We start from the raw sequence: 72089 nt of genomic DNA on the forward strand, positions 1-72089 counted from the left end.
TTAAGCATGTTCATAGGATATTAAAAAGGTTTCATTACATACCTTTGAATATACTCTTCAAACTCAAAATTTAGCTACAATCTTCTCCAATTTTTGCTGTAGGCCACCACTAGAGCTTCCTTACTATTCTCTAGGAGCCTTAGATTGAGTTGTGGAACTCAAAACAAACTTGAATTTAGGGAATTGGAGGAGAGCTTTTCTGGTTTTTCAGCTTGTTGAAGAACAACTTCTTCAACCTTCAAAAAAACCCAGCAATTCAACAATTACATCAACTTTTCCACTCATTCAAGAGTGGTTTTATTACATGACTCTCATGCAAACTGATTACTTGAAGTGATTCCAGCTACTCCATGAATTTGATGGCAGAATTATGTGTAAAAAGGTGACTAACCTTATTGCTTGAAAGTGGGAAAATCCCACATTGAGATTTTTCTCTAATTTTCAATTTTTTTTTAATTGATTTTCAAAATCAAACTTTTTTCAATTTTAATTCTTTAATTAAAATTGAAATTTTATTAATTTTACAAAAATTAATTCAATAATCAATTTATTTAATTAAATTAATAATTAATAATTAATTAAACAATTTAATTAATTCTATTAATTTTATATCAAATATTAAATTAGTTTATCACCAATTCCACTACCATGAATCCCTATTCATGAAATTAATATTTAAATCATATTTATATATTAATCGATTCTCCAATTACGTTTGATTCCAAAATTAAACATGTAACTATATCACATATAATTACTAATTCCCTTAATTCGAATTTGAACGTTTCTACTGCAGCGAGGATGGGCACTGGAAGAGAAACTGCCCACAATACCTTGCAGAAAAAATAGCTGAAAAAGAAAAATAAGGAAATTAGTTCCTAAGGGTTGCTTGCAGACGAGATAATGCTCCAAGTTGTGAACATGGGAGAGTATCTCAGTAAAACCAGTAGGAGATCTTGAAGTTGCTAACGAAAGTAAAAGTATTTATCTTCTGTTAGCAACTTCAAGATCTCCCACTGGTTTTACTGAGATATTCTCTCATGTTCACAACCTGGAGCATTATCTCGTTTGCAAGCAACCTTCAGGAACTAATTTCCTTGTTTTGCTTTTTTCGCTCTTATCTCTGCAAGGTACTGTGGCCAATTTCTCTTCCAGTGCCCATCCTCGCTGCAGTAGAAACATATTCCTTTGTCTACAGCTTTGGCTTTGCCTTTGCGGCCAGTAGAAGTTTTCTTTTTCCCTTTCCCCTTTATTCTTCTTTACAGAAATACTCTTATTCTTAGAAGAAGAAGCAACATCGACCTTTTTAGAGAAGATCCTCTTTTCTCAGCAACGGTAACATTTACCTCCGTTTCTTGTCCTTTTTTTCTCAAAATGGATTAAAAAACTTATAGCTCATTGAGAAATGCAGTCAGGTTATATTTTATCTTGTGCATTAATGCGTTGGTGCGAAATTGCAAGAAGCTCTTCGGAAGAGACTCTAGAATAAAATCGACTTGGCTCCTCTCATCTACAACAGCTCCGTTTACCTCTGCCACATTGGAATGGATCATCATATCCAGGACATGTTCACTAACAGAGGTCTCCTTCTTTCATTTGGCAGTTGTAAACATATTTGATAGCATTATGCCTCAAGGAGAAGAACGGTTGTCCAAACATCCTACATAGAGATTCCATAATCTCTTTGACAGTATACATGTTTTCGTGTTTCTTAGCCAGAACATCAGATATGCCGGCAAGAATGTAGGCACAGGCGTTCTCATTCGCCTTCAGCCATCTGTCATATGCTTCCCGAACAGTTCGGTTTGCATTTAAGCTAGGGATGAGAGGACACTCCTATGTCAAAACGAACCTTAAATCGCCTATCACCAATATTTTATTCAAATTTGATTTCCAAGTAGCATAATTGTCCCCAGTTAACTTATCTGAAGCCAACAATTGTACTAATGAACTAGTCATTTTGAGAACATAAACAAATTCTTTGTTATTGAATTGCTTTTAAATCCAATCATGTTTTAGCAAAGTAATAATGTACCCAAAATTCATTATTTCTGCAATGATACTATAGTGAGTCAGAATAAGTGCTACCTGTTGGGATTGGTGTTCTAATTCTCCCAGAGTCTCGTTGTTTTGTAAAGATACACATTGTTTAATGAATAAAGTAAGTATTACTTAATTTTGGCATTTACTCATATCCAATAAATAAAACTCCTTGGTTATCTTATGTGAACTTAAGTATATCTATGCGATATACAAGTGAATCATGCCTTAAGTAATAACCTAAATAGATCTGTAGTATAAGGATTAAGGTGGGATACCTGATCCTGGTGACACTACGGATACGGCCCGCTTTTTAGAGGTTTGCAAGTGTTGTAAACTACTACAGATGGTAGATCCTGACCATTCATGAGACGTGCGAGTGGGGGTGTCCTATACAAAGAGTTTGTATAAAATCTGGACCACGAGATGATTAGACTCTATATATAACACCGTTGATACTAGAGACTTGCATCTCACCTAAACGACCATAGATGACTCAACCTCAATCTGAGTGTTTTGGGAACTCCTGCCTTTGAGGGCGGTTCTTGGATTAGTATGGGTGAGAGTGGCCAGATTGCCAACTCAACATGCCTACCTTTTTAGAGACTTGTCTGATCTCAGAGTTGGGAACTCAATCCACAAGATGGAATTCACTCCTTTCCCGAAGAAGGGATAAGTAGAGAGATTGCTCCCTTAAGGGCTGATTCTGGGGCTTGAACATAGTGGTCACAGCTTCTCTTTGGAAGAGAAGACTCAGTCATAGTAGGACTATGATTTATATTCATTAGAGGGATCAGTGGTACTTAAGGAGACAGTTATTCACATACCGTTGGAGCTTCGAGCTACAGGTCCATGAGGTCCCCTTGGTAGCTCAATGGATTCAGTTAAGGATCAGTTCTTGGTGTTGACTTGAAATGTTTAAATTGACAAAAGGCATTTTGATTATATATGATATAATCGATATGATGTATGAGATACATCTAGTGAGGGATTGATGTAAATGAGATTTATATTAATTACCATGGAATAGAAAAAGAACTATGGTTCATATGTTTCATGAGATGAAATATTAAAACTATAGGTTATAAATATAGTATGATAAGTTGGTTATCATTTATATTTATAATAATAATTATTATTGGATAATTAATTCTTTTTCTTTAATAACCAATAGAGAGGGTGGTTATTGGATTCATGGTAACCGTGAGATAAAAGGAAAATGGTTTTTCTAATTTTAGTAAGTCTTACAAACTGTTAAAAAGTTTTCATAAAGTTTTTTAGATTTTTCTCTCGGCAAAAAGGATCTCACGGTAGTCGTCAAGTAAATATAGATTTACTAAACGACGACTAGGGCGAGCTAAACGATCGTACAGTATTTACTAAACGATAGAATAGTTTTGCTAGACGATTGCTTGCTCAAAGTAAACGATCGTGTAGTTTCTGTAGGCGACAGACCGAACTAAACGATGAGCTAAACGATTGCATAGCTTTAGCTAAATGATTGGGCATCGACCTATACGATAGGTCTTCGCCATCTCCCACTTGCCTAGTCATGCACACGATCAGTGTTTCCTCCTTCGTCTGCCTCATTCCAAGTCCGAACAGAGCCCACCCTCTGGATTCTCACACCGAGAATACCAAGGTAGCCTTATTGATGGTTCCATACTCAACTCAACATCGTCGAGGTGCATTAGAGGTTGTTCGTGTTGTTGCTGAGGAGTTCATGGCCGAGGCGATCATTGAGGATGAGCTCGAAGTGTTTGTGCTGTGTTGCGGTCGTGTAGATCAAGCGTTCGAGGTCGCTGTTGTTCAAGCAGTCGTGTGCAAAGGAGCATGGAGACTCATCTTCAAATGTTCGTAGAGTTTCTCTTTGTGCATTTGAGTTTTCATGCTGTAATTTCTGTATTATTTGTATAACCACTTATTTTTGTAGACGACTGTAATATGTGATGTTCATTCATGAATGTGATTTGGAATTATCTTACTTCCGCTGCTCATGGAAATCTCGAATCTGATTTCCTTCACTACCGAGGGGCAGTCAAATACTCATTTACTAAAGCAATACATTCTTGACTAAATACTATCTTCAAAATAACTTATATTCTGATAGTCATTTAGCTACCGTTTTCGGTCAACTTACTAACACTTAGTAATTTTGTAAGTGTAACCCTCCATTTTTAGACCTCAGAGGTCGGCCTCAACAATGATATCGAATTGGAAAGTCAAGGTTGGAAAATAACTTAAGAAATCCTATCCATTTCTGGAGTTTGAGTTGTTTCGAATCTTATGTTACAACCCTCCGAGGGGATAGTTGTCATTAAACGACTAACAAGGGCCGCCTAAAGCTAACCAGCAGATGCAACATAGGAAACTCATAGTCTAAACAAATGGAAGAGACCGCAGGATATATTGACACATATCCTTCACCCACTTACTATAAACCACTTCCCCCATTCACCTTGATCTTGACCCATACAAACACTTTCCGAATGGAGGTCACTCCCAGGGTGACAGGAAGCAAAACATGAATTGAGATTAGGAACTCTTAGGGTGGACACGAGAGTTAAAAACAATATATTGTATTTGTTACTAATCTCTCACTGAAGCATTCTAATAAATTCCTAATAACATATCATATATTCTATTAAATTCCCACTGAAGTGTCTTAACATTTGTTCGGGTATATCTTTACTCAGGTTTGTTCCAACTAATTAAACAACCTAACCTAGGTGTTTATCCAAGTATAAAATTTATATTTAGATTTAACCTACGATGTCTAGGTGGTAAACAAGTTTTAAAACCTCACAACGCTCATGTAGTGCTCATAAAACTGGTTAACAACACTCAATTATTCGGTCATAATTCCCAGGTAGGAGATGTTCCATAAACTTTCAACTTAAATACCTCCAGCCTTAGACAGGATTATATACCGGCAGAGTTTGTAACTCAAGTTTCATAAGATAACGACCTATTTTAACTATTAAAACAAGTGGTTAACCTACGTGAGTATGCAACTTATCTTTGTTATGGATTTTAAATGTCTAACCCAATTTTATAACAACTTATAAAACTTTAGACATGGTATACATCCATAACATATATCAGATACCTCATGATTTAATATAATACTTATATTAAAACATCTGAAACCCTAAACATGCATACTATATATTATAACACCTTATAACATACTTTCATGTATGTAACATGCTTTCTATGGTGGAATTTTAAATCTACATGGCATACTATATGCATATACAAGATTTATTTAATTATAACATACATCACATGCATCGAGTATTTACTAAAATACCATTTTTGTAAATGTCATCGAGTACCATCGAGTATGGCATCGTGCATCGAGTATGGACAATGGCTGAAAAATAGTTTCTACTGCTCGACCTTCTTCACTTCTTTCTTCAATTACAACCTAATTGCAATTCTAATGACTACAAGACTACAATCGAATTACAGATACTTAATCTCACATTAAGGCCCATCAATCAAGAGCCAATTACAAGAATTACAACATAATTGAAGAGAATTCAATGCCAAAACTCAGAAAAACCATATCAGTTCACCATTTTCATACAACTTATGAAAAACACCCACCAAGTCAAAATTAGCTCGAATTGAATGCTTAAATGATGCTCTGATACCAATTGTTGAAATACAGAAACATGCAATGGAAGAAAATAGGATCTTTAAGCATTCTAATTCCTCAATTTTGACATCAATTAAAGCATGTTCATAGGATATTAAGAGGGTTTCATTACATACCTTTGAAGATCCTCTTCAAACTCAAAATTCAACTACAATCTTCTCCAATTCTTGTTATGGACCAACACTAGAGCTTCTCTACTATTCACTAGGAGCCTTAGATTGAGTTGTGGGACTCAAAACAAACTTGAATTTAGGGAATTGGAGGGGAGCTTTTCTGGTTTTTCAGCTTGTTGAAGAACAACTTCTTCAACCTTCAAAAAAACCCAGCAATTCAACAATTGCATCAGCTTTTCCACTCAATCAAGAGTGGCTTTATTACATGACTCTCATGCAAACTGATTACTTGAAGTGATTCCAGCTACTCCATGAATTTGATGGCGGAATTATGTGTTAAAAGGTGACTAACCTTCTTGCTTGAAAGTGGGAAAATCTCACATTGGGATTTTTCTCCATTTTCAATTTCCTTTTTTTTTTAAATTGACTTTCAAAATCAAAACTTTTTTCAATTTTCTTTAATTAAAATTGAAATTTATTAATTTTACAAAAATTAATTCAATAATCAATTTTTCTAATAAAATTAATAATTAATAATTAATTAAATAATTTAATTAATTCTATTAATTTAATATCAAATATTAAATTAATTTGTCACCAATTCCATTACCATGAATCCTTATTCATAAAATTAATATTTAAATCATATTTATATATTAATCGATTCTCCAATTACATTTAATTCCAAAATTAAACGTGTAATTATATCACATATAATTACTAATTCCCTTAATTCGGATTTGAACGTTTCAAATCAACTTATCACGCTATTCTAAGGCTAATCCGTTTGTGAGCTAGTAAGGGGACCTAATAGACCTATAGATCATGGACTTCAATGATCCAAGATTAATTGGCTAAACTCTTTACACCAAATTAACCCACATTCGTTAACTATCGAATCACTCCACTAAAGCCCAGTAGTTGCACTCCCCTCATTGTAGATATATTATGTCCACTCGATATAATCATAATTAGTAAGTTAATCCTTCACAGGTTGTTCGTAATAATAGCTGGGTCAAAAGACTGTTTTACCCCCAAGATTACCTCTTGTTCCTTAAGTTCCACTGATCCTGTAATGAACAATTTGTTTGTGATTCAATCAACAAACAGAATCCCTCTTAGGGTAATGAGAAGGTGGGCCCCTTGTTCAAGACCCGGAATCAGCACTTAAGGGAACAACCTCTCTACTATCTTTGAAAGTAGGTAGGAGCGAATTTCATCTTGCACCCTATGTCTCCAATTATCTACCCAGTTTTATACCTAAAATGGGAGGTGTATTGAGTCAGCGCTGTTGAGCCGACTCTCACCTAGCAAATCTAAGGATATAATTCCGAATAAACAGGAGTTCATAGTTAGCTCATAATTAAGGTCAAGTTACCAAAGTCATCATTTGAAAATAGTTAGGCTTAAATAGTAAACAATGTTATAAAGTAAGAGTGTCTTATTTTTTGGTCCGATCTTATGCCAACTCATTGCATAGCATGCCCCCACTCCTAATGTCACCACATGAACGAATTAGGATCACTTCGTTTGTAGTTCTTTACAACTCCTTGTAAGAACTACAGAGTGAGCCGCATCCGATAGTGTTACCAGAATAAAGCACCCAACCTTATTCGTATACTGTAAATCATTTTGACTATTTACTCGAACCTGATCCACTCTTATATCTCCATAGAAAGTTCAAATATTCATGTAATAGTCATGGATCTTTTAGTTTATTGGATTTTTTTCTAAAACGAAACAAGTAATTCATATATTCAATAACAATTTTATCGATTTACAAAATGAGTTTATTGTTTATAAACCACAAGTTTTAAGACCCAAGAAACAATCATTAGAGAGAGCATTAAAGAATGACCAAATGAAGCCTATAAATAGCTCAAGTCTCATACACTTAAAAAACTCTCACGATCTCTAAATTCACACCATCTTGTATCTTGTTCAACCTCCCTAGCTTCGTCAAGTTCTTGGAGATTTTTGGGCGAGAGTTCAATCTTCTTCTTCATTCAAGGGAGAGTTCCAGCACAAGTGTAGCAGTCAACGCCGAGAGCCAAGAGAAGTAGGAGGTTGGGGGCTTGACACTTTCACTTCTCTAATCAAACTTCTCTCATCCATTTTTGTGTTATTTGATTGAATTTGTATTAAAACATTGATATTGTGATTATACTTTATTCTTACTATAAATCATGACTTTCATCATCTCTTATCCATTCATATGTTTGTTTTTCTCCACAATGATTAGCTAAAACCTTAATGGGTTGGGAAGGGTAAATCAACATTCTAACGAGTTTTGCATAAGTAGAAGTTGATCTTGTTTAATGTGTGTGCATAATTTTTGTTGCTTGAATCCATCTGATCCATCGATTTAAATAGAAATAGCTAATTATTTGAGAGAACAAGTGATTGCAGAACTCATTAAACAAGGAAAGTAGTGGCTTTAGAATAAAAACAACCTTTTGTTTACTTAACTTAAGCATGTGTCTTTCGGATATGATTAATGTTGCTAAAACATTGAGAATTGATTACATTACTTTGATAAGTTAAAAGCATGAATAGATCCTCATGTATGTCAAGTGAATGTTGATGAATCTTCCAAACCTTGCTTTATCTACTGATTGTTAGTTATTTAAATTTAGCTAGCCATATTTGTGTTGCATTCTCACCATCAAGCATCTCATTTCCACATTCGACATATATTCACCTACACCTCAACACTTGCACTCTCATTATCACTTTCTCCACTCAACTTCGTCCTTCCTTTTATTTGTTTTTAAAATAGTCTTTCTTTTTATTTGTTCAAACATTCATCGCTCATGTTGATTACTTTTTACATTGTGAAAATCATTAAAAGTAACATTAATCAATTGACATAAAAGTCCCTGAGTTCGTCTATGCTACTCATCAGGACACTTTAATCTGATGTATACTCCGCTTGGTTAGAGAATACTTGTGTTTAAATTAAAGAACAACCTGAGCAAACAATGAAAACAATCAGAGAGAACAACCTGAGAAAACAATGAAAACAATCAGAGTTAATCAATCATCATTTACAAAGCAAGGGTCCCTTTTTTCAAGTCCCAAATTAGAAGTTAGAACCACCCATCTACTTACCCTACATGGAATGAGTGAATTCTATCTTATGAAATTACATTCCTAGCTCCCTATTTAATCAAGTCTCCAAAATTGTAGGCTTATTGAATCGACTACTTAGATCATTCTCACTAAGCAAATCAAAGGGCGAGCCCTAGGGCAGGAGTTCATAACTCACTCAGGTTTAAGATGAGTAGCACCGAACTGGGTTATCAATCTTTATTTCTCACTATCCCTGCTCGTTATTGTTTGATGTTAAGTTATTCTGTCTGTCACTAATCGTGTTACGATATCGTGTGTGAAATTTGTATTATGTGTTAAATTCACTTTATTTTTTCATATTTAGTGGATAATTATATAAAAGTTTATATAATTTTAGAGCTAATATCCCTTAATATAGATATTATTTATCAAGCATTTCACATTTAGTGGATAATTATATAAAAGTTTATATAATTTTAGAGCTAATATCCCTTAATATAGATATTATTTATCAAGCATTCAAAGTGAAATTTGTACAAAGGTTATATTACAAGTTTATTCCTTAAAATTTTAAAATTTTGACTCCTAGATTTTCAATTTTACATTTAATAAGTCCTTAAAAATCATTCAATAGATCTATAAATTTTCAATTTTATATGCAATAGATCACATAGGTATTCTAATTTTAGAAAAATATATATAGTTTTTTTATTGGAAAAAAAATAATTATCTCGTTAACCTTAAATTTTCAGTTGTAGTTAATAAAGATATTAATTTTAACAAGATGTCGAATTGTACCGTTAAGCGCAAAGTTAAATTAATATTTGACTTTTTTCTCAAAGAAGAATTAATATTTAAGCCAACAATAGTGTAGCGCAACTGACATAGTATTCAACCTCGTGGTTTGAGGTTTGATTCCTCTACCCACACTTTAATTACAATACCTTTAAAAAAAACAGAATTAATATTTAACTGTTTAACATTTTTTTTTATATATTAGACTTTTATTGAATATAAAAATGAAACTTTTATAAATAGGAGAGGAATGGGAGGTGAGACACAAATAGAGATAAGTAGAAGATGAGAAAAGGATTGTTCATATTGATGAAATATCACTATTTATCACTTTTATGTTAATCCATGTTTTAAAAGAAATCTATACTTGTTAAAATGATGTATTAATGATTTTTATATTTTTAAAAAAAAACAAATTGTAAAAGTCACTCCTAAAATATATTGAAAGTTATAATTACATCTTCAAACTTTTGATGGTAAAAATTTGGCCTTCAAATTTCTACAAGTATCAAAGTTGGAATTTCAAACTTACAACAATGGTAAAAATTAGACCCTAAATCGTAAAAATTGAACATCGGACTTATACAATTATTACAATTTTTACAATTATATAAATTTTAGTGTCCAATTTTAAAATTTATATAAATTTGAGGACTTAATATTTATTCTAAAACAACTAAGAGTATAATTGCAACTATTGTCATAAAGAGGCTAAATTATATAAAATACCCCTAAACTTTGTAGTTTCTGTCAAAAATGCCCTTAAACTTTTAAAAGTTTCAAAATTTTCCTTAAACTTCCAAAATGAATTAAAAAAATATTCATACCATCAGTTTTGGATGGAAACCGTTTTTTTTTTTTTTTTGTGTCAAAATTATCCTAAACTTTCAAAAGTTTCAAAAATACTCTTAAACTTAAAAAATAAAATAAAAAAATACCCTTAGTATTAGTATATGAACAAAAATCATTAATATCGTCATACTTCTTTATTTTTCAGTTTTTCTTGCTTCTCTTCTTCAATAACCTCTTACTCCTCTTTTTGTTAATTGTTTGACATTTGTTTATTTAAAAAATAATAAATAAATAAATGTCCATTTCAGTTAAGATATGTGGACTAAACAAGAAGAAAGGAGAATAATAGAAGCACCAATGTATTTTAGGACTAAAATATTTTAACAACGTCATACCTTAGTAGTTGAGTGTGTATTAATATCCAATTTTTTTTTTTATTTGACATTTTGGTATGTTTTAAGGGGAGATTTTGATTTTAGGATTTTGTGATATTTTGTAAAGTTTAATGTATTAACTTAGACCCTGTTTGATATCCATTTGAAAGCCATTTTTTTCAGTTCTCAAATTTTAGTTTGATTTTTTAAACCATTGGTGAAAAATAGATTATAAAAAAAAAATTTGGAGATGAGGATAGTGTTCATAAGCTTAATTTTCAAAAACAAAAACAAAAAACATAATTACCATATAGAACCTTAGAGTTTTAGTTTTTATTTTGATTGCTGAAAAAATTGGTAAAGGAATAGAAAAAATTAGAGAGAATATCTAGATTAAAAAACAAATGAACATATCTATATAATTTATTTTAAAATTGGTTCTCATTGAACTTGAAGAAACTTCAACGACTTGTTATACTAATATTTTTAAATTTCTTGTTTGAAATTTTATAGTTAGTTTTTTTTAAAAAAAAAAAAAAGTTTAAAGGTATTTTTTAAAAAAAAAATTAACTTATGATATTTTTAAAACAACACATTAACTATTTTTATTTAAATATTTTTTAAATCTTTTTGGAAGTTTAAATATTTTTAAAACCTTCAAAAGTTATGGAATATTTTTTACACAAACTTCAAAGTGAAGGGAATATTTTTTATAATTGTTTTAAAAAGAAAAGTCTCTTGAAAATTTAAGATTTTAATTATACAATTACTAATGGCCTTATTGCACAATGGCAACGAAACGGAATAGACAAAAGAGCAAAAACACAAAAGCAATGATCAAAATTGCAATTCCTTTCACTCTCATCTCTCACACTCAAACCACTTCAACCGCAGAAGCAGAGCAAACCATGGCCGCCGGCAAGCTCTGCAGCAGATCATAAGTAAGCATTGAAGCCCTCGCCTTCGTCGGCCGCCCGGATAATCCCACCGGCAGCGGCACCGGCGCCAGCGTCGTCCTCTCGCACTTCCCCAACCACTTGGCCTGCATGTATCTGCACTTCCTCCATGGCCCCAAGTGCATTTTCTTCTCCTTCATACACTTCTCCGCCGCATTACACAAAATTCTTATCAGTTCTCGAAGCTTATCGTCTTTTCCGATGAATACTTCCGGCAACCGTCTCACCAATCGCTTATACTCTTCACTCGCTCTAGCTATTTCGAATTCCGCTCTGAAATTCAGCTCGATTATAACTCTATCATTCGGATTACAATCGTCCACCACTTCCAAATAACTGTGTTCTCCTGCGTTTACAAAATCCCCAATTATCAAAAACCCTCAAGTTCAAGACGATGAGAATTAATGTCAGGGTTAGGGCATTCTATTTACCAGATGGAATTTCCAGTGAGCTTTTCCATTTAGATTTACAAACGGCGCAATTATAACCGGCGTTTCTCAAATGATTGCATACTTCTCTCTGTACGCACTCTCGACACACCGCAAACTCCGCCGGTCTCCGGCAACCGCAATGAATGGACTTGAAATCCAGTTCTCTTAGGACATCCTTCGTTGCATGCCGGATTTTCAACTCAATCGAATTCGTTCGTTTCAAAGTCGCCTGTTAAAAAAACGAAAGAATCAGAACAAAATTTCACACAAATGTAATCTGGAATTCGAGATTTCAACCTTCGTTTCGCTACCTGAAGAACTTCTTTTTGCGATTTCCAGAAGGCTCTGTTTTCTTTACCGATTGAAGAAGTTCCTCCGTTCTGATCTCCTTCTTCGCTAGAATCATATGAACTTTCCGTTGGATGATCGGATTCTTCTGGGAATATGTCGATGAAGCTGGCTGATATGTCGGACATTTCAAAACTTCCGTCGGAGCTCCGATTCCCGACGAGTAGGTTGATTTTGTTTTGCTCTCTGGTTGATCTTGGAACACGTCGCTGAAATTTTTATAGTCCAAAAATTTGAAGTTTAATTAACGTCATCATGTGGGCCCATTGTAATGCCAACGAAGATGTATGAACTTACATCGAATAGATACTAGACGCAGTGAGATTTTTTAACCGAAATTTTGAATATTTCTATCCAATAATTAGTTTATAAAACTATATTTCTAACATATTCGAACTATTATTGAAGGATTGATTTTGATTTTCTGTTGATAGTTAGGAGTAACCATATTATGACTATCATCTTAATTGTCAAATATATTTTTCCTAGTTCAACGATAAAAGTATAGTGTAGAATATGAAGAATGTAAATTTCTAACCAAAAGACTAAGAAAAAGTCTAGACATATTAAATGATCATTTATCAAGAAATGGGTATAGGTGAAGAATAAGAATAGGAATACAACAAATATTACAACTTACAAATTTTCTCACGTGCAAGATATACAATTTGAATTAGAAAGTGTGTGACGATGTATTTGTTAATTCGATGCAAATCATGGAAAACTGCATGAGTATTATGGTGTTTGTCACACCCGCTCTTGATCGAAAGTATTTGAAGATGTAGATTTTGAGAGTTTTAGAAGATTTGAGATTGAAGTTCAAAAAGGAGTTGAAGTTTCCACTTATATTTATAATAATGTATTTAAGAAGAATTTTTAGTATTTTTCTTTTCTTCTTATGATTTCATGTTCTAACTTTTTAACAAGTCTATTATCTACGTAAATCTATTTTCCTTACTTTTTACATTTGACAAATTTAATTAAAATATAGAGCAAATATTCAATTTATACCCCTGAACTTTGGGATTGTATCAATTTAAATTTTAAACTTTGAGAGTAATATCGATTTAAACCTCAAACTAATCATTGTATCAATTTGCACCCTAAATTTTCATAAGTATATCAATTTAAACCCTGTACTTTTATAAGTATATCAATTTAAACCTTAAATTTTCATAAATGTATCCAAATAAAACATAATGAAGAATTTAAATTGATATACTTGTGAAACTTCAAGGTTTAAATGGATACACTTACGAATGTTCAGAGTCTAAATTGATACAATTATTAGTTTGGGGTTTAAATTGATATATTTATGAAAGTTCAAGGTTTAAATTAATATAATTATTAGTTTAGGATTTAAATTGATATAACTCTCAAAATTCAGGGTGTAAATTGATATTTTCCCTAAAATATATAAAAGAAAAAAATATTTCAAATCTTCCTTCATATTATAAATATCACAAATTATGCATAAAATAGATACTTGTTCTTATTATCAAAAAGCCAGATGTCATTCTCTCTACTCTTCATATATATAGTCATGTGTGTTATAAATACTCATTCTTAGTGTCTATGTAATCCACCTCCTACTTGCCAAATTGGCTAGTGGCATTTGGTGGGTTTTGAAAGATACACATTGGAAAAATCCATGGAAATTGGAGAAAGTGGAGATTTTTATAGAAATTTCTTATTTCATATTTTGTTAATTTATTTTATTTTATTAAATTAAAATATTTATTTATTTTATTATCGTATTATCTTATATTTATTTTAATATTATATTTTATTGGTATCTGTGTTTCTATTGTGCCTCTCAAATTTACAACATATCATCAGCACGAGCTCCTATCATTTTCCTCGCTAAAAATAGGTCTTAAAAGTATGTCAGTTTTTCTCTCTTCATTATAATTAATAGATTAAATGTTATTTTACATATTTGATATATATATATATATATATAATACTTTATAATAGTATTACCATGAAAATATTATAAAATTGGAATTTGTAGAATTTGATATCATTGGTAATAATTATTTATCATTAGTGCTTGATGTCAAAATACATTTGGTTACTATAAAAATGTGATCATCATAAAACAATTTTTCTTCCTAAAGCTCGTCGTAAATGAATGCACTTGAGGCTCCAAAATTTTAAATCGATATGTTAAAGAAGACATTTTTCTACATTTCGAATATACTCCTACAGTAGCAATATCGAGATAAAGGTTTTAAATAGTATTTTGAACTAATTATATGTTTTCTCATGGCCGAACAAAATACCAAGTTATTGATGAAAAATCATAAATCTCGACCAACTGGAACAACACCATTCCCTGAAGTGAATGTTGTAAATGTTAATAATCGCGATCGAGGTCGTGACCATGGCGGAGGAAGAAATAATTATTATTTTCGTGGTGGTCGTTCTAATAATTCAAATTTCAAAAGAACCACACAAAATGATTATCACAAAGAAAAGCTCCACAAGATAAGAGTTCAAAAACTGTTGAAAATAAATGTTTCCGATGCGGAATGACTGGACATTGGTCATATACCTATAGTATGTCAAAACACTTAGTTGATCTCTATCAAGCTTCCCTGAAGGAAAAATAAAAAGAGAAAAATGTAGAAGCAAATTTTGCATACCAGGATAATGACATATTTGACCCATCCCATATGACAAATTTAGATATGGTGGACTTCTTTGAATCTCCTGAAGAGAAAATCGACAGAATTGATGGAACACCAAATGTTTTCTTTGACGTTGAAAATATCTAGATTTAATATTTTTTATTCATCTCCATGTTTTTTTTTTCTCTTAGTAGATGTTAACTTTTGTATATTCCAAATGTTGTTTTTCTTATTGTAATTTTTTTCTTTTAATGAAAAAACTTGGATCATCATATGTTGGGCAACTAAAAAATGAATAAAAAAGATCTATGTCTGGTAGATAGTGCAGCTTCTATGTCTGATAGACAGTGCAGCTACACATACAATACTTACAAGTAGAAAATATTTTTCCGAATTGACAATGTTGGAAACAAAAGTCAATACAATATTAAGTTCTGCAAACTTGATTGAAGGATTTGTAAAAGAAAATATTATTTTGCCTAGAGGAACAAAATTTACAATTGACAATGCATTGTTCTCTAGTCAAATTAAGAAAAATCTACTTAGTTTTAAAGATATATACGTTGCATTGATTATCATATTGAGACTGATAGTAAGAATATTGTGGAATATCTATATATCATATCTACTGTCTCAAATGAAAAACGTATATTGGAAGAGTTGTCTACTTTATCTTCTGAATTATATTATACTCATATATACGAGTAATTGAAACATATGCAACATTGAAATACTTAAAGATAGTAATGAGATTTCAATAAATTATGTCATGATAGGAAAAAAATGGAACCAAATTAATATAGTTATTGACAAGATTTTTTAGTATAATATTGCTTTTGATATTATATCTGAAAGTAAGGAGGATCCTGAACTAAAATCTATTGAAAAATGTTAACGTAGAAAAGATTGACTTCAGTGAAAAGAAGCAATCGAGATAGAATTAAACTCACTTTCAAAACGTCAGGTTTTTGAACTAGTAGTCTGAACACCAAAAGGTGTCAAATCTGTGGGATACGAATAGGTATTTGTGAGGAAAAAAATAAAAATAATATGGTTACAAGATATAAAGCAAGACCAGTTGCACAAAGTTTTTCACAAAGACCTAGTATTGATTATGAGGAAACGTATTCTCCAGTGGTGGATGCAATTACATTAATTATAACTATCTGGGCGTGCATCTTATGGATGCAGTCACAACATATTTATATGGATCTCTTGATAATGATATTTATATAAGAATCTCATAATGATTTAAGGTACCTGAAATATATAAATGAAATTCCCGAGAATTGTATTCAATAAAGTTATAGAGATCGCTATATGGATTGAAACAATCAGGACGAGTGTGGTACAATCATGTAAGTGGATATTTGTTGAAAGAATGATATCAAAACAATCCACCATGTCCATGTGTTTTTATAAAGAAATTACAGTCAAGATTTGCTATTATAAGTGTATATGTTGATGATTTAAATATAATTGAAACTTTTGAAAAACTTTCAAAGACAATAGAATATCTTAAGAAAGAATTTGAGATAAAAGATCTAAGAAGAACAAAAAAATTTTCTTTGGCTTGCAAATTAAGCATTTAACAAATGTGATATTTGTTCATCAGTCAACTTATAAAGGAAATGTTTTTAGAAGGTTCTATATGGACAAGCATATCCATTGAACATTCCAATTGAAGTTCGTTCACTATATGTGAAGAAAAATATATTTTGACCTCGAGATGATCATGAAGAACTTCTTGATCCTAAAGTATCATATCTTAGTGCAATTAGTGCACTTATGTATCTTGCTAATAATACAAAACCAAAGATTGTATTTTCAGTATAGTTATTAGCAATATATAACTCCTCCAAAAAAAAAATACATCAGAACGAAATTAAGCATATACTCTATTATTTTCAATGAACGATTAATATAGGTTTGTTTTATTCAAATAAATCGAATTTTGATTTGGTTGGTTATGCAGATTTTGGATATTTATCTGATCCACACAAAGCTAGATCTCAAACAAATTATCTACTCACATGTAGAGGAACTATTGTATTGTGGCGGTTAGTGAAACGACCATAACGGCTACTTCCTCAAATCATGCTAAAATTCTTGCAAATCACAAGGCTAGTCGAGAATGTGTATAGCTAAGGTCAATGACTCAGCACATTCGTAGAATATATGGTTTGTCTTCTAGTAAAAATATTTTAATAATATTATACGAAGACAACACAATATGTATATCTCAAATCAAATGAGGATATATTAAAAGAGATAAAACAAAGCATATATCACCAAAGCTTTTATACACTCATGATCTTGAAGAAAATTGTGACATTACTGTACAACAAATTTGTTCAAAGAATAACCTGACAACTTATTTCAAAATCATTACCAACTGCAACATTTGAGAAATTGGTGCACAATATTGGAACGCGGCGACTCATAGATCTCAAGTGATGTTTCCACGAGGGGAGTAAATATACAGTATTCTTTTAAAAGTATTAGATTATATGAAATATGTACTTTTTTTCCTTCACTAAGATTTTTTTTTTTCAATGAGTTTTTTCCTAGTAAGGTTTTAATGAGACACATTATATATATATTAAATATATATATATATATATATATATAAATATATATATATATATATATATAATGGGTATCTAAGGGGGAATATTATAAATATCACAAATTATATGTAAATAAATACTTATTCTTAGTGTCAGAAAGCTAAATGTCACCTCCCTCTACACTCTATGCATATAGTCATATTCTTAGTGTCTATATAATCCACCTCCTACCTGCCAAATTGCCTATAATAATAGTATTTGATGGGTTTTGAAAGACACATTGGAGAAAGTGAAGATTTTAAAAAAATTTCCATATTTCATATTTTGTTAATTTATTTTATTTTATTTATCTATTTATATATTATATTTAATTTATTTTATTATTGTATTACATTAATATCCACATTTTCATTATACTCCTCGAATTTATAACATTTTAATCATTATTAAAGGAAATTTTGATATTTTTAATCTTTAAGCTTACGCGGCGCCTATCTCGATAGGAATTAGGAAGTATACCATGTCGCGATATATCTAGATTTTACTTTTTAAATATTGATAATAATTATTATTATTTAATAAATGAGCTATTATTAAAATTGCCAGGTTAACTCGGTCTCTCTGCCTATTATATGATTATATAAATAATAAATATCCTTTTGGTACCGTCGAATATTCCAGATGAGAAGAGATGGTGGTGCTGAATCCGGTCAATTTCTAGAATCTATAGTTGAATAGACCAAAATACCCTTTAAATCCAAAAATCTCTACACATACAAAATATTATATAATAAAATAAGTCACAAATATTAATTTATACCTAAATAAAAATATGAAATAGTAACTTAAATTTCATAACTTAATCAATTGAGACATTTCATTCATTCTCAAATGTAAGTAAACTTTTTTAAATATTAATTTTATAGAATGGATTATTAGAATAAATATATGGATAATTTTTAAAGAAAATTTTGATTAAAAAATTAAATTGATCCATTTATAAAAATTCAGGAGTTTAATTAATACAATTATAAGTTTTATATTTTCTTCAAACGGTACATAATGAAGAGTGTAAATTGATACACTTACGATAGGAAAAAAAATCATTTTATATCCCTAAACTTTGTGGGTTGTATCAATTTAAAACCTAAAGTAATAATTGTATTAATTTAAACCTTGAACATTGAGGATTTTATCAATTTAAACCCCAAATTATTATAGTATCAATTTAAACTCTGAACTTTTACAAGTACATCAATTTACACATTCTTTAGACTTATTTTAAAAAATATCATATAAAACATTTAATTTTCTCAACCTTTATTAGGATTTTATTTGGATATTGCCAATGTATAAATTCTTGTACATGTGTAGATTTCTATAAATGTGGATTTAACAAAAATGACGATTAATTTCCGAGTCTAAATTGATTATGTTAGGTAAGTTTATAGATTTAATTGGGTAAATTAATATAATTATTAGCTCAAATTTAAATTGACACAACTTTCACCATTTAGGACTATAAATTGATTTTCTAAATTAATTATATAAATGAAAATATGAAGCAATATAAATAGTGATAATTGGTATTTAATTGTGATAACTCGATAATGAGAGCTTGACTCTTTCTTATACGGGCCTACTTTTGTCCATTTCAAGTAACATTTTTTATTTAATTGAAAATATAGAGGAATTAATAAAAAAAAAAAAAAAAAAAAAAAAAAAAAAAAAAAGCAATAAAGTCATGCATCTTTGAATTAGGAATTATGAGAAACGCAGTTTCAAAATATTAATTTTCGTTATAAATATTAAATTACAACATTTAAATTATTGGTTATATCTTTTAAAAAAATGATGATTTCAAAGGTTATTCTTCCTATCCAATTTTAAAATAATTTATTTTCTTTACTTTTAGTTATTAACAAAAAAACAATTTGGATAAATTAATCTACTTCCATATTTATCATAAATGTTATGAATAAGAGTTTCTAAAAAATAATAATAAAAATAATACATAAATAACAAAACTGCTGAAAATATTTATAAGTAATAGCAAAATATCATAATCTATCTGCAATAGACCGTGAGAGATTGCGATAGACTACTATCTATGTCTATCATGACATAGACACAAATAGTAGTCAATCGCAGTTTATCACAATGTATAGCAAATAGATTGTGATACTTTACAATTACTTATAAATATTTTTGTTCATTTTTTTATACTTGAAAATAGCCCAAAAAAAGTTATAAATAATAGTTATCCTGCAACAAACTTGATATCTATTTTTATTATTTATCATTTTGTTGTTTTAACTAAGGATTCAAATATTAATGTTCAATATTCATTATCTATATTTCAATTTTACAACTATATTGACAGATATATAAATAAAAATATCATATTGTTATTAAAAAATTTGTAAAAATTATTTAGAGCAATTCGTTGATTTTACTCGTAAATTAAGTAACATAAAAGATAAAAGATATTGAAGATAACAATAGATCTTTAGTATTATGTTGAACCCTTCAATATACAGATATATCAACATGTCGTTGGATACTTATATTTCAGTTCGATCTACCATGAATCTATTCAAGACACTTTAACAAAGTCATCAATTGTAGTGAGATTATTATAATTTATTATTATTATTTTTTTACCTCTTAGACCCTAGTCTAAGAAAAGAAGGTAGGTAGATTGATTCTATGAAAAGATGTCATTATGAACCAAAAATCCTTCCAAAACCCTCTCAACCACAACAATGTAACCTCTATCCGTATCACTTTCAAATATGGCCTACCAAGATTTTTGTGTGCCTATATCCAAATAGTCCTTGAACTCTCTCCATTCCATACAATCTTTAGGGGTAACTTTCAATTGGTGCTTCACCCTTTAAATTTTAATATAACTTTCCATTCAAACCCCCTGAAAACTCTCCTTATGTGTTTAACAATAAGATTTAATAAACTTGTCTGCAAGGTTAAAAACACTGATATGGATTTGATTTTCATCCAATATTTGAATCCCTTTGCTTCAAGAGAAAAAGAAGATCTAACAAATAATCTATGGTTGCTATTTCTGTACACATTATCAGAATCTAAGAACGAGAAGAATGGTGAACAATTGCCAAACACCACAGCAGCAACGGGTGCACTCAAAAATGGAAAGTAGTAGTGCTTCACAACCACCTTTTATACAACATTTTAACCAAAATTCTACACAACCAAATCACTTTTTGATTACACAACTCAAGCCATCTCAGACCTTAGGTCTCTCCCAACTGTCCTGTTGCCGGGTGCAAGCGATCTCCGTAATCTATCTCACGTTCCGTGGCTCAACATCAGATGTTTTCCAGTTGTTGCTTTTGAACCCTTTAACTGACTGTTAGCAGCTTTACCATGTCGTGCTTGTCGAGCGTATTCTTGAATCTGACGGTCTCGCTCTTTCAGAATTTTATCTAAGTTGTTTGATGGACCAAGGATTGGACCAGAAGTGTAAAGCTTGTTCATGTCTGTCCCATAAGCAAGCTGAACCACATAATGAACAAAGATTATCATCGCAGGTAGCAGAATATCATTCAATTATTATCTCAGGTAGCAGAATATCATTCATTCATTGACTAGAAAACAGCTAAAGATGGAACTAAGATTTGTATTTTCATTCATTTAACTATAAAGCAAGAGGAAAGAAGGAACAAACCAGGGACTGTTCTTTAGGACAAGCTTTTTCGATCTCTATTCGATATGAATCTGCAACTCGGTGTGTATAAAATATCCGGTCCTGCTTTCTCGTTGACTCTGAATCCCTAACAAAGTCAGGCAATCTGCCTACTTCTGATCGTGATGGACCCGGTCTATCATAGGGATGATCAGATATATTAGACCTCACTGCTACTAAATGGGATAATGCTGAGAGATTGGATCCGTCAAGCGCCATGGAATGGTCATCGAGTTGCTTTCTTGATTTCATCCAATCTGGTTTGCTAATTAGCGGTCCTGAATGTGAAATCCTGCCTGTATCTGAGCAAATTTCTGTGACAGATTGATTTTGTTTGGGAGGAGCATTTAAAAAACCAGAAACTGTTTCGTCCCCATATGGAGTGAACACTCCGCTCCGGCCCTTATAACTTGAATGACCTTGCCTTTTCTGTAATGGAATGCAAAAATATAAATTAGTCCAGAAAAGCTTTCGGATAGAACTGTAAAACCAACAAAGTTTATCAGATATGTAAAAGTTCAATACCTGCATTAACATGTTTGCTTCATCCTTAGCATTCAGAGAAAGATTAAGGTGAGCTTCTTTAGGTCGTCTCCTTTCCACACAATCTTTAAGGTCTTTGCCCTCAACTCTCGACTGCCTGCAATGGGAGATGAGCAGTTTAAGAAGCTATATATCCAAGAAAGCATTTCCTTACTGAACATCTTCTCAGCCCCAAATATTTGTTTTTCCCTTTACAATAAGAATAACTATGTACTTGACATACCTTCACCCTCACAATAATTAATGATTCATAACAGCTTACCTTCTGCAGCCGTGGAATTTTGCATCAATCTCTTTGCTGGGAGGATATTTGGGCAAACTCGTAGGCTCGCAAGGAAGAGGTTTAGTCGTAAAAAACTGAAAAATTAAGATACAACGTCTGTTAATTAATCATAACTATGAGAAACAAGGCATCAAAGTAACTTTCAAATGATTCCAAGGAAAGGCTGCAATACCTCGCTTTTCAGAGCAGCAGCTGCCGTTCCTCGATGAGCAGGATCTACAGAAAGCAACTTATCTACAAGAGCCACTGCAGAAGATGGGAAATCCTTGAGCATTTCCCCAATACAAGGTCGATATGGCTGAGCGGTCTTAAATCCAGTTGAATGAGGTAACTGCAATTTCTTCCAATAATTCTCAGGCGGCGACCCACAAAGTTTAAATATCTTATGCAACTGTTCAACCTGCAGAAAATAGCTTCAAAGGTTTCATATATATTGAAAGATTGTAGTTTATCCTTTTCTAATCTTGTTCTTTCTATCACTAGTAGCCTTATCTAGATCACAAATATGAAGATGAATCTCTTATATGGAATATCAACCGTAGCAGCAGAGTACATGAGATGTTCTACCTCAGTTTTTCCAGGTAAGATGGGCTTTCCAGCATATAGCTCAGCTAGTATACAACCCGTACTCCACAAGTCAACTGCAACCCCATAATGAGAAGCTCCAAGCAGAAGTTCGGGTGGTCGGTACCATAGAGTCACTACACGACTTGTTAAGGGAACTTGATTATGGGGGTCAAAAGGACTTGCTAATCCAAAATCTGCAATCTTCAAGATACCATTGTCGTCGATTAGGAGATTTGAACCCTTTATATCACGGTGGAGGACACCACGACTGTGGCAATAATCAAGTCCCCTTAGAAGTTGTTGCATATAGCATTTAACCTAAGCATATCCATAAGCATAAAGTTAGGTTCTTGAGGATTGGATAGATGTCATTTATTAGTAATGAACTCCTTATCAAAATTGCATACTCACATCCCTCAAGGCCACCATATATAAAAACCTCAAGACAAGATGCAAAGAATGGTACCCAAAGCCAGTTAATACAATTTACCTGTGGTTCGTTGAACTTGACACCGGGCCGAGATGCAAGCCCTGTAAGATCATGCTCCATATACTCAAAAACGAGGTACAAGCTACATGATCGCGGTGATGTAATCAAACCTTCCAATTTTATAACATTTGGATGATCAAGCCTCCGCAGGATAAGGATTTCCCGGGCCATAAACTTGACACTCTCCACGTCAAGATTATCAAATCGAACACGTTTTAGAGCGACTAGTTTATTGTGAATGATATCACGAGCCTTGTAAACACTACTATATGTGCCCTGTCCTATCTGTGATGAAACCACCACCAAACCAAACAAACAACAGGAAACTTAGACAAGAACACATTTCAATCTTCAGACTCACAATCACATCAACAAACTACTCTCAACTGTCAGATTCACAACTCCTACATACCTTGTCAAGTTTCTCAAAAGTTTCGGCTTTCCGTGGCAGCCATCCCTCGAGCGCTTCACCGGCCACAGAGGAGAGCCAGCTTGGCCAACCAGCTGCAACTTGCTCTGCTTCCATAGCCTTTGGAATGCTTCCATTTCCAGGATAATTGGCCGAAATGGCAGCTTCCAACCCCTCCCTCTTCTTTTTTTCAATTTGATCATCGTGTACTCTGTTAGAGCCGTTGACTCTCTTATCCAAATAAGCATGTTTCACGTCACCGCCATCTGTTTTCACCTTTGATCGAATACTATCTGCTCTCTGTGAGGAATTTATTCGAACATCTTCGTCTCTTTTCACAGAATTCAATCGCATATCCTCTTCCTTTTTTAATAAATTAACACGTGAAGCCTTTCGTGAGGGAAATTTCTCAGTGGCTCTGTTTTTGCCATCTTCATCAACAGAAGGCTTGGAACATTGACAACCCATTTTTGCAGACCAGAAACTAATAAAGATACTTTCTTCAGAAATTATAATCCCCTCTTAAAGCCAACGCTAGATATTCCACAAAACCTCCTTCTCCACACTAATCTCATAAATACCAAATCAAAATTCAATCCAATACAATCAAATTTTGTTTAAACATTCCTATATCAATTCAGACAAGACCCTAAAAGGAATGTCAAACAACGCGATTTTGGTGGGAAGAAAAAACACTGGAACGAATTTCTAAAGTCCAATCTTCCAGAATCTGAGCTGACCCAACAAAGAAAATCACAGAATCAATCAAAAGAGAAAACAAAAAACGAATAAGAACAGCGACTTTTTTAACAAAACCCCAAAAACCCAGAAAGTTTATCGAATCCCTTTCACTGATCAGACGAATATTTTCGTAGGAAACAAAGTAGTGATCAATATCTTGAAAAAGAAGAAGAAAAACAAGAAAACCCAGATAGAAAATCGCAGAGATAGAGAGGGTTAATTACCAAGAAAGAACATTCGGTTGGCTGTTCGAAGTCTCAACGCGTATTCATACATGTATTTTCGTCATAGTTAAAAGGATTATGATATGATTGATATATTCAGACGGCCTGTGCCGGCTGTGGCTGTTTGAGGAGTCAAAAATACCCACTTTTCTCCTTCAACCCATGTCGAAGACTAGAATCATAATTCGATAGATAAAAGGAGTTAAGGATTTTAGTTTACATTTGAATGCTAAATTAGGGAAATTTAAACGAGTTTAATTACGTAAGGATGGGGGTTTAGTTCTTCAAAGTCAACGAAAGTGAAATGGCACAAACCACTAATAGTAAGCTTTGTTTGAATTCAACTGTTTTTGTTTTTCATTTTATCTTTCAGTCTTTCTTTTCCCAGTTAAATATGAGTTGTTTCAAGTTGTGGAAATTTGGCTTCCCTTCCACTAAATCTCTCCTTTTTTTTGTTTCTATATCTAACCATATACAGCTACTTTATGATGGGAGATGAGTGTGAATTTAACTTCAATCAGACAAATATCATAAATTTGAACAAATCCCTTCAAAAAACGATAAGTTATTAGAGGGAGTTGTCGCAATGTTCTTGGTTATTTTAAAACAAAACATGAATTAATTTAGAGAAATTTAGAATTTTGTTCTTATGATTTTTAATTAAAATTACCGTTCATAAATAGTTTATGTGGTAAAGAATATTTATAAGGGTTTTTTTTTAATCAAATTATAGAGATTATTTATAAAATTTTATTAAATTTTAAAGTCTAAATTCTAACTTTCTTTAAATTATAGGTATTGAATTTATAATTTAACCTAAGATAGATTATAAAATAGGTTTTGAATATATATCAAATAGTCACATGAGGTAGTAAAAAAATGTGACGAATTTATTTAACTTTCCTTCAAAACACACACACAAAAAAAATTACCCTATTTGATAACTATTTTGTTTTATTTTGTTTTTGAAAATTAAGTCTATAGACATTACTTCTAATTCCAATTTTTTTCTTTTGTTATTTAATTTTTACCAACAGTCTAAAAAACCAAACCAAAATTTGAAAACTAAAAAAATAGTTTTTAAAAACTTATTCTTGTTTTTGGAATTTGGTAAAGAATTCAAGCATTGTACTTAAGAAAGATGTAAATTATGGTAAGAAATTGGGAGAAAATAGGATTAGTTTTCAAAACCCAAAACAAAAAATGAAAGTCTTGTTTGGTAACCATTTGGTTTTTTTGTTTTTGTTTTTAAAAATTAAGTCTATAGACACCACTTTCCCCTCTAAATTTCTTTCTTCGTCATCTGCTTTTTACCGATGATTTAAAAAACCAAGCCAAAATTTAAAAACTAAAAAAGTAATTTTTTTAAAAATTGCTTTTGTTTTTTGAATTTGGCTAAGAATTCAACCATTATATTTAAGAATGATGCAAATTATTGTAAGAAATGAGGAGGAATCTATTGGATTTTTGGCAAAATATTAGAAGTGTTATTGTCCTACATCAAAAAGATTTAAGAAAGTCATGGGCTTGTCCAACATTGAAAAGGTTTAGGAAAAGTCATGAGCTTGTCCTACATCAAAAAGGTTTAGGAAAGTCATGGGTTCCAAGCCTATAAAAGGAGTCGATGCCTTTGGTTTTTAGTCGTCCCAGTTAGAAACACTTTAAACTTTGGTGTGCTAGCTCTAGTTAAATTTCCTTGATGTATTCCTTAGTTTGAGAGTAGGAAAAGAGTGTGAGTAGTTAAAAGCTTTGAAAGAATGCTTTTGTAATTGAGATCGGTGAGAGAATTGTTCAATGTGACTGTAACAATTTTTTACATAGTGGATTTCTTTCTTGTAGGCTGTGGTTTTTCTCCGAGTTGGGAGTTTTCCATGTAAATTCTCGTGTTTTTAGTTTTATTGCTTCCTTTTAATTTCTTTGATATTTTTCTGCTTATTCCTATGGTAGAAGTGGGAGGTATTTCCCAACAAGTGGTATCAGAGCGTCAGATTTCATTGTTTCTTGAAATTCTAAGTATGCTCTGTGGTTGTAGCATTGTTTGACCTTGCACATCAAAAAAGAATTTTTTAAATGGGCTACGGTATTTGTGAATAATGTGAGTTGTACACTATTTGTTGATTTGGTAGGAGTGAAACAGATGTGTGTTAAGCTTTATGAGACCAATAAAGTTTGATGTAGAGAAATTTGATGGAATGATCAATTTCGACTTGTGGCAAGTGCAAGTCAAGGATGTATTAATATAATCTAGATTACACAAGTGCAAATTAAGCGGTGATGATGTTCCAATGCAGTTCAATAGTGATTCTAGCAAAAGTTTCAAGAAGAGAATTTTCAAGTAGAAGATAAGTTGTTGGAAATGTATGCAGTTTGGGCATATGAAAAACAGAGCAGGTATGTCAAATGGCTCTAGATCGGATGTTGATGGTGTCTTTCACGTCAGGGAAGACAGTGACTTCTATGGAAGAAGACGAAAATCATCATCGTGGTATATTCATTTTACCATGATAGAGGATGTGATGTTAGTGGTTCCACAAGTTTGCACATGACATTGACTTGGCAGTTATGCAAGGTGTGTAGTGGAAGTTCTGTCAATGGCTGGAGGACTTCCAAGTGAGCCAAGTAAGTGGAAGTTGCACCATAAATGTCAACATGGTTTATCAGCATGTGACGAAAAAGAAAAATATTGGGAGGTGGTATTCCAAGTTGTCTACTTTTTATGATAAAGTAGGTTATAATTCTATGAGATGAGAATTATGATTGTCGGTGAAGACAATGGATGTTATAAAAGCTATGGATTCTTCAAATAACTTGTCAAGGTGGAATTTGTTGGATTTTTGGCAAAATATTAGAAGTGCAGTTGTTCTACATTAAAAAGATCTAGGAAAGTCATGGGTTTGTCCAACATTAAAAAGGTTTAGGAAAATCATGGGCTTGTCCTACATCAAAAAGGTTTGGTGGATTCCAAGCCTATAAAATGAGTCTATGCCTTTGTTTTTTAGTCGTCCAAATTAGAAACACTTTAAGCTTGAGTGTGCTAGCTCTAGTTAAATTCCCTTGATGTATTCTTTAGTTTGACGGTGGAAAAAGAGTGCGAGTAATCAAAAGTTTTAAGAGAGTACTCTTGTAATTGAGATAACGGAGAGAATTGTTATATGTGATTGTAATAAATTTTCACATGGTGGATTTCTTTTTGGTGGGCCTCTCCAAGTCGGGAGTTTTCCATATAAATTCTTGTGTTTTCAGTTTTATTACTTTCTTTTAATTTCTCTATTTATTCGTACAGTAGAAGTAAGAGGTATTTCCCAACATAAACAAGCTTAATTTTCAAAAATTAAAAACAAAATATAAAATGGTTAGCAAATGGGGCCAAAATTATTACAAAACGGGGCCTTCATTACTTAGTTTATAGTTTTAATAGATATTTATGTAGAATGATATAATAGAAATAAGTTCAACGCATAGTGTGAGTTGTTTAATTTAATACATAGTATTAATTATATCTAATAATTGAATAAAATTAACTTAACGCTCCAATAAATTTTTTTAAAGTTTAAGGTTTAAATACTATTTCGACTTATGTTAGTCTGTATACTTTTAAAATATCCATTTGTAGTTTTTGAATTTTCTAAACGTGTGTTGATTCCTTTACTTTTAAAAGGTGACCATTTTTGTTCATATTTGTAAAGCTTTAACATAAATTTTATACATAATATAACTCTTTAATACAAATTTAGTACTACATTTCAAGAAGTTTAATAATTGAGATATACTACTAAAATTTAGATTAAAAATTCAAGAATCAAAGTAGATAGTATAGCAACGAAAGTGACTATTTCAAAAATATATGAACCAAAATGAACTGAAAACACGTAAACTAAAATTTAAACCTGTTAATTTTTTTATTTGTTGGCCACATAAGTTTAACCACTTTTGAAATTTGGAAGATTGGTATGAAATTAGAAAATAAAAGACTACAATTGAAGAATTCAAAGAGACGAAAACAAGGAGAAAAGATAGCAATGAATTATTATTCTACGTTTTTGTTCAAAAGCATTGTTATTTACTCTAATTTTCTAAGCCAACAGTCAACAAAATAGTTTTAAAAAATGTTCAACTTTTAATTTTTTTTTTTTTCTTTTTGTTTATTGCTGCTTTTTGGATTTTTTTTTTTCCATAAGCTAATTGAGTACTTCCACTAATTCCACTTTTTTCCAATGTCAAGCAGCTTCAATTCCAAGTTTTTTCTAAAATAAAATAAAATAAACTTCTTAAAGGAATTATATCTTCAAAGAAAAGAACAGGTTCACAAACTTTTGTCTATAATTTTGCTAACAAAATTAGTGGGTTTTGTTGTGAGTGTTTGCTTTAGCTTTTAACTTGAAAAAATAATAACCCAACTTGTATTGTGCTAACATGTTTGTATTATGGTTCCTTGTAACACATATCTATAATTCTCTTGCTCATGATTTAATTTTATGTTACAAAGATTTCATTTTTAGTGATTTATTTATTCATCTTCATGAATCTTTTCATTTGTAAGTTGGAATTTAAGAAGCAAAAATATTGTTATAGTCTTGATCTAGATAGTTTTACGATCTTCTATATTGCTTTTTATCATGTATCTTTAATGAATTAGATTTATGCGTTCAATTTTAAATTTCATTAAATTTAACTCTATTTGAATGAAAGTAAAATTAATACTTTCAAAAAGTTAAAGATCTTTTTAATAAATCATTTAAGTCTCGTGTAGTAATTTTATTTTTTATTATTTATTTTTAAAAATTAAGCCCAATAAAAACTTTTTTCACCTCTAAATTTTTTGGTTTGTTGTCTATTTCTGACTAATATTTTTAAAAATCAAGTCAAGTTTGAAAACTAAAAAAAAATAAAAATAAAAATGTGTTTTTGTTTTTGAAATTTAGTTAAGAATTTAACTATTTTTCTTGAGAAATATTTCATTGTGAAACATAGAGAGGAAATAAATTTAATTTTAAAAAACAAAAAATCAAATACCCACATGGGGTCGAAGTTTTTTATTTTTAGTTTTTGAAAATTAAGTATATAATTACTAATTCTATCAATAAATTTCTATGTTATATTATCTAAACTAATGTTTTCAAAAAGTAAGACAAGTTTTGAAATTAATAAAATAGGTTTTCAATAACTTGTTTTTATTTTTGCAATTTGAATACGATAAAAACTAAAAATAAAAAACGAAGGATTAAATATTAGTTTTTTAAAAAAAAAATTGTGATAAAATATGGATATATATGTAATGATTAGACAGGAAATTTTCTAATTAAGCTTTTAGAATATATAATTTTGTTACTTATTCAAATCTATGGCTAAGAATTGGATGAAATTGACTCGTCAAACTAAATTAATCTAATTTTTAGTCCTTTAAAAATCATTAAACTGATTTATTTGTTTAGCAGTTTACTTTTTCAGCCTTTTTTGAAAAATAAACGACTAAAATTTGTTTTTTTTTTCTTTTAAAATCTCTTATAGAGAATTTTAGAAAACAAATATTATTTTTTTAAAAATAAAGAAAATAAAAGGCCAAGTCATTGTTAAATAACCCCGTAATTGTTGATTTACATTTTTAAATTTCAATCAGAAATTGAAGTTGCTTTACTTTGGACAATATTTGCATCCATCGTTTTCATTGTAATCAATACTTTTTATTTTATTATTATTATTATTTTTTTTTTTGGAGTTCAACAAAAACTTTATCTTTGAATTATACCTATTCTAAAATTTGAATTTTCAAGCCCTAAAACGTAAGTAGGTAAACAAATAGCCAAAGTCTCTATTTTGCTTGCATCATTTGAATCTATATCATTTTTCAACTAATTGTTTACTTATAAAATAAAATTTCTTCTATTGCACTAACTTTTCCTTTTCAAAAAATAATAATAATAATAATAATAATAATAATAATAATATATATATATATATATATATATCTTTTGATCCTATGTTTCAAAATGTTATGATTTTATGCTTGAAATTTGAGTTTTGTTTAAATTTGGTCCTAGATTTCAAAATTTATACTTTTAGCTAAAGATTCATTTGAGTAGAAATTTTAAAATTAATTTTAATAGTGATGAAAAAATAATGAAACTTAATTAAGTATAGTGTTTTTGTTTTTTTTAAAAGTTAATTAATAGATATTATCACTGAAGATCAAAAGTAAATATTTAGTGAAAAATCAAAATCAAAAGTTTAAATCTAGAAACTTAAGGACTAAATTAAAGTATAACGAAAAGCTCAAGGGTAAAATTGTAACATTTTGAAATTTTTAGACTAAATTGAATTCAAGTTCAAAGCTTTAAGTACCAAATAGATTTTTTTTTTCAAAAAAAGATTATCTAGTATTTATCCGACAACAATTTAGGGAAAATTAAAAGGATGTTGTCCTTTTAGAAACTATTTAGGAAAATATTGTTGTTTTCAAACTACTTGCAAAAATATTGTTGTTTTTTTTTAAATAAGTCGAGGTTGAAAATTCGACCTAGATGGGTCGAATTTTGAACCCTCGACCTTCCCCTTTTCCTTTACATTTGCACGTCGAACTTTGAACCATCGATCTTGCCCTAACATTATTATTGAGTCTGTTTAATTATCATTCCAAAGACCTTCCTCATAATTATTTGATGTGGAAAGAACGAAAGACCTTCCTCATAACACTCATAATTATTTGATGTGTTAAAAATAATTTTGTATTGGGAGAGAACAAAAGAGGGAAGAGTAAGAGAGAGAGTGAGATTATGAGAAAGAGCGAGATTTGAGAGAGCGAGATTTTGAGGAAGAGCGAGAGTTTGAGAATTATTGTAAAAATTCTAAAAATATTTTATTATTATTTATAATTTTTTTTAAAAAAAAACTCCATCAAAATCTTGGTACCAAATGTACAAAAGGAATCCAAGATCATTATTGTAAAATCTTTTAAACTATTGACCTCACTATTGTGATTAAAATTTCTATTCTTTATATCAATAATACAGTCTTATTTATAGACTTGTTTTGAGTGTTGATTTGATTTATTATGTCCCCAAATTATTATCTAAAATATGTAAATTTGAATATTGAAGTTTTTTTTACCTAACTTTTTAGATTTAGACTATCTGATGTTATTATTTATGTCAGTGACATTTAAAAGTTTCTATATCAAAATAATTACTATTCATAATATATAAAAAGAATAAATTAAAAAAAATAATATCTCATAAAAATAAAAAAAATGTAAATTAAATATCTCATTTATATAAAAATAATTACAAAAATCAATGTATCCCATAAGGCGGACATGGTCGATTTCGAGCTAGTTGTCGTCGTCGACTTCGAACTTGAGGTTGCTCGGGTTCTTCTTGATGTTGCTCTGGTACTGCATGCGCTTCAAAATATAAATATTCATTATGCTCTCCATGACCTCAACTATGTCCATGCACGTATGAAGACGAAGGACCAGCCTCTGAGTCATAATGTCCTGAACCAAATGCTAGCATCATCATCATCGGACTAACATAATCAGTTTAACTCTGCGTTTGCATCATAGGGGGCAACTCTTCCACATTATGTGCAACCTCATCAAACTCATCCTCTTCTCGAACAGGTCTTCTACGTCTAGAAGCTAGTGGAGGAACAATAGGTATATCGTACATATAATGAATTTCCTCCATATAGCTTTGGTTGTCACTACATATAGCAAGAACCTGGTTCGAATCATTCGCAACATCACGGAGTCTACGTTTGTTCGATCTCTGTGAATTATAAAAAATTAGACAATATTTAAAATAAATTTAAATTAAAAATAATTAGATAATATTCATTTACCAGATGACCCACAGCTGCTCCCGGACGATTGACGTAGCACCTTGTGATATTATTATACCAATGAATATATTCTAGAGTGACATTTGTATCAAACTGTTCAAGAGAAACCCCCACTGCAATAAACCTTGCACGATAGTGCCATCGCACTATCAAATGTGCAACTTTTTCGGACCAATCTCTAGTCTTTAAGTCAATATCATGCAGTACGGGTTCAGTATTACAAGGCAATGGGACATTTTGCTGAAAACCGAATTGTCTCATCACCCTGTCAGGAAGATGCCACTCACCAATGTGAAAACATATGAGAGGACTCATCGTTTGCCATATGTTTTGACCATTCGTACAAAAATTAGGCAAAGTATACATAATAATTTTGTACGGCTCCCAAATAACCTGAAACACAAAATATTATATTAAAGACAAATACAATAAAAATGTGTATAAAATAATCAATTAGGTTTAGTGTAATGTACCTATTCAGGTTGAAGCAGATTAAACATGTATCTATACTGGCTGACTACATGTGTGGTTGTTCTAGTCACACAAAATTTGTCTCTCCACCTAAATTTTTAAATTGATAATTTAGAATTTAAATTAACTAGATCAGTGATATAAAAATTAAATTGAATTAAAACAACATACCGAGAACCATAGGCTCGTTCAACTAACTGAGCGTCATTAACATGTTGTAGCTATGGAGCCATTGTTGGAAATCGCTCCCAAGCCCATAGTTGCAGAAATATGAGAGGCCCAGCTATCTCTCGAACCTCAAGTCTTGCTGCTTTGCATAGTTGTCTATACAACCAGGCCAAGCATGCTTCACCCCACGAATGCCGCCCCGCATCATGGAGGTTAGCTAACAGTGGCAAGAACATCAAGTGAACAAAATGACTTGATTTTTCTGAAAACAAACTTCCACCATCTGTGAGCTCACGAAATTGTGTTCCTAACCATATTAAACTTAACCTCGATCCTTTAATCTTGTCGGTAGATGGGGTCGCACCGAGGTACAATTGACAAACTTCTAACCAGTCATCGTACATCACTCCGATGACCGGCTCACCATCAACAGGTAACCCCAACAACACTTCTATGTCTTGTAGAGTGATAGTGCACTCTCCAATAGACATATGGAATGTATGTGTCTCAGGCCTCCATCTCTCGACCAAGGCTGTGATCAGATGCCAGTCCAACTGAATAAATCCTAATCTGGCAACCCCATAGAATCCAGATGTGTGCAGTAGCAGTAGTATTCGAGAGTGGAGCGGGATAGTGCGTTGGAGAACTGCCTTTCGACACCTGCAAGATATTTCTCCAGTAGTACGATCTCGCCATACAACAGATGATCGATGAATGGCCTGGTCGTACAAAACATCGGGATCAACAGATCCTGTGTTTAAAGCCATGATCTGAAAAAAAAAATATTTATTTCTCAATTAAAAAATATTTGTTTCTCAATTAGAAGAATAATTTACAACTTAATTAAAAGAATAATGTACAACTTAATTAGAAGAATAATGTACAACTTAATTAAAAGAATAATGTACAACTTTATAATAAAAAAAATTGAATATACAACAAATTTATTTGCTTTCCATATATATATATATATATATATATACACATGACCAATGAGAAAAAAAGCTAGTAATCATTAATGAAAAAATAACAACAATAACAGAATTTTGAATTATAAGAGAGAGCGAGATGTTCAGAGAGAGCGAGATTGTGAGAGATAGTGAGATTGAGAGCGAGATTGTAGGAGAGAGCGAGACGCATACATTCCATAGACGTTGAAGATTGTCCCATCCTACAATCTCACTCTCTTCTACAATCTCGTTTGCAATCTCGCTCTCTCCTACCATCTCGCTTTCAATCTCACAATCTTGCTCTCAATCTCGCTCTCTCTTACAATCTCGCTCTCTCTTCCTTATCGAGGGTTGAAGTTTCGACTTATGTAAAATTAGCGAGATTTCCTTTTTCTTGTCGAGGGTTGAAGTTTCGACTTATGTATGTCGAAACTTCAACCTTTGACAACCCTTGTTTCCAAGTTTTTCTTTGTTTTTCGAGTTCTCAACGTTCGACCTCTACATTAGTCGAATCCTCAACCCTTGATTTCTAGCCTCGAACTCCCAAAACAACAATATTTCTCTAATAAGTTTCAAAACAACAATATTTCCCTAATAAGTGTCACACCACGCCCCAGACCACCTTTTTAGCCTAGAAAAAGGCGTGACTGCAACAGTTATCAACCCTTAGGCTGACACTTACTCCCTAAAAACTCTTGCGGAATAACTCTGATACCAAATACAAATTATATGCAATGGGACGGCTGTAGGCCCACAATTTATTAACTTAGAAACTATATATGTTTAGAGTATTTACAACATTAGATTTACAAGTCCCAAAACCCACAACACCTAGTCCCTATATGAACAGTAGTAACATGTGTTCAATATTAACCGTAACCACCTAGCAAACGGTTACAAGCCTTTTAGTCCTTTAGTGGTAGAGCAGATACTGAGCTGTCTTCAAAGGATTTGACCGCTACCTGTGGGGGGTGGAAACAAAAACATTTGAAAATGGGGTGAGCTTACGCCCAGTGAGTGACCGAGAAAACATAGTAAATTCTCATGCATAATTTCAGAAAATAGTTTTATCTGAAATATAAACTTTTGCAGCATAAATATTTTCCAAGCGTAATGTATATAAAGTTGTTTTAAACATAAAACAGTAAAATCATTTCTTAAATCAAAGTATTGTATAACTGGTAAAATAATCCCAACACCAACTACTAGTCCAGAGAGAACCCTTTTGCTCAATCTCTGACTTTATTCACCTGTGGCCACACTAAGTACCTTCACACGTTAGGTACTACTGCTCAGATACTTCTCCTTGTACTTCAGTATCGAGCTACTAGGATACCTTCTCCAACGTACTTCAGTATCCCGTTGGCTTGGTACCTTCTCAAACGTACTTCAGTACCAATAGATACCTTCTCCTTGTACTTCAGTATCTAGTTGGGTGGATGCCTTCTCCTTGTACTTCGGCATCGCATTTTACCAAAACTATTTATAAACAACTTTTCTCTTTAAAGCATGTACAGTATAACACATATACAACATGGCTTTAAAGATGGTAACGCATGCTGGATAAAATCAATACATATACCTATGTAAATAGTTTTTCAACAATATGCATGCGTTCAAATCACAATTCAAACTTGCTTGGAAATCACTTTATAAAACTAGTAGGCATGAGAATTATTTTCGCAAAAATGCTTTCTGTAAAACGTTTGTAATCAAAACAGTTTAAAAACGTTTTAGTTCGAAAATATTTTAGCCACTCACCTCGAACTCTTAGGAACTTTTCACTCTAGTAGCTCCTCGGGTCCCTTTTTCACCCCTAAAATCCAAATTCAACTTACAACTTAGATTACTTATAGTTCCGAACCTTATTTGGAAATACTTCCTTCTACAAACTTATTCTAAAATGTCTTAGGAATCTTACCCTAAACTTTCAGCTCAGAATTCCTCGTGGTTTGGCCGGAATCTCAAAATCTTCAAGACTGGCCCAGACTGATCCTACAGTCTGACCCTTTTGCTTTCTTCTCAACCTTCAGCCCAGTTCCTTTGAGCTTTTTCCTCCGGCAACCCTATTCTGAAAACTAGACTTCTAGATCTTTCAGATGGCTTTAGAATCACTCCAAACGCACGAGTAAATTGGAAGATCTTCTCGTCCAAAGTTGACACATTCCTCTGAACCCTCACTGCCCTCTACTTTCTCTACGAAATTTATGATTTTTGTGTGATTTGAAAATGAAATCCCAACTCCCTATTTATAGGCGTTCAAATTGCTCGTGGGATTGACAGCACCTACTTGGCTGCATGGCCAAATGTTTAATCCTCCCTTTATCAACGTAAGCTGACTTCACCTTGGTTCAATGTGTTCTTCCCAAACGCATCCAACACAATTTCTTAGGGTTTAAGAATTTCTCTTAATCGGACACCTAGATTTTAATTGACGTTTTCCCTTACGTCTTCAAGCTTTGTTTGTATTCAAATTAGGGTTTTTAAATGCATAATCCACCCCAACGCGTCCAAATACATTGCCCAGAAGCTTGCTCGGCCGTTCAATGCATAGGCGAGGCGTGGGCGTGACGTTCGAATCAAACAAAACAAGGCTAACGCATAGGCACTCTCGCTCTTTCTACTCTCAGTAGTGTCACTCTCTCCACTCTCGGCAGTGTCGCTTTCTCCCACTTTCTCGCTAGGTCAACAATCTCTCCAATCTCTCCGCTCTCTCTCTCTCACTCTCTGGTCTCTCGCTTCTCTCCCATCTTCTATCCAATCTCGCTCTCTCCCATTTCCTCTCCAATCTCGCTAGTCTTGATCTCAATGATCTCGCCTCCTCCATCTTTCTCTCCAACTTTTCTCTCCAATCTTTAGCTACTATGACAAATGTTCCCTGTATATATATATATATATATATATATATATATATATATATATATATATATATATATATATTTTACCCGTTTACTCACCACTTAATGATATTTTTACACGGATCTTCCCGGATAATTCCAAAATAATATTTTCTATATTTTTCCTTAATTCCTTACTTCGTACTTCACCTAATTTTTCATACTTAGCCGAATTTTCCCCGAATTTTCCAAACTTAATTTTCATATTATTCCATACTAGCTCAACCTACTTATTATTTTTCCCCAACTTTCCGAACTCAATTCCATATTTTTCTTTTCAAATCCCCATTCTTCCTTCACCATTTCATATTAACTTTCTCATCAACTTACTCAACTTATTTATACAAATTTAAATAGGGACACACAATTAAGTGAAAAATTAAGATAATTTAAATAAGAAAACACACTTAAGTGTAAAATTGGGATTCGGGGTTCATATTTACCTCCTCCTTATAAAAATTTCGTCTTCGAAATTTCGCCACAAGTCCGTCAGTTAAACAACTGCGGATACTTATTTCTAATTTGCTTCTAAACTTCCCATGTTGCTTCTTCTATAGCATGATTCCGTCATAGCACCTTTACTTATGGGATTGTCATATTCCTCAAGACTTGTTCCTTTCTAACCAGAATCTCTACTGGTTTCTCCTTATACAACAAATTCTCTTTCAACTGTACCGGTTGCTCAGATAATATATGAGTAGGATCTGGCACATATTTTCTAAGCATTACCACATGAAACACATCATGAACACGAGATAATTCCGGAGGTAAATCCAATCGATATGCCATTGGACCAATTCTTTCTATTATCTCATACAGTCCAATATATCTCGGGCTTAACTTCCTTTTTCTACCGAACCTAAGTATTCCTTTCCACGGAGATAATTTCAGAAATACTTTATCATCTATTTCAAACTCTAATTCTCTTCTCTGCTTATCAGCATAACTTTTCTGCCTATCTCAAGCCGTCTAAAGATTATCTCTTATAATCTTAATGCTATCTGATGTCTGTTGTACAAGTTCTGGACCTAGTAATTTCCTTTCACCGACTTCATTCCAGCATATCAGAGTCCTACATGGTCTTCTGTATAGGGCTTCATATGGTGCCATTCCGATACTCGAATGGTAGCTGTTGTTATACGCAAATTCAATTAACGACAGATGCGTATCACAACTACCTTTGAATTGTAACACGCATGCCCTCGGCATGTCTTCCAATGTCTGGATTGTCCGCTCAAACTGACCATCCGTTTGTGGATGAAAAGTGGTACTGAAATATAACTTGGTCCCCATAGCTTTCTGCAAACTAGGCCAAAATTTTAATGTAAATCTGGAGTCTCTATCTGATACAATTGAAATTGGAGCTCCAAACTGACTTACGACTCGATCAATATATAGCTTAGCTAGTTGGTCCTGGGTATAAGTGGCTTTAATAGGTAAAAAACTTAGCTGTTTTTGTCAATCTATCCACAATTACCCATTTACCATTATAGCTTGCTGGTGTCTTAGGTAATCCATACAAGAAATCCATCGTAATATGTTCCCACTTCCATTCTGGTACTGGGAGTGGATTAAGTAATCCTACTGGTTTCTGTCTCTCTGGTTTAACTTGTTGACATATTAGACACTTGTCAACATACTCTGCTATTTCTTTTTTCATACCCGGCCACCAGTACGATTTCTTTACTGTTCTGTACATCTTTGTACTGCCTGGGTGCATAGCATATGCCGAACTATGTGCTTCTTCTAGGATAGCTTGTCTAAGAGCTAAGTCCTTAGGTATGCAAATCCTACCCTCCTTTAGTAGTACTTTGTCTGCTCTTAGTTGATAGTCCGTTCTCAATCCTTTATCCACTTCTTCAGCTAACTTCTTCAGATCAGAATCCTTTAATTGCTCACATAGAATATTTTCTACAAGAGTAGGACGCACTTAAAATAAGGCTAGTAATCCTCCTTTTCGACCTATTGATAATGCTGCCCTAGCATTATACAACTCATGGATCAATTTACCCTTCACTGAATTAATACTAGCTCCAGCTGATCTAGTTTTTGGACTTAAAGCATCAGCTACCGCATTTTCTTTACATGGGTGATAGTCAATTGTACAGTCATAATCTTTAATCAATTCAAGCCATCTTCTCTGTCTTAGGTTTAGTTCCTTTTGATCAAAGATATGCTTTAGACTCTTATGGTCTGTAAATATATGACATCGCTTACCAAACAGGTAATGTCTCCACAATTTTAGAGCTAACACAACTGCTACTAATTCTAAGTCATGTGTAGGGTAATTACATTCATGCTTCTTTAATTGTCGCGAAGCATAGGCTATTACTTTTCCCTTCTGCATCAGCACACATCCTAATCCTTGTCGAGATGCATCACAATAAACTTCAAACCCCTTACCTGGTGTAGGTAGAGTTAATACTGGTGCTGATACTAACCTTTGTTTCAACACTTGGAAACTATGCTCGCATTTTGGCAACTATTCAAACTTCGCATCTATTCTGGTCAGGTTTTTCAATGGAAGAGCTATCTTAGAGAAACCCTCCACGAATCTCCTATAATAACCTACTAAACCCAGAAAATTGCGTACTTCGGTTACATTCAGGGGTCGTTCCCAATTAACTATTGCTTCTATCTTTTGGAAATCAACACTAACTCCGTCAGCTGAAACTATATGCCCAAAAAATATGACTTGATTTAACCAAAAATCACACTTACTAAATTTGGCATATAACTTCTTTTCTCTTAAAGTTTGTAATATCATCCTTAGATGTTCTTTGTGTTTTTCCGCACTACTGGAATACACTAGTATGTCATCTATGAATACTATCATAAACTGATCCAGATAAGGATGGAATATCCTATTCATCAAGTCCATAAATACTGCAGGAGCATTTGTCAGTCCAAATGGCATGACTAGGAACTCAAAATGTCCATATCTAGTTCTGAATGCAGTTTTAGGAACATCTGTGTCTTTCACCTTCAACTGGTGATAGCCTGACCTCAAATCTATCTTAGAGAACACTGTTGCTCCCTTTAACTGATCGAAGAGATCATTTATATGAGGCAATGGGTACTTATTCTTAATGGTTACTTTATTCAACTGTCTATAGTCTATGCATAATCTAAGAGTACCATCTTTTTTTCCTAACAAACAAGACTGACGCTCCCCAAGGTGATACACTGGGTCGAATGTACCCCTTATCCGCAAGTTCCTGTAATTGAACTTTTAACTCTTTCAACTCCGTTGGGGCCATCCTATATGGTGCTTGGGATATAGGTGCAGTACCAGGAATTAACTCAATAGTAAATTCCACTTCCCTATCAGGCGGTAAGCCTAGTAATTCTTCAGGGAACACATCTAAGAATTCTTGTACTACAGGTACATCCTCAGGTTTTAGTTTCTTATCTTGGGAAACTACTACAGATGCTAAATAAGCTTCACATCCTTTACTCAACAGTTTTCTAGCTTTTACCGCTGATATTAAACTTCCTGGGAGTATTCTTTTACTTCCTACCAGAGTTATTTCTTTTTCACCGGGTTTCCTAAACACTATTTCTCTTCTAAAGCAATCCATAGTGGAATAGTGTTTACTTAGGAAATCCATACCTAAGATAACATCAAATTCTAGTAATTCTAATGGAATTAAGTCGACCCAAAAACTTTGGTCTCCAAGAATTACTTCACAATTCCTATAATACTCATGTACCACTAGAGTATCTCCTACAGGCGTAGAGATAAATAATTCCTCATCCATACGTTCAGGTATTTTATCTATATGTAATGCACACATACTAGATATGAATGAGTGTGTAGCACCAGGATCAAATAATGCATAAGCGGATTGATTACATAAAGTTATCGTACCAGTTACGACATCTGGAGCTTCTTCCGCTTCCTGGTGTGTCATAGTACATTCTACCCTGCTGCTGCTGTTGTTGCTGTTGGGGTCGTCCAGCTACCCCTTTCTGCTTAGCTACACCGGATCCCTCACCTCTAGTTCTGGTCGTTCTAGGTTGGTTCCCCGTCTGTGTTACTTGTCTTTGTTCATTTTGTGTTCCACGACTTAGCTGAGGACAATCTCTTTTGAAATGCCCAGCTTGTCCGCACTGGAAACACACATTCCTATTACCATAGCATACCCCTGTATGAGGCCTACCACAGTTTACACACAGTGGTTTCCTCCTGTACTAGCCACCGACTCACTAGCACGACCTGATACTGATCTACCACTTTGTTTAGCTACAGGTCTGGACTTCTTTCGACTCAAACTTTGTTGGCTCATGCCCCAAAGCTCCTTATCCCCGACTGTCCAGAGAACGAGGATCTAAATTTTTTACTTCTTGTTTCTCCAGGCACTCTAAACTGTCCTTCTCCTGGTTGAAGTTCATCCTCCTTCGCTACACTCCGCTCTACTCGGATAGCGGTCTCAACTAACTGAGTGAAATTCACCCAATTAGATGTAGAGGTAACAGGTGTACGTATTTTTCTTCTTAGGCCACTCTCAAATCTCCTACACCTCTCCTTCTCTTCCGCGATGATCGGAAGGGCATACTGAGATAACTCAGTAAATTTTTGCTCATACTCAGCAACCGTCATCACTCCTTGAGTTAGCCTAAGGAATTCCTCCCTCTTCGCATCTCTAAAAGAACTAGGGTAGTATTTATCCTCAAATACTTGTCTAAACTCAGACCAAGTCATAGTTTCTGAACTACTCCTTCTAGCCTCTATCACTTTCCACCATTTCTCAGCCCCTTTTTGCAGCAAGAATGCCGCTAACTCGACCTTACGGTCCTCAGGGCATCTCATAACTTTAAAACACTTCTCAATCAAATCCAACCAGATTTCAGCATCTAATGGATCTGTGGTTCCATCGAACGTCGTGGCTCCTAAAGCTTTCAGCCTCTCGACGCCGAACTTCTTTTCTGGATCGTTTTGAATCGATCCTACACTCGCCGCTAATCTTTGAGTGATTCTATCGAACACTCGATCCTCCATCTTAGGATCTACACCTACCTTTGGTGTACTAGACTCGTTTTGTTGCCTCCTGTTCTACTGAGTCTCTAACTCTTTTCCCCTTCGGATCTGGGTCTGACGAGACCTCAGGACCTCCACTGGTAGGGTCAATATTCCTCTTCTCAGTCTGCTTGCTCGTCTGCCTCTTTTCCTCAGCATCTTTGCCTAATTATTAAGTACACATGTTAGGGACTTATCTATGGGACTTTAATCTAATGCATGAACTCTCTCTTTCACCCAAAGTCTTATGTTTTAGTACTAAGCTAGCTTAAATCTTTCCCAAACTTACGTATAACCCATCCTTTAATACCAAGTTGGTATCAACTAATTCCTCAATTGTCCCAAAAACTTATGCTCTGATACCAAACTGTCACACCCCGCCCCAGATCACCCTCTTAGCCTAGAGAAGGGCGTGACTGCAGCAGTTATCAACCTTAGGCTGACACTTACTGCCTAAAAACTCTTGCGGAATAACTCTGATACCAAATACAAATTATATGCAATGGGACGGCTGTAGGCCCACAATTTATTAACTTAGAAACTTAATATGTTTAGAGTATTTACAACATTAGATTTACAAGTCCCAAAACCCACAAACCCTAGTCCCTATATGAACAATAGTAACATGTGTACAATATTAACAGTAACCACCTAGCAAACGGTTACAAGTCTTTTCGTCCTTTAGTGGCAGAGCAGATACTGAGCTGTCTTCAGAGGATTTGACCGCTACCTGTGGGGGGGGGGGAGGGGGGAAACAAAAACATTTGAAAACGGGGTGAGCTTATGCCCAGTGAGTGACCGAGAAAACATAGTAAATTCTCATGCATAATTTCAGAAAATAGTTTTATCTGAAATATAAACTTTTGCAGCATAAATATTTTCCAAGCGTAATGTATATAAAACTGTTTTAAACATAAAACAGTAAAATCATTTCTCAAATCAAAGTACTGTATAGCTGGTAAAATAATCCCAACACCAACTACTAGTCCAGAGAGAACCCTTTTGCTCAATCTCTGACTTTATTCACCTGTGGCCACACTAAGTACCTTCACACATTAGGTACTACTGCTCAGATACCTTCTCCTTGTACTTCAGTATCGAGCTACTAGGATACCTTCTCCAACGTACTTCAGTATCCCGTTGGCTTGGTACCTTCTCAAACGTACTTCAGTACCAATAGATACCTTCTCCTTGTACTTCAGTATCTAGTTGGGTGGATGCCTTCTCCTTGTACTTCGGCATCGCATTTTACCAAAACTATTTATAAACAACTTTTCTCTTTAAAGCATGTATAGTATAACACATATACAACATGGCTTTAAAGATGGTAACGCATGCTGGATAAAATCAATACATATACATATGTAAATAGTTTTTCAACAATATGCATGCGTTCAAATCACAATTCAAACTTGCTTGGAAACCACTTTATAAAACTAGTAGGCATGAGAATTATTTTTGCAAACATGCTTTCTGTAAAATGTTTGTAATCAAAACAGTTTAAAAACGTTTTAGTTCGAAAACATTTTAGCCACTCACCTCGAACTCTTAGGAACTTTTCACTCTAGTAGCTCCTCGGGTCCCTTTTTCACCCCTAGAATCCAGATTCAACTTACAATTTAGATTACTTATAGTTCCGAACCTTATTTGGAAATACTTCCTTCTATAAACTTATTCTAAAATGTCTTAGGAATCTTACCCTAAATTTTCAGCTCAGAATTCCTCGTGGTTTGGCCGGAATCTCAAAATCTTCAAGACTGGCTCAGACTGATCTAACAGTCTGACCCTTCTGCATTCTTCTTAACCTCCAGCCCAGTTCCTTTGAGTCTTTTCCTTCAGCAGTACTACTCTGAAAACTAGACTTCCAGAGCTTTCAGATGGCTTTGTAATCACTCCAAACACATGGGTATATTGGAAGATCTCCTCGTCCAAAGTTGACACATTCCTCTAAACCCTCACTGCCCTCTACTTTCTCTACGAAATTTATGATTTTTGTGTGATTTGAAAATGAAATCCCAACTCCCTATTTATAGGCGTTCAAATTGCTCGTGGGATTGACAACACCTACTTGGCTGCATGGCCAAATGTTTAATCCTCCATTTATCAACGTAAGCTGACTTCACCTTGATTCAATGTGTTCTTCCCAAACGCATCCAACACAATTTCTTAGGGTTTAAGAATTTCTCTTAATCGGACACCTAGATTTTAATTGACGTTTGCCCTTACGTCTTCAAGCTTTGTTTGTATTCAACTTAGGGTTTTTAAATGCATAATCCACCCCAACGCGTCCAAATACATCCACCAGAAGCTTGCTCGGCCGTTTAATGCATAGGCAAGGCGTGGGCGTGACGTTCGAATCGGACAAAGCAAGGCTAACGTATAGGCACTCTCGCTCTTTCCGCTCTTGGCAATGTCGCTCACTCCACTCTCGGCAGTGTCGCTTTTTCCTACTTTCTCGCTGGTCTCGCTCTCTTCACTCTCACTCTCTCCAGCAATCTCGCTGGTCAGCTCTCTCCAATCTCGCTCTCTCTCTCTAGCTTTCTCTCCAACTTTTCTCTCCACTCTCGCTCTCTCCAGCTTTCTCACTGGTCTCGCCTTCTCTATCTTCTATCCAATCTCGCTTTCTCCTATTTCCTCTCCAATCTTGCTGGTCTCGATCTCAATGATCTCGCTCTCTCCATCTTTCTCTCCAACTTTTCTCTCCAATCTTTAGCTACTATGACAAATGTTATATATATATATATATATATATTTACCCATTTACTCACCACTTAATGATATTTTTACACGGATCTTCCAGGATAATTCCAAAATAATATTTTCTATATTTTTCCTTAATTCCTTACTCCGTACTTCACCTAATTTTTCATACTTAGCCGAATTTTCCCCAAATTTTCCAAACTTAATTTCCATATTATTCCATACTAGCTCAACCTACTTATTATTTTCCCCCAACTTTCCCAACTCAATTCCATATTTTTCTTTTCAAATCCCCATTCTTCCTTCATCATTTCATACTAACTTTCTCATCAACCTACTCAACTTATTTATACAAATTTAAATAGGAACACATAATTAAGTGAAAAATTAAGACAATTTAAATAAGAAAACACACTTAAGTGTAAAATTGGGAATCGGGGTTCACATAAGTTTTGAAAACAACAATATTAATATTAAAGGTCTCAACAATTTATACATCTTAACCATCTTTATTGGGGAGAGAAAAAAGAAAAGGAATAACTTTTTTTTTAGTTCAACTTCAAAGGAAATACTTTTTTATTATTATTTTATAAAAGGTTTTTTTGCCACTAAAATTATAGAAAGATTTTCCACGATTCCCGTGTCCAAAAAGTCATGCAACCATAATATGACAAGCTTTTTTTTATTTCTATATATTTATTTATTTTGCTTACTCTAATAATCAAGCGGGGATAGCTCAGTTGGGAGAGCGTCAGACTGAAGATCTGAAGGTCGCGTGTTCGATCCACGCTCACCGCATATATATTTTGTTATAAAAAATAATTTTAGAAAACTCGAAGAAAAGGGAAAAGAATTTCAGCCCATGTATGTATGATTGTATAAATGTGTAAAATACAGTGATACATCAAGGCTCTTTTTCTTTCTTAATTACATACAAAGCCGAGATTAACATCTTATATACATAGCTCAATGAACCAAAAAAAAAAAAATGGCTGTGGCCTCTTGTTTCATGTTTCTTCTTTCCTTTTTTTTTGTAGGAAGCCAACGCCTACAAATTGTGTTCTTTGAGCATCCTATTCCTATCTACATTGTTTGATGGATCAATGAATGACCATCCGACATAATTTTAATTTGCTTTTCGATTCTACAAGACGTCGAACATTAAATGTTTTTCATTGGTTCTTATCTAATTAATTCGAGAGCCTTTGAGTGTGACCGGAGGAATTTAGAGATAATTGGTATGGGATGACTCAAAATTTGGACCAAAATAGAATCTATCCCACTTTTAAAATTTTGAATTTTTTTGACCTTTTGCTTCCAAACATAAATTTAATAAAACGGACTATTATGTATGCAGGGTTAGGATTTCATTCTCTATTCTTGTTTTTTTTTTCGTGTTTCCTCATTTAATGTCAGTGCTTTTTTATCTTCTTGTTCATTCTTTGCTCTTGCTATTCTCAAGGAGCAACGACAAAGAGCGAAGAATGAGAGTAAAGAATGAAGAGCAAGAGGAATAAGCACTGACATTTAATCATCACAAAGAGGAAATCGAAGAAAAAAAAAGAACGAAGCAAGAAATGAAAAGCAAGACTAATGAGATCCTAACTCGCATGCACGATAACCCGTTTTGGTAATTCCATATTGATATGATGCAAACAGAAGGTCAAAAAATATAACTTTTTAAAACTGGATCAGATATTATTTTGGCCTTCCAAAATGGGTCATCAGTATGAAAAACCAAAAAATTATCCAACTATTAGAGCTGAGCCCTTTGAATCTCCCAACTGACAAGAATTTGTGACTTTCTTCATATCAACTTGGTCTTTGTTCATCTTTTTTATGGAAGACTGTTCAGCAGAACTGGATAGAAGAGGAAAACTTTTGTTTTGGCTCATTGATTCTGGCTTTGAAACTCCATTTCTTTCTCTGACATATTTATAAGAAACAAATTCAATAGGACCAGATGATGTTAAACACTCACTCGAAATCATAGAAACATGTTTCGGTTCCTTTTTCGAGTTTGTATATCTTGATCCCTGAGTTACAGGTTCTGAATTTGAGTTTCTTTTGGACACCAAACCGTAAGAACACGTTTCATTCCGGTACTTCGCACTCGAACGGCTTTGTTTTCTCTATAATCCAAAACTAAATGAGGTTAGAAAAGAAAGAGACATAATAACATCTTTTGAAGCAAAAATTCAACTGATCAACTATAGAAGTTTACCAATAATGAAATAACTAACTCAGCATTAGGCTTTGCAGCAGGAACTACTCTAGATTGCTTTAGTCCTTTTGCTTCTTGGTAGACTATTTGGCTTCTCCCACCACCTATTCCTTGTTGCCTGTTTAAAATACAGAACTAAGAAACTGCAAAGTGAAATCCATTTTGGTTTTCAAGAAATTCTTTATATTTTACCTTCTTGCTTCCTCTTCCCTCGGCTTTGAATCAATCTCTTTGCTAGGAGGGTATTTTGGCAAACTTGAAGGATCACTTGGCAAGGGCCTTGTGGTAAAGAACTGCTTAAAGAAACCCCTTGTAAGAATATGAATATCTTCACTTTCCAGTTCCAACTGAATTGAATCTTGTTGGTAAGTACACGATACGGATGACTAGTATCTAATACATATGTTGCAGTAAAAAGTGTTTGTACGTATCAGTACAAACACATTAACCAAGCTAAAGTGTTTGTGTTTCTTAGTGGAAATGTGATATACCTCACTATTGAGTGCGGAACCTGCAGTTCCTCGCCCTGTAGGATCTATAGATAGCAGAGTATCCATAAGCTCAACAGCAGCACGAGGAATATCGTTATATCTTTCTCGAAGACATCTTTCGTATGACTGTGGAGGTTTCATGCTTGTTGAATGCTTCAAATGCAATTTTTTCCAATAGTCCTTGGAAGGGGAACCACATAGCTTAAATATTTTATGCAGTTGTTCAACCTGATTTTGACAAATTAAAACATTGAATGAAGCCACTTTTGATCAATCTAAATAGTTCATAATTGAAGACAGGAAGGTGATCAATCTCAACAAATTTAAAGCTATATTGTACCTCTGTTTTTCCTGGCAAGATAGGTTTGCCAGTATATAACTCTCCTAGAATACAACCAGCACTCCATAAATCAATTTCAACTCCATATTTAGACGATCCAAGTAAAAGTTCCGGTGGTCGATACCAGAGAGTTATTACACGGCTCGTCATCGGAACCGTTGAATGTGAATCAAAGAGAACAGCCAACCCAAAATCTGCTATCTTCAAAATTCCATTGTTGTCAATAAGAAGATTTGAGCCCTTTATGTCTCTATGTAGAACCCCATTACTATGACAATGATCAAGTCCACTCAAAAGTTGCTTCATGTAACACTTCATCTGAAGTAATGGAGAAAAAGAGCTTAAACTCTATAATCAAAATGGTTATGTAATATCTATGTATTGATCACTACTATTTGTGAGCTATATATGCTACCTGTGGTTCGGTGAACGACGAGCCAGGCCGTGATGCGAGTCCGGTAAGATCATGTTCCATGTATTCAAAAACAAGGTACATGGTACATGATGTTTGTGATGTGATCAAACCTTCCAACTTAACTATATTTGGATGATCAAGCCTTCTCAAAACAAGGATTTCTCTTGCCATAAACTTGATACTCTCAGCATCTTTATTGTCAAATCTGATCCTTTTCAAAGCCACAACTTTATCTTGAATGATATCACGAGCTTTATACACACTGCTATAAGTTCCTTGGCCAATCTGCAAGAATGAGATATATATATATATATATATATATATAAGAAACAATAACATCATTGGGGTAGTAAGTTAAATCAGCTGCAAATTTATGAGCATACTTTCTCTAACTTGATGAAGTTATTTGCACGTTTTGGCAACCAGCCTTTGATAGCTTCACCAGCCACCACAGCCAGCCAACTCGGCCACCCGGCAGCGACTTGCTCGGCCTCGGCAGCATTCGGAATCTTTCCGATACATTGATGGTTGATAATGGTGACATCAGGAATATCTGTCTTCTTCTTCTCATTAGGAAGCTTGCCATGTGAACGTAGTGAACCGTTCGCCGTCGTATCGAACAACATAACTGTAACATCACTACAATTCAGTCTATCTTTCTCCCAAATCATCTCAGATTTGGGAGAGCCGGATCTTGATGTTTTGAATTCAGAGAGGTGTTTAATAGAGGAATGAGCTCTTTTGGAGGTAACATGTTCATTATCACTACACTCATCTGCTAAAACCTTAGAATATATACAGCCCATTTTGCAGAAACTGAACACAAAACCAATAAAGATTATATATTCTCACATATATATGTACAAATCCCCTTGTTTTCCCGAATATGAAAGAACCCACCACTTTTAGACTTGAAAACAAACAAAAAAAACAAATCAAAATTCAACCCAATGTCATGGGTTCTTATTCAAGTATGAATGTAGCCGTAGCATTCGAACCATAGAAAAGTAAGCAGATAAGGATAAAACTTGAGAGAGAAAATCAAAGGGATAAACTCAAGATTTTAGAGACAACATCATAAACAGTGGAATAAATGGATCATGGACTCATTCAAAACCAGCAGATGAAGGGTAATTAAAATTTGAAGTTGAGTCCTGAAAAGCGACTGGAATAAGAAAAATAGAGGGAGAGCGTGAAGAAAGGGGAAAACAAAATTCCAAAAGTACATACCAATAAACCAATTGATAATAAGACGAGTAATTCACCTATGTTATAAAGATTGTGAAGTCCTTGATTACCATTGTTGTCCCTCAATATGGTATTTTTTGAGCTCTAGGGACCAAATGCTCTTTGAACTTACTCTAAATTCCATCTCAAAACCAATTAACAACGAGACACAAGAAGTTTATGGGCCTACAACAAAAAAACACATATATAGCAAAATCTATCCATGATAGATAGATTCCTACCAACGATATAATTTATCTCTAATAGACTTCAACAGTCGAATCTAAACTTTGTTATATTTGCAGATTTTATAAAAATTGTGAGGTTAGTTTGATTTTTTTTTTTACAAGATCCTTATCAAGAACAAGGGATGGAAAAAAATGGAAAAAAAATAAAGTGAGATTAATTAATGAGAAGATGTGAGGAAACAGTTGGGCATTGGATTTTCAAAGAAGTTGTTGAGAGTTATTTATGAATGCAGCATTAAAGGTCTTATAAGGGATTGAACTAACAGTAACCCCACAGTTTTAAATTCTTCTTCTTCTTCTTCTTCCTTCTTTCTTCAACATAATTAAAACCTACAACTTCTATTCCTAAGCCGCCATTAATCACCGTCTTTTTCCTTATTAGACACTAAAACACTTCCCTAATAAATACCTTTCCCAAGGAAATATATATATAATAAATTTCATTTTTATTCCTTAACTTCAAAATGCTAGAATTTGGGCCCCTGGCCGACCTTTATCATAGGCTAGAATTTAAATTCGTAAAACGACAAAAAGGGATAAAGGATAATTAGTCATATAGCGCTAATTACACTATCATTTAGAAAAATAACAAAATATAGATTTTTTTTAATTACATCAAAACACATGAATGACACGTGAGTCCAGTTTTTAGAAATCCTAAAATGCCCCCATCATCTTTTTTAATTACACTTTAATTAATCCGATATCTTTATTAATTAGTCTGTAATTAATTGGTCAAATATGTTTTTCATGACTTTTGATTTATTGAAGTATATGTTGCTTCAAACACACTTTTTAACCATTTTGTCGGTTTAATCTAATTTAAGGTTTTTCCAACTTCTGAATATATTATTTTTTGGTTTAACAATGTATTGTGATGGTTGTAGCAATCCTAACATTATTAGGATCGTGGAGAATAAAGATATATTATGGTTGTTGTCCTTTGTTTCAAAATCTTCCTATAATAATGTTTATTTTATAATTGACAATATTATATCTTGTCAACCAAATCCTTCAATTACACTACATATTCGGTTCCTCGTTCAAAACCTCCAACAACATGTCTGATATTGTTAATTTACTAGATCTGGATTCTTGTGCCGCAAACTTTTACCATAAAGGAAGACTTTATTTTTAACAGCAATGATGCATTAAAGAATTCCCTTAACAACTTCTATAATTGCACTGTAACTAATCTAACAATTCCGTTAGTTATACTGTAATTAATTCATCAAATACACAATTATGTTTATTTCAGTTTGCTTTTAGATATTCAACGTGGATGAATTTCCTCTTTGCATGTAGATATTTTAGCATGAATTTCGATTTTTAGTTTGAAAATCCTCCAAACTCATATCTAAAGAATTTTCTATCTTCAAATTTTGATATGAATTTTGAAATTTCATATTATATTACTTTTCATGAATCTCTTTTCTATTAATCCTAACTAAATCATATGACTGTAAAATTGTTTTTATCAATATCTTTATTATAATTTTCTTGTAAACGATTTATAAATTGTATTTATCATTATTTTCAATAAAATTTTGTTTTAAACAAGAAGAAAGATATATTTATTGCGTTTCTCACCTATTCCTCTTATTTTTAAATTTAGTTTTATCAATATATTTATTATAATTTTGTTTTAAACCTGAAGTTCAGTATTTAGTTATTAATTTATTCAAATATGTATTTGAAGAAATGTTCAATCTTCAAATGTTTGTTTGAGTTTTTAAATCTCATATTATATTACTTTTTTAAATTTGACTTTGTAATTTCATTTTATTTGATTTGGTTCAAGAAAGTCATTGAAAGATTTGAATTCACAAAGGTAAGAAGTCAAAGTCAAATTTAGGTTAAGAATTGATGTGTATGTGTGGTTTATATGAGTTGAAAAAAAGAAAAAAATTGTTATTTTTAGTCTAAAAGCATTACATGCTCCTCTCCCCTTATCTTCTCCTTCGCGAGAACTGCCTTGAATGCAAACTCCATCTTTTCCTTCTTTCTGTGGGACCTATAAACTTTAACCTACAACCAGCTACCGCTAGTTGCTACTGGCCAATGACCGCCGGTTACTGTCAACCATTGCATATCACCGACTTCCAGGCACTGTGGGTATTACCACATTGAATAAAATAACAAGATCATTCTATTCATTGATAGATCAATCAAATAAATACAATGAACTTTGTTCTTTATATACAGAGTAAGTAGAAACAGAGTGGATGGAAGAGAAAGGGAATGGGTTTAACAAATCAGAGCCCAACAAACTAACAAACTAAAAGATAAAGAATTTTGTTTTTATTTCTTAATACTCCCCCTCAAATTGGAAGATGAATATCGAGGACACCCAACTTGAATAAGACATATGATAGAACAGAGTATGATAACGCCTTTGTGAACATGTCAGCTAGCTGAAGACTAAAACGAATTGGAAGCACCTTGAGAAAGCCATCAACAATCTTATCTCGAACGAAGTGACAATCTATTTCAATTGGTTTTGTTCTCTCATGGAAGGTTGGATTTGAATCAATTGAAATGGCAGCTTGATTATCACAAAAAATAGTGGCTGGAAGTGAATGTCGAATGTTCAAGTTTGTTAGCAATTGGGAAATCCACAACAGTTCACTAGTCACAGAAGATCTCGACACAGTTGGCTACTTTTTGGATTTCCAAGAGATCAAGGAATCTCCCAAGAAGATACAAAACCCAGAGACAGACCGTCTTATATCTAAACACGCCCCCTAATCAGCATCAACAAAGGCTTGAAGGTGAAAAGTAGTGATTGGTTTAATCAGAATTCCTTGTCCTGGTGATTGTTTTAGATATTTCAGTAGGTGATGAACAACATTCATGTGAGATGTAGTAGGATTTTGTAGGAACTGACTTAACCTATACACAGCAAATGAGATGTCTGGACAAGATATTTGTAAATACAAGAGAAGTCCAATTAATCTTCGATAACGTGTCATCAGCAGACAATGTTGTTCCTTCATATTTTGAAAGCTTAAGATTCGGATCCATAGGTAACAAGGTAGGTTTAGCATCAAGAAACCCTGTGTCTTCAAGGATTTGAAGACAATATTTTCTTTGAGATATCAGCAGACCTTGGTTAGAACGAGATAGTTCTAAACCTAAGAAGTATTTCGCTTGCCCCAAATCCTTTAATAAGAAGTGCATTTTAAGCATGTTTTTTATAGTAGCAATTTCATCAGATGAGAGACCTTTGATGATAATATCATTAGCATATACTAATAATGCAATAAATGTATCAGCACGTCCTCTAGTAAAAAGTGAATAATCCGAATTTGACTGCCGAAATCCATGTGATGATAAAGCACTTGAAAATTTGATAATCCATTGTCGTGAAGCCTATTTAAGGCCATAAATGGATTTGTTTAACCGGCAAACAAGATTCTCCCCCTCTTTTGGTACTTCAGAAGTCTTGTATCCCAAAGGTAGAGTCATGAAGACTTCTTCAAATAGATCTCCATTCAAGAATGCATTGTTGATGTCCATTTGTGCCAAGTGCCAATTATACTAGGTAGATAAAGCAAGGACTATTTTCACTGTAACAATTTTAGCTACTGGTGAAAATGTATCAAAGAAATCAATACCCTCTTGCTGGTTATATTCTTTGATCACAAGTCTGGCCTTGTAACGATCAATTGCCCCGTTAGAAGAGTATTTCATATGATATACCTATTTGCTACCCACTGTGTGATGTCCTTTTGGCAAAGACAAGACTGTCCAAGTTTTGTTTCTTTCCATAGCATCAATTTCACTGTCCATAGCATCTCTCCATTCCTTGAATTTAACTGCCTGATGATAGAAAGTAGGTTCATAGATTGTGGCCACATTCAACATATATGCTTTGTGAGCTAATGAGTAAATATCAAAGAAATATATTTGTCAAAAAAAAAATGGAGATGTGAAGTGAGTAGGTGTGTTGGTTATAATGTTGCAATAGAAGTCCTTTAAATAGGAAGGTGGCTTGTGTTGCCTTTTATATCATCTTGGAGCTGATGCAGTAGGAGAAGTGACTACTGGTATATCAGGTACTAAAGTAGCAACCTTTGGTTCTATCAACTGATCATTATGCATATAATCATGTATAGCAATAGACATACTATCATTAGGATTAAGTGAAGTTATATTCAAGTTAGTGGTACTTGTAGTTGGCAGAGGTATATCCATAAAAACCGGAGAAGGAAGTACATACTGATATAAGAAATCAATAGATATGTGAGAAGGATTGGCAGTGATGCTGTGAAAAGGAAACAAATCTTCAAAGAATAGGACATCTCGAGAGATAAAGAAACTCTTCTTAATAATGTCATATAATCTGTATCCTTTTACACCAATTGGATATCACATAAAGACACATGGATGAGCTCTTGATCAAATTTAGATCTCTTAACTAATAAGGTGGAAGCATATGTCAAGCAACCGAAGACTCTTAACAGAGAGAACATATTAATAAGGAGTTTAATGAGATAATAATGGCATGGGGATTCTGTTTATCAAGTGGGCTGCAGTGAGAACACACTTTCCCCAAAAATAATGAGAAACTTGGCTTGAAACATCAAGGCTCGTGCTACATTCAAGAGATGTTAATGCTTCCTTTCAACAACTGAATTTTGTTGAGGTGTGTAAGGACAAGAAAACTGATGAATTGTTCCAGTTGTGGCAAAAAATTACTTAAAGTTGAGTTCAGGTGCATTGTCGGATCGAAAGACTTTAATGGTTTTAGAGAACTGTGTTTCAACAAGTTTAAAGAAACGAGGGATAATATGCAAAACATCATTCATATGTTTCAAAAGGTAAACCCATGTATAACGAGATTTATCATCAACTAAGGTCACAAAGTAAGAAAAACCAGCATATGTGGGATTGTGAAAAGGCCCCCAAATGTCACAATGAATAAGATCAAAAGTTTCATCAGCAACTTTATTCAATGCAGAAAATGAAAGTCTACGTTGTTTTGCCAATGGACAAACATGACAATGATCATGATTTGATATAGAATCAGAGAATGACAAGATATCTAATAACTCCTTCATTCTGGCAGTTGAAGGGTGTCCCAAACGTTGATGCCATATAGAGGTAGATGCTTTACAAGACATAACATGTTGCATTTTACCTTTATCTCTGTCAGTGAGTGTTGCTAACAAGTAAAGATCATCATTGAGATCATCTTTCCCAATCATCTTCAAGATTAACTTGTCTTTAATTGAACAATGATCTTTAGAAAAATGAATGGAATAACGCTTATATTTAAGTAAGGCACTGACAGACAATAAATTACATGCAAATTATGGGACAAAGGGGACATCTGAAGCAAAAAATCCTTATGTAAAATAATATCACCAATGAAATCAACCATGAATCTAGTTTGGTTAGGCAAGATAACTAATATGTTATGGGAAACTCTCATATTTGCAAATAGAGATCGATTATGGGATATATGACTTGAAGCTCCTGAGTCTAAAACCCAAAGAATACTATCACTATGTGTAGGTGCAAATGGAGAATGGCATGTACCTGCTACATGAGTGGTTTCAGTTTTGATGATACCTTCATTATGTGAAATGGAGAGATGAGACTGCAACATAGTCATCAACTGTGAATACTGATTAATAGTGAGGCTTGTAAAGAATGCCAACTGATTGAATCACCCTGCAGTTTTGGTTTTCTCTGATGTTGTTACATTGGAAGAAGATGAGCTGGAGACAGCATTTTTCTGATGAATAGAAGAATTGTATAATTTGTGACCTGGTGGATATCCGTGAAGTTTATAACATTTATCCACAATGTGTCCCTTTATTCCACAGTTGGAACATATTGGACGCTGTCCATCTTTCCTTTTAGACTTATCAGGTTCACTCCTTTTGTTTACATCAGTATTTGCCATTAAGGTGATAGATTCAATTGATGAAGAATTATGACCAATTGATCTTTGTCTTTCTTCTTGAATTATCCGTGAAAAAACTTTGTTGTTAGCCAGCAAAGGATCAATTAAGAGGATTTGAGTTGAATTTGATTGTATGATTCATTCAATCCCATAAGAAAGATCATGACAAATTCGACATTAAGGAATTCAATCATTTTCTTCGAGCCTCCACAATGGCATTCATCAACAGGGCGATATTCAACAAGATTTTGCCATATTATGGCGATTTTAGCATAATATGTTTCAATAGATGAATTACCTTGTATCGTTGTCACAAGATCTTTCCTCAACTAATAGATATGAGGGCCATTAATTCGGTATCCATTTTGTATACCAAATTAATTATCCATGACATAATGACATCATTGTTACATTGCCAAGAAGACATTAGACTTCCTTCCATCGATGGTTTCTGAATTATTCCAATGATAAACCCTAATTTGTTCTTACTAGAAAGTTCCTGACGCATTACTTTACTCCATGATGAGTAGTTGCTTGATCCAACAAGTGGTTGAGATACAAGATTAGCAATCAGAACAATCGAATGATGTAGGAGATATGGATTCAATTGCACTTTCAGATCAGTATTCATGAGAGGTAGAATCCTAAAATTCGCAGGTGTTAAATCTTCTCCTGTAGACATGGTGAGGATGAGTTCTCAAACAGGGACGATTTGAGAGTGTATCAAGCGGTGATCAATCGAAAGAGTGAATCAATGTGAAAAAAAAAATGATACCATATTACCACATTGAATAAAATAAGAAGATCATTCTCTTCATTGATAGATCGATCAAATAAATACAATGAACTCTGTTCTTTATATACAGAGTAAGCAGAACAGAGTGGATGGAAGAGAAAAGGAATGGGCTTAACAAACCGGAGCTCAACAAAACTAATAGATTATAAAACGGAAAAGATAACAGAAATTTGTTTTTTATTTCTTAATAGTGGGTAAGTCGCATGCCATTTCTCTCCCTCTCCCTCCCATGTTTTATCGATTGATATCGCTCATTGTAACCAGCCTCTACAGGCTTGCCCCCTTTCTTCAACATTCGTTGATTGTCTTTAGAACGTTATCATTGTCGGTCATGATTGTTGTCATCTGGTACTGCTGTTGCTCACGCCGTTTACGGTTAGAAGTGACTGGTGCAAAAATGGTTTTTACTTTTGAAGAATATGAATTTGGGGTTTCACGTTTCTCAGTTAATCTCAAATTAATTAATTAACTAATGTTTTGATGATAACAAACCTGCTTTTATTCACTAATAATTTAAGTGTTTTGAAGTACCCATTTTATAGAGCTCGAAACAACGAATGACATGGCGGCTTATTCATCAAAGTGAGCCCAATTGTACAATGACATGTGGAGCAATGGAAAAATGACACATGGTGGGATTTTGTTTTTTTGTTAGGTTTTAAAGAAAATGATTTTTAAAATATATATTATTATATTATTTTATGTTTGTGTCTAACGACTAGTTGATTTTAAAAAAATGCATTTGATGCAAAATACCATTTGAAGCTTATTATTATTATCATTCTTATTTTTTTAATCTCCACTATTGATTTTTTCTTTTTCAAGATCTAAAGACCCAAATTAAAATTTGGTTTTTACCCACTTCTCTCTTTATTTAAACTCGTCTTTTTCTCCAAATTTTCAACAACAATTTTTATAATTTTCAATTATCTCCAAAAATATAAAGCCTTTATTGTTGCTCTCTACAAGTTTCAATTTTTTTTTATTTTCATCTTATTCTTGAGAGAGATATTTTATGTTGTGAGGATTGATTGTTTGAGTGCTAGAACTTGTAAATCTACTCTATTGAAAGAGTTGTAAGAGTGTTATTAAATATTTTTAAACCTATTGTAAGGGGTTACTCTTGATCCCGAAAAAGAGCGGCGGTAACGATTTGATCTTTATCTGTGGAAACGATTAAATTTGCTCTTGAACTCACAAAAAGAACAATGTAACAGTTGACTCTAATCTGTGAAAGTTTTATCTAAATACCCAAGGAGTCTTGGTGAGTGGAGTAGGAATTCTCAATCACTATAAAATTTCTTGTGTCAATTTCTCTATCTCTTTCCTATTCAATTTTGCAATTAATTTGTATTATATTTTATTGTTTGAAATTAATTCCAAGTTTCGTTCTTGAATTTAATTGCTCATATCTATTTATTTCGATCGGTAGTTCTTAAATTTCTATATCAATTATCAATCTTTTTATTAGAATTAAATATAATGCTGTAAAGTGCGATTGTTAGTTTCTTATTTAATTCAAAATGAAATTATTTGCATAAAATCCTTGTTTAAATTATTATAGTCAAAAGAATTTGTTTAATTAGGCCCACATTAGAAAAAAAAAATTAATTAGTTTGAATAAATTCTATTCACTTCCTCCCCTCTAGGGTTATCACCTGATCCTACAGTTACCAATTAAAGTTTAGGGACTAAATTGTTACTTTCATGAAAGATCGTGGAAGTTCATGGAGTATAAAGATGCTTTTTTAACAAAAAAAATATATTAGTTGATTTATTATTTTGTTTGCTTCATTGCAAAATTCTTATGTAAATAGGTTTACTTACACAATTGTCTAAACTTTCCTATTTTTTACATGAATAGTCAAATGAACTATTATTTTACACAAAAATCTATTCTAATTTTTTCAACTCTCTTTATTTATATATATATATATATATACCAGAACAAGCATGAAGAGAAGTTTCTTGTAGTTATTACGAACTTCCCAAAATAGTCTTTTTTTTTTTTTTCAAAACCTGCACAAGTAAGGAAAATTTCTACAAGAAAACCTAAAATTGTTGCTCTCGTAAATGAAAGCAAGAAGAAAACAAGAATTTTGGAAGAAAAAAATAAGATATATTTGATAAATGCAACACTATATATTTGATTTTTCTAAAAATAGCCAAAGTATATTTCATAAGTGCATGAACAAGACAGTTTGTAAAATATATCATTTTATATACTAAATAATATAAGCAATGTACATTTACATTTTTCAGTATACTTGTAAATATACCAAAAGATAGACTATGATTTATGCGATGTATATTTACATTTTGTAGTATATTACTGATATATTTGTTATATATATTTGAGATCTCAATATAGAGGTGATAGATTTTTTACTAGAAAAAAAAAATGAAATCTCATAAATTGGGGAAAACATTAATTTGAATATCCAAAATTAATAAATAACTAAAACAAAGTCAAAATTCAAAATTTATGTCAATAAGGAAAGAATTAAATATTTCGAAATTTTAGTTATGAGAGACAACGTAATTATTAATAATATTTCCTTATAAATTTATAATAACAATGAAATGATGTATTCTCTTTTTGTTTTAAAATATTACGAAATTAAAAGATAAAGAGAGAATATCAAAAAGTTAATAATGTCTCAAAATATTGTTGAAATCTTTGTTGAACGAATTTCTTCTATAATTCCTTACATAATAATTCAGAAAATACTGAATCTCTGCCTACACAAGAAAATTGTTGATAAAACTCCAAATTTTCTTTTGATCCAATTTCAGGGTAGCAAACATTCTCGAGAATTTCTCTAAGATTCGAACCCATAGCTGATGATAGAACTAGAATAGATATTTTCTGTTTTCTACTCACACGAGCCCATAACTCTCCTGTCATACGGCTCCATCCCGGCCATCAGGACCGCCCCTTTCCTTTGACCAACGAGTCCTCGAACCAACCTGTCCTCCCTTTCTATTCCTCATTCAAGCGTTTTTCCCGTAGGACATTTGTAAAATTTTAGTTATATAGTAGACTAATTCTCTAAATCTTTCTATTCTTATATTATCTTTGCCTTTATAATTTAGGTTTCATTTCAATTTTGGGGTATGTAGTTCTAGTGTTATCAGTTTAATCCTTATAATTTAGGCTTTAGTTTTAATTTTGTTCGATAGTTTGGTGAAACACATGTCATTTTTTAGTCCTTAATTTAAGTTTAATTTCAATTTAGTTCATATAATTGGGTAAAACTCATATCAATTTAATAATCCTTACCATATAGGCTTAGTTTTAATTTGGTTTGTATAATATGGTGAATCTCATTAGTCATTAATAACTCTAATAAAATGTACATAATAGCAGCAGTGAAAATTTGTGAAGTTTGACTGAATTATGGAACCAAATTGAAAATTATAAAACCATAGAGATTAAACTAAAACTAAATCCAAATCATTGTGACACCAAATTGTATCTTTGCTAAAGCATATTGATAAAATTTGTAAAAGTATTTGAATTAATGATTAAGTTGTTAGTTTTTTAAATGAGTTAAAAATTATTAGTACTGTTTTCATTATTATTTAGAGTCTCCAATTTTTTTAATTAAAGATATATTTTGCTAATTAATTGAACTATACTTAAGTTGTCTTATTATTATATTAATACAACTTATCACTTTTAAGTCATTGTCAAGCTCATATATACAAAAATACGTAGAAATTAGTAACGTTTGGACATAATCATTTATTTTTATTTTTAATCTCAACATAAGTAGGAGATTTAAACTTCAAACTTTTTGACACTTTTAGGTAAGATAAAGATAATTTTTTAGAGTTCTTTTTTTAATTATTTTTTCATTAAGCCAATTAATAAAAGTAACTGATGCATTTAGTATAGAGCTGAAGATATGGTATTAAATTTCTGTCAACTTGTCAATATTTCCATCTACGTTTCTACATTTCCATTAGTTCAATATCAACATGACGGGCGAATCAACATTTTCATTATATCATTAATCATAAAATATATTTTTAAAAAATAATAAAATATCACTAATGTTAATATAATATAGAAATAATAAACATTTTAACATGATATAAAATATCCATTTATTAATTAAAATAATTTATTTAAAATTTTTATTCTTAACCCTTCATAACATTTCCGCCCATTGACACTTTTTCTCTTTTACATTTCAAATGATCCATTAATTATAAATTCCCACAAATTTCCTAATAATTTATCAAAATAAATGGATATAGGACTATTAAAAAAGAGAGTTTTCCTCAAGGAAAAAAAAACATGGAGAATGAGTTTTAAATATATCATATATGTACTAATAATATACTAATATGCTTATTTATTGGACCATATAGCTAAGTTGAAACATGTATTAGGCTGATAGATATAGCAAGAAAATAACATGGATAGGATTAATTGACTTTTTAAAGTTTAGCAAAAACAAAAAGTTGAAATAAATGGTATGTGACTCTTCATTATAGTTCACATCCTTTTAAATTCTGTAAGTTGCATTCTTTTATTGATAGATGCATCTTTTTATAAATAACCAAATTGAAAAAAAGACAAGATTATTCGAATGACCACGAATTAGTCTTTAATATGTCATTTCCTCAAATTAATTTTGTTCACTTCTTCTATAAGTAATTTTCCATAACAATTCTCACTATTTCAAAATTTGTTGAAGTTTCGTATATCCACAAAGTACGGTTCATTAATCTTGTGGACATGATGCTACTTTCATAAGAAAGATAATATGCTCTATCTTGAGAGATAATTACTCTATAAACTCAAGCACTAGAATAATTAAATTTGTTTTAAGGAGTTAATGTGAATTCATTGAGCTCAGATATTTTCTTGTATACAAAGTTTAGTAATTTTATGGTTTTATATATATTCTTACTCTTATAACACAAAATAGATATCCTAAGTTTTTTTTTTTAATTATTTTAAACTATAATTATATTAGAACAATATCTACCCACTAGACTATCCTTGTAATGGGAAATTACCAACATTTTCATATGAAATGGAGGAATTATTTTTGCAGAAATAAGAGAAATTGAAAAGTAAGAATTAGTCATAATTAATGGAGAAATATTAGTAGATGACCTAACCTCATATTGGTTGAAACATTCCAACATGTAGGACTACTAAAAGAAGTATAGTTTGGGCCAATTTTATATGTCACAATTTACAATTGATTGACAGCACTCCATTTGTCTTGATTATCTTTATAATTTGTAGAAAATACTAAAAATTATTTGATTGTTTTTAATAATTAATTATTGAAATGATCTACATAAGAATTTTATTTGTGCAGCTCCTAATATAATAATGTTGCTTGGATTCCATGTAAAGGGTTTATTTAAAGCTAGCATTTATGTTATTTTGATGAAAAACCCTCGATGAATATTTTTTTTTTCTTTTAAATGCCTCGATGAATATAATAGTGGTCAATGAATCTTGTATTTAGCTTGAAATATAATCAAGCTAAATTATAAAAAATGCCCCTCAATTTTACACTTTCGGCCAAAAATGTTCTTGAAATTTTAAAAATACTTCTAAACTTTCAAAATGAATTAAAAAAATACCTTTATCGTTAATTTTGATAGAAATCGTTAGAGTTTTGTTTAAAAAATTCTCCTGAACTTTCAAAAGTTTAAAAAATATCCTTAAACTTAAAAGAAAAAAAATTAAATACCATTCCTATTATATGAATAGAAATCGTTAGTACCGTCTTACCTTTCTATTTTCTATATTTTTCTCCCCTCCCTTCTTCAATACACTCTTATTCCCCTTTTTGTTAACTATTTGACACTTGTTTATCTAAAATAAATAAATAAAATTGCACACTTTAATTAAGGTATATGAACTATAATAAGGAAAAAGACAATAAATAAAGCACCAAACGATTTTAAGACTTGCATATTTTAACAAAATTGTGCGATAGTAGTTGTGTGTGTTAATAGCCAAATATATTTTTTTATTTGACTATTTATCGTTTTGGTATATTTTAAAAAGAGATTTTGATTTTGGAATATTGTGAAATTTTGTAGGATTTTGCGAGGATTTATGTTTTAACTTAAAATTTTTGTTTTTATTTTGGTTGTTGAGAAAATTGATGTAAGCTAAGAATTGGAAAATTAAGAGAAATATGAGAGTATCTATGTGAAAAAAAGAGGATATGTATATAATTTATTTTAAATTTAGTTCTTTTCAAACTTAAGAGAACTTCAAACAAATTTATCAACATATTAATGGTAGGAGCATTTTTTTTAACCTTTTATTTTAATGTTTAAGTTATTTTTCTAACGAGGAATTAACGGTTTCTATTCAAATACTAATGGTGAAAGTATTTTAACTTTTATTAAGTTAAGGGTATTTTTGAAACTTTTAAAAGTTCAAGAGTATTTTTTAAACAAAACTTTAACATTTTTCATCTAAAACTAACTACAAGGGTATTTTTTGAATTGTTTTTAAAAGTTTAAGGGTATTTTTAAAACCTTTGAAATTTCAGAGGCATTTTTGACCGGAAGTGTAAAGTTTATGGACATTTTTTGCCACATACTTATTATCCTTCAACTTTCATAAAGTTAACAATTTAGTCCATAAATTTTAAGTAAAAATGATTTTATAGTAGAAACTAAATTGATATAAAATTCAAAATATAGAGATTATGTCGTTATAAATTTAAAACTATAGTAGCTAAATCAATACCAACAAAAATAATTTAGAGACTAAAAATATTCTTGTAACTTATTATTTACAAATGCTATAGCTTTAATTGGGAGCAAAATTTTTGGAATTACTTTTAATTTCTCTTTCTCAAGATTCTCAATATAACCTTATTCTTAGAGTGGGAACTCTTATTCAATTTCACTTATTTTAGTTCAAACTTCAAAATGTAATGATGGTTTAGTTGTAGAATTAAAGTCTTCATATAAAATTAAGTTCATGACAATCCATCGGTTTAAGTTTTTGGACCAATCAATGTGATTTAATATGATATCAAAGGAGGAGGAAATTTTGTATGTTCAGACCCTGCAATGTTATTTCCTAAGTCAATTAATGATTTGACATATAGTCTGTTAGATGTGTTTGAGAGTGATTTTGATTTTGAACATAACAAAAGTGATTTTAATCCTTTCAAAATCACTCATAAATATACCCTAAATTTAAAAGAGGATGGTATTAATATATGGACATACATTAATGGTTAAAATTATGTTTCTAGGTGGATCTTCATATCTGTATTTTGGATGGGTTAGAAATAAGAAATCAATAATAGTCCATGTGAGTTTAATAAATATTGAATAATAATGAAAAAATTTATACCTATTAGTTAAAAATAAGAAAATAAATTTAAGAATTAACTTCTGCCAAAAGTCATATGGGAGGTATGAATTAATTTAGTTGTTGGAGAAGCATTTTGGTTATATATATTAGGGAAAATCTTGGTGAAATATTTAAGCACATTTTGTGGGGAAAAAATGTCAAACTTTGGTGGTTTTTATAGTATACCCAATTAAAAAGAAGAGTCTACTAGGAATATCTAAAGTATATTCTAATGTAATTTTTGGTGTGTGCCCTTTGTTTGAACTTTAAACCATGGGCGATACTATAGTCTATACAATATAATTTAATTTATTTTTTTTAATTTTTATGATGTTCTTAGTCAATTTTTGCTGCCCAGCTTCAAGAAGAGAAGTAATTTACAATTATATACATTATAGAAAATTATTATAAGATGTCTCTTAGTTGAGTTGAATAATTGTAGTCAAAATATAGGTTGAATTTTTAAGCCTTGTGTGTCTGTCTATCTTGAAAATGAAATTCCTCTCATGGAAGTCAACACTGTGGTTGCCCTCTTGGGGACCATTGATTACCCTTTTTTCTTTTTCACTCTTTTCCTTTTGAATTTATGTACTTTTCTTTGGCATTGATTACCCTTTTTTTCTTTTTTTCTTTTTTCTTTTTTCTTTTAAAAAAACAATTCCACTCATGTGGTTCATGGTAGCACCAAAAAGTGCTATCTTGCTCTATTTAATTCGAGATTATTCTTGTATTTTATGGATTTATTTGATTATTTTGTAGGTTTCGAGCACTTAAAGGATAGAATGGGCATTAATTACAAAATGAAGCTAAAATAGGCCAAAATTGAGCTTAATTGCATCAATTGGGAAAGAGAAGATCAAAATGACCATTTTGTCCTTGGGAAGAATGCAACGACCCTCAACTATACGCAGCGCTTGGCGCTACAAAACAAAGAGCTACAATTCCATGCAAAACACACACCGTCTTAGCGCTACCTTAGAGCATTATGGCGCTTCGAAATCTAGACGCACACGATTTTCGTCAGTGTCGCAACACTGTCTTGATTTCCATAAAAAGAGTTCTAGCTGCCTAGGTCAAGAGATCTCTCGTATTCCAACCAATTTTCATTAATTTCTCTCCACCTTTCTCCCACTTTTTGGTTAGTACATTTATCCAAACTCTACCCATTGATTGGCATGTCGATTATGAGCTAAGGTAATCATTCTCTAGCTTGGGTTTTAGGAGTTTTCCCCATTTTGATAATTTGTGAGTTGTCGAATCGTAATTGTCGGATTCAATTTAGTTTTAACCAAATGTTATTATATTGTCGTATGCTTGTGGATTTTATGATTATTTCTTTGATTAATGTATGATTCGTGGCACTTAATTGTATGATAATCTCAAGAAGCAATAAGTTAGGTTAGCTTGCAAATCTATAACAATGAGTAATGTTCTAACCAACCTAGAATTGAATCGAACGAATATTTAATTAGACCTTTGAAAATTAGATGTTCAACCAACATAGTCCTAGACCCTAATGCAATTAGGATGAATTTAAATTTGCATGCTTTTCATCGATTCAAATTGGCTGAGTTAGTTGATTAGGAAGATTGATTAATTTTTCTCATTAATTCGGTTAGGCGTAAGCAATTATTTAATTTCGGTAATGAGAATTCAATGATCGAATATTTTGAATAGGGAAACTTTTTTACAACCCAAGCCAAACTTTCTCATATAATTTCTCAAACCATTAATTTGTGCCTTTATTTTATACTATTTACCTTTTATGGCAATCAAATCAACTTCAAATTCCCTTTCTCCCCCACCCGATTACTCTCGGATTGTAAATGATTTAAACGATAAATTCAAAAGTTCCATGTATATGACCCATGCTACCACTACTACATTTTTAATGGAAATAGTTCAAAATTATTTAGTTCGAAATTATTATTATTATAGGATTTTGCAAATCAATTTAATAATATATTTGACGGGATATATTCTATAATAGTAATAATGATTTCGATAAAAGAAATTAAGGATTCATAGACTTAAAAAAAGGTTTTAACTTAATCAACTAATGTCATCGTTTCAATATCTCATTAAATTTTTATTAAAGAGTTTCAATTTACTATTTGATCTTTTATATTTATATATAATATATAAAATATATGATAAAATAAAAAATCAATAAAAACTTTTTGATTTATTGGGACAACGAATTTTGCGTGACTCCCAATTCATTTTAATGTGATGGGAAAAGAAATAAACAAATATACTAGTAAGTATCTTAAATAGTTATTAAATATGGCTAGATTAGTTGGTAATAGTTAGTATATTAATAGCTTTTAAGTAAAGGTGGTAGTTGGTTTGATTTTTTCGGTTTTGGGGCCAACCAAAAATTAAACAAAAATCGATTTTATAAAGAAGAGAACTAAACGTCCTGTAGAACACACTAATGGATTAATTTTTATTGGTTTTGTTTGGTTCTCAATTTTGCCATGTTCTTTTTTTCTTCCGACTTTTTTAATTTTATTTTCACTTTGTTTTGAATGAGTCATTTTTACTATCTGCAAATTAAAATTGAGTCTATATATATATATATATATATATATTGAATTATACACTTTTTCTTTTGGCACTTTTCTAAATAATCAAACATGCATGTTGCATAATAATTATCTTTTTTTTTTTCTAAATAACAACTAATAATTAAAATATTAAAATATACCTAATATTAGAGTGTATTTTTAAGGGTATATATATACCCTTGGTTCAATTCAATTTTAAATTATTTTTCTAATAAAAAACGATTTAAATCAATACTTCTTTGTTTTCTTTAAATAAAAACCAAAATGTCTGATTCTATACTAAAAAATCAAACCAAACCAGTAAATTGGTTTTGATGGGTTTGCTTTGATTTAGTTTTTTTTATTTTTCAAGTTTTTGTTATATTCCTACTTTTAAGGTCATTTGTTTCACAGGAATCTAAGATTTTCATAGAATTGGCATCCGAATTACCACATTTGTTTTGCGGTAATGTAAGATGTCCGAGTATACATCTTAGGATGCCCATATGGAGTGAGAGTTTTAGATACCCTCCTAAAACATGGTTTTCCTGTATTCCTAGATTGAGGGTATCATCTTTTTACTTTTCTAACTCTTCTTTTTTCATAAAAAAAAAAAAAAAAAAAAAAAAAAAAAAAAAGAAGAAGATAAAACAAGTTTAGAATCATCACATGTATCGCATTTTGTGAGAGGAAAATACAAATTTGAGGCCCATGGGCTGCTAGCCCACGAAGACTTTAGATAGTCGAGAAAGAAAATTGTTAACCCATAAAATGGACCGATGGAGAACTCACCTTTGGCCCAATATGCATCAACCACCTCATTTCGAGGTCTACTAGTAGATAGTTATAAGCCTAATAATTAAGTGTATAGCAACATTTTAAAAGAATTACAAATATAATAAACTTTATAAGTGATAGACTTCTGAGTAATAGACTCCTATTAGCGATATAGCCTATCACTAATAGACTTTGATACATGGATCTAAATTTTGCTATATTTACAAATTCTTTTACATCGTATTGTACTTGTTAATATTTTAAGTCTGATTATTATATTCACAACTATTCCTTTAAGATATACTTCATATGTATGGTTAATGTCGCCAATTATGTTTGAAATATTCATGATTAATTACGATGTAGCACTAATCTATTGTGAAAAGGATTATGACCGAATAGAGTAAGATCATAACCAAAATAGACTGATAATAATAATGAAAAGAAGAAAGAAGAGAATAACACACCATGATTTTTACGTAAGAAATCTCTAAACAATTTAGGATAAAAAACCACGATGATAGAAGAATTCCAATGGCGTAAAATAAGAGTTATTAAACTTTCTTTTGTATGTCAAGTTCTCTTCTAAGGAGAAACTCTCTCACTTTGCTCACTTTGTTTGAGATTTTGGGATGGTTTGACAACCATAGATCTCACCTATTCATAGTCCAAAAAATTTAGTCATCAAGCAAATCCAATGACACTAAATTCACCTTGATGAATGTAAAAGATCTAAAGATCACAAATTGGTCTCAGACAATATGAAAGATCTAATAACCACAAATTAATCTTAGATAAAATGTAAAGTCGAATGACCTAAATTATCTATTTCAAGAAGGTTGTTGAACAATAAAGAAACATTTTTTTAGGAAGTTTGAAGGTTTTTTAACATAATCATCGAGGTACGAGATGAAAAATCAGACTCTACATGTACATATTGATACCTGAATGGTTAGCAAGTCGAAAACCTTCGAAAATCGCGCTAGCCTCTTCACATATAAAAGAGGTAAAACTTGATCAAATCCATACATTGCAACAACTAGAAATCCTTTATGCTTATACACCACTGCATGCCCCCTATACTCCATAGTTTATCTTCATTCTCTCGTTATTGATCATGTATGATTGTTACTTTTACATCATAATAACATAAATTTGTAAAATCCTTTTTTTTTTTTTTTTTGTTGAGTAGAACAATTACAAGATTTGGAGAATTGAGTCATCGACTTTTGAAATGATAATTGATGTAGATCCTTTAAGATATGTATGAATTGACGGTAAATCCTTAATTATATGTTAGTGTTGGACATAACTATCCTATCAATATAAAGCATAACTAACCTAAATGACTGGATACCTTATCCTAGTGACACTACGAATACGACCCACTTTGTAGATATTACAATTGTTGTAAAGTGCTATAAATGATCTGATCCTGATCATTTATGTAGAGGCATGTGAGCGGGAGTGTTTTATATAAAGGAGTTTGTATAAGACCGGACTACGAATTGACTAGTCTCATTGTATAACACCGTTCATAATAGAGAATTACATTTCATCAGGATGGCCATAGGTGATATGACTTGAATATTGAGTAAGTTATGAACTCCTGCCTATAAAGGCGGTCCTTTGATTTGTATCGGTGAGAGTGTCCAGATCACCGACTCAATAAGCCTACCATTTTGGGGATTCATCTGATTAGGGAGCTAAAAACACAACTACACAAGACGAAATTCACTCTTTCCCTAGCATCTGAGTAAGCAGATGAATTGCTTCCTTAAAGGCTAATTCCGAGGCTTGAACAATGTGGCATCACACCCTCTCTTGGCTCGAGAGGGATTTGGTCATAGTTGGACTATGACTTATTGTTCATTAAATGGATTAGTGGTACTTAAAAAGTTAGATATAGCTCAAGGGTAAAACGGTAATTTTGGTTTAGCTATACTTACGAGCAATTTGTGAAAGGTCATCGCACTGTTGATTGGTTATATCCAATGGACATAAAAAAAATATCTTTAATGTGAAGAGTGCAGCTGTCGATTTTTAGTAGAGTGACCGACAGTTAATAGATGTTAAATAATTTAATTAAAGGAGTTTACTTAATAATTCACGTAAATTAATTATTCACGTACGATTGGAGCTTTAATCTACATGTCCATAAGGTCCCTTCTGTAGCTCAACTAGGATTATTGAGAATTAATTTTGGATCAATCTGAATTGTTCAAATTAATTGAGGGAATTAATTATATGTGATATAATTAATTTAACTTAATTATATATGATATAATTAATATAATGTATTTGATACATTATATTATAAAGTTTAATTGAGAGGGAATAAATATTTGAATATAATTCAAATATTAATTATATGAATGAGATTCATATAATTAAATTTAGTATAAATGCGATTCATATTAAATACTATACACGTATAAGAGAAATAAAACTATATCTTATGTGTTATATTTGATATATATATATAGTTAGTTAGTTAGTTAGTTAGTTATTATATATATATTAATTAATTAAATTAAATTAAATTTATTAATTTAATTTTAATTTTAAAAATTAAAGGGAATGAGTAATTTTCTCTCATCAGACGTGGGAGTGGGGTTACCAGGGGATGATCTTCTTCTCTCTAGTCTTTTACGCAATTGAAAGAAGATCTATGTTTTCTCTCTCCTACTGGATACAACGAAAGTTTTTTCTTCTTCTCCTCTCAATGTTTTTTCTTCCATCTTCCCAAAAGAAATCAAAGCCTATAACACTCCTGTGAAATTCTCATCCTAAAAGAGAATACGAAGGTCTCATTTGTGGTGGTGACCATTTTGGGCCGTGACTGTTCGATGAGGGATTTTGTGAAGAAATTGGTTTCCTCAAGGGTAAGTCTAATTAAACTCTTTCATTTTTTTTTTCTTTTTCTTTTTTTCAAAGATGCATGCTGTAATTTTTATTTTAATGCATAGATTATGTACTGTAAATTCTCAATTATGTGAAAACAGAATTTAGAATCAATCCCGCTTCCGTAATGGACCTTAGGGTTCTTTCAAGCTAGTCAACCTCGATCTCGACATTGGCACTATTTGATTTCTCATATCGAGCTATGTGTGCATCTGTTCTGCCTTTCCTCATGTTTCTCATCTTTTTCCACAAACTCTTTAGTATCCATTACAAATCATTATTTCAATACTTCAACTGATTGCATTCTCGAGTGAAATGCTCATGATCTTGATGACATAAATAGTAAAAGTCCCTATCTCTTTTATCTAGATTTGTCTTCATCTTCCTTAGGTGCTTGAGAAAATTGGTATGTCGTATTTCCATGAGAATCTTGTCATGAGAGATTATCGTAGGGATATATTTCTCAAACTTACTTGTTGGACCGCATCAAGGTGGCCTAGATTGTGACTGAGGTGACCTTGGTCGAGGCCTCGCTCTTCCAGCCTCTTTTTCTTTGAACTCCACTTGTCAATGTAATCTCGGTCATGTAGGTGGCCTACTTAGATTCCTCTTTCATTCATGTACTTTTGGGTTTTGGTTATGAATTTAAAATAGGTGTTGGGTTCTCTCTTGCTAATCGATTGGAGGAGTCTCTCATCTTATAACCCGTTATGAACAATCAGTGATGCCTATCAATGTATCCTTCAACTTGTAAGGCTTCACTATTGAAGCGTGCAACATACTCATGTAAACTTTCATCTGGTCCTTGCTTGGCTGTTAGCAAATGCAACTTTGGCTTGCAATGATTCTCCCGCCTAAGAACTGAGTGACAAATGCTCGAGCTAGTTCCTTGAAAGAACCAATTGATCCTCTCTTCAATTGTTTGAACCATTCCCTAGTCGATCCTGTCAAGTTAGAAGAGAATGTTCGACATTGAATTGCATCAAATATTCCATGAAGTTCCATCCAAGACTTGTACATGTCAAGATTCTCTATGGGTCCTTCTTGCCATCGTAGGATTTAATGGTTGGGATTTTTAATTTCTGAGGAAGTTTTACTGCCATGATATCATCAATAAATGAATGGTCCACCTATTCAACTAGTGCCATCTTTTTGCTTCATGGCTTTCTAGATGTTTCCTATCTTAGCTTGAATCCTCATCAACTCTGCCTTCCAAGGAAGACTCTCAATTTTGACCTCGGCATCAGCAGGCTTTGGCTAATTGCTTTCCTCGATTAAACTTCGAAGGTCTATCTCAACAATCTCCTCATCTTTTGAGGCTCTAGTTGATCCTTAATCTCTAATAATGCTCATCAGCCTCGATCTCATCTCCTTGGTGTCAACTTGGCCTCAACCTCGACATTGGTCACCTCGACCTCGACTAAGGTTGTCTTGGCCTCAGCTCGAACTTCTCGGCACAGCTTGCACCATCTATTTTAGTCCATCGATATTGTTTGTCTTATTTTGTGTAACTTCAAGTCACTTTGACTTTCGATAGTCTCATGTCGTTTTTTCCTTATTGTCCCCACCTAAGATTAACCTCGTCTTTGGTTTATAAACATAGGACCCTATTTCTCCCACATTTTCAACCAATGGGGTTTTTACTTTGGTAGAATCACGCACTAATGGTTCCACCTAAACCATTACAAAACAATTCTGCTTGCTAGAATCTCAAGTAGTTGTGTCAGATCACGAACCATTCCTTTTCCAATGCCTTCAGCTTTTCCTCAAGTCGAGGTGATATTTGATTTATTTTTCTCCGCGAGAGCAATCTTGGTTTCAGTCATCTTCGCCTATATTTCTATTATTGCCTCTCTTACTTATGCTTTGTAAGGTATGCAAATTATCAATAGAACACTTTCTTCCCCACAAATGATGCTAACTTATGATACAAAATTTTGGATAAAAAAAAATCTCACTTGACCTTTACATGACACCAACATTAATTTTTTTTAAGGGGAGAAGAACATGGCCTATAAAAGAGAAAACCTACACAT

General features: G+C 32.2%; 3 protein-coding genes and 1 non-coding gene across 9 annotated transcripts; 1 reads left to right on the plus strand and 3 right to left on the minus strand.

Annotated features, from left to right (window-relative positions):
* Positions 1–11542: 11542 nt before the first annotated feature.
* Positions 11543–12801, minus strand: LOC120088771 (uncharacterized). Its single transcript, XM_039046206.2, has 3 exons — positions 12549–12801; positions 12238–12466; positions 11543–12152 (listed from the first exon to the last, which is right to left on the minus strand). The coding sequence occupies exons 1-3, from the start codon at positions 12711–12713 to the stop codon at positions 11725–11727; spliced, it is 822 nt and encodes a 273-aa protein (XP_038902134.1). The 5' UTR covers positions 12714–12801; the 3' UTR covers positions 11543–11724.
* Positions 12802–20796: 7995 nt separating this feature from the next.
* LOC120088548 (putative serine/threonine-protein kinase At1g54610) lies at positions 20797–25199 on the minus strand. 3 transcript variants are annotated; one of them, XM_039045937.2, is made up of 9 exons: positions 24767–25199; positions 23805–24531; positions 23393–23677; positions 22903–23220; positions 22508–22735; positions 22315–22409; positions 22035–22149; positions 21492–21938; positions 20797–21319 (listed from the first exon to the last, which is right to left on the minus strand). In XM_039045937.2, the coding sequence occupies exons 2-9, from the start codon at positions 24267–24269 to the stop codon at positions 21113–21115; spliced, it is 2160 nt and encodes a 719-aa protein (XP_038901865.1). In that variant the 5' UTR covers positions 24270–24531; positions 24767–25199; the 3' UTR covers positions 20797–21112. The 3 variants fall into 3 exon arrangements, with proteins under 3 accessions (XP_038901865.1, XP_038901866.1, XP_090161994.1); XM_039045938.2 differs by having other exon boundaries at positions 23805–24536; positions 24767–25130; XM_090305868.1 differs by lacking the exon at positions 24767–25199 and having other exon boundaries at positions 23805–24733.
* Positions 25200–45533: 20334 nt separating this feature from the next.
* TRNAF-GAA (transfer RNA phenylalanine (anticodon GAA)) lies at positions 45534–45606 on the plus strand. The gene has a single exon. It is a non-coding gene; the product is annotated as a tRNA-Phe (tRNA).
* Positions 45607–45661: 55 nt separating this feature from the next.
* Positions 45662–49972, minus strand: LOC120088593 (putative serine/threonine-protein kinase At1g09600). 4 transcript variants are annotated; one of them, XM_039045997.2, is made up of 7 exons: positions 48662–49972; positions 48279–48563; positions 47864–48181; positions 47524–47751; positions 47225–47325; positions 47033–47150; positions 45662–46940 (listed from the first exon to the last, which is right to left on the minus strand). In XM_039045997.2, the coding sequence occupies exons 1-7, from the start codon at positions 49082–49084 to the stop codon at positions 46554–46556; spliced, it is 1860 nt and encodes a 619-aa protein (XP_038901925.1). In that variant the 5' UTR covers positions 49085–49972; the 3' UTR covers positions 45662–46553. The 4 variants fall into 4 exon arrangements, with proteins under 4 accessions (XP_038901925.1, XP_090162133.1, XP_038901924.1 ...); XM_090306007.1 differs by having other exon boundaries at positions 47052–47150; positions 48662–49446; XM_039045996.2 differs by having other exon boundaries at positions 47225–47379; positions 48662–49446.
* Between the last annotated feature and the right edge of the window lie 22117 nt (positions 49973–72089).

Source organism: Benincasa hispida, chromosome 10 (genome assembly GCF_027475165.1).
Source record: "Benincasa hispida cultivar pf3 chromosome 10, pf3_genome.v1.1, whole genome shotgun sequence".
Lineage (NCBI taxonomy): Eukaryota > Viridiplantae > Streptophyta > Magnoliopsida > Cucurbitales > Cucurbitaceae > Benincasa > Benincasa hispida.

Bases quoted from the DNA above. Each gene is read 5' to 3' on its own strand.
- LOC120088593 (XM_039045996.2), bottom strand. From the start codon at position 49,084: ATGGGCTGTATATATTCTAAGGTTTTAGCAGATGAGTGTAGTGATAAT. The intron at 47,752-47,863 runs GTACAATATAGC...TGTCAAAATCAG, and splicing joins TCTTGCCAGGAAAAACAGAG to GTTGAACAACTGCATAAAAT. The intron at 46,941-47,032 runs GTAAACTTCTAT...TTTGGATTATAG, and splicing joins AGTTAGTTATTTCATTATTG to AGAAAACAAAGCCGTTCGAG.
- LOC120088771 (XM_039046206.2), bottom strand. From the start codon at position 12,713: ATGTCCGACATATCAGCCAGCTTCATCGACATATTCCCAGAAGAATCC. The intron at 12,467-12,548 runs GTAGCGAAACGA...TTTTTTTAACAG, and splicing joins CGCAAAAAGAAGTTCTTCAG to GCGACTTTGAAACGAACGAA. The intron at 12,153-12,237 runs GTAAATAGAATG...TTGTAAACGCAG, and splicing joins CTCACTGGAAATTCCATCTG to GAGAACACAGTTATTTGGAA.
- LOC120088548 (XM_039045937.2), bottom strand. From the start codon at position 24,269: ATGGGTTGTCAATGTTCCAAGCCTTCTGTTGATGAAGATGGCAAAAAC. The intron at 22,736-22,902 runs GTAGAACATCTC...TATTTTCTGCAG, and splicing joins TCTTACCTGGAAAAACTGAG to GTTGAACAGTTGCATAAGAT. The intron at 21,320-21,491 runs GTTTGTTCCTTC...TATGTGGTTCAG, and splicing joins GTCCTAAAGAACAGTCCCTG to CTTGCTTATGGGACAGACAT.